General features: G+C 38.0%; 4 protein-coding genes across 4 annotated transcripts in view; all 4 read right to left on the reverse strand.

Annotated features, from left to right (window-relative positions):
* Positions 1 to 13577: 13577 nt before the first annotated feature.
* On the reverse strand, positions 13578 to 17102 carry LOC120290131 (protein MOTHER of FT and TFL1). Its single transcript, XM_039305823.1, has 4 exons — positions 16755 to 17102; positions 16411 to 16472; positions 16166 to 16206; positions 13578 to 13939 (listed from the first exon to the last, which is right to left on the reverse strand). The coding sequence occupies exons 1-4, from the start codon at positions 16947 to 16949 to the stop codon at positions 13719 to 13721; spliced, it is 519 nt and encodes a 172-aa protein (XP_039161757.1). The 5' UTR covers positions 16950 to 17102; the 3' UTR covers positions 13578 to 13718.
* A 25595-nt stretch (positions 17103 to 42697) lies between these two features.
* Positions 42698 to 45123, reverse strand: LOC120290130 (uncharacterized GPI-anchored protein At4g28100-like). The gene is made up of 2 exons (XM_039305820.1): positions 44234 to 45123; positions 42698 to 43256 (listed from the first exon to the last, which is right to left on the reverse strand). Exons 1-2 carry the CDS (start codon positions 44906 to 44908, stop codon positions 42894 to 42896), a joined length of 1038 nt encoding a protein of 345 aa, XP_039161754.1. The 5' UTR covers positions 44909 to 45123; the 3' UTR covers positions 42698 to 42893.
* A 10464-nt stretch (positions 45124 to 55587) lies between these two features.
* On the reverse strand, positions 55588 to 59107 carry LOC104422164 (laccase-1). The gene is made up of 5 exons (XM_010034418.3): positions 58937 to 59107; positions 58459 to 58610; positions 57571 to 57812; positions 56976 to 57101; positions 55588 to 56839 (listed from the first exon to the last, which is right to left on the reverse strand). The coding sequence occupies exons 1-5, from the start codon at positions 59048 to 59050 to the stop codon at positions 55737 to 55739; spliced, it is 1737 nt and encodes a 578-aa protein (XP_010032720.2). The 5' UTR covers positions 59051 to 59107; the 3' UTR covers positions 55588 to 55736.
* A 10465-nt stretch (positions 59108 to 69572) lies between these two features.
* The window catches only part of LOC104422176 (laccase-1), a 4114-nt gene continuing 1597 nt past the window's right edge, over positions 69573 to 72089 (reverse strand). The window contains exons 4-5 of the mRNA XM_010034428.3: positions 71531 to 71656; positions 69573 to 71393 (exon numbers count right to left, since the gene is read on the reverse strand). Coding sequence (XP_010032730.2) covers positions 70291 to 71393; positions 71531 to 71656 — 1229 coding nt within the window. The 3' untranslated portion in view covers positions 69573 to 70290. The remainder of the gene's footprint in view (positions 71394 to 71530; positions 71657 to 72089) is intronic.

A 72089-nucleotide genomic window follows, 5' to 3' on the forward strand; every position in this document is an offset into this window, starting at 1 on the left:
AGCAAAGACATGATATCTTATATAAAAATTGATTAGGATCTAGATAGTATCGATTTTGCAACCATAGAAAACATGTTAATTTTGAAAAGATAAGAGAAATATCAAGACTTAAACAACTATCCATCCATAATCACCACATCATCACCACAAAAATAAATTGTTGCAAGCGTCAATATCAAAACGAGTCAAATAGAATAATAGTTCAACAAAGTTCAGCATAAAAGTCAAACAGAGTTAAATTTGCACATTCTCCCCCTTTTTGTCAGTAGCAAAAAGTGGAGAATGATAAAAACTTCAAAGAAATCGAGAGTGTTTGGGAATGCGAACGAGCTGGAAATCCCCCATAGACTGAACTATCTCCTCCAGCTTTCTCACTGACTCCTTTAGCTTCTCAATTTCTTCACTCTTGGTAGTCTCTTGAACTTGAAGCTTAAGGTCTTGTACTTGTTCGTGAAGAGAAACTAAAGTTGATTTCAATACAGATTGGAAGTTCTAAATTTCACACTCCATGCCATATTGCTGTGCTTTTAACTCAAGAAGGAGCTTTAGCAGCATTTGAAAGTCTGCAGAAGTTGCTATTTGAGCACTAGCCTCAGCTAGGGGTGAGCGCGGTTCCCGGTTAGAACTGAGAACTAGAGAACCTCACCGAAGGGTCGGTGCGGTTCCCGATTCTAAAGGGGCCGGTTACGGTTCCCGGTTCCCTTTTCCGGGGAATCGTTAGTTCTGGTTCCGACCCCTTTAGAACCGGTTAGGGTTCCTTAAAAGTTAAAATCCCCAAATCAAGTTCGGTTCTCTCTCTCGTTCTGCCTTTGCCCCTTCCCCGACGCTCGCCCTTGATGTCGCCATTGGACACCACTCGCCCTCGATGACGCCGCCGAACGCCGCTTGTCCCGTCGTTGGACGCCAGTCGCCCCTTACCCACCCCGCCCTTTCCTCCCTCAACGCCATCAGCCCCCTCTCACCTCGCAGCTCAGCCGTTGGACATCGCTCGCCCTTGACACCACTGCTGGACAAGCTTGTTCCCCCGGTGGATGTCGCTCACCGCTCGCCCAATCACCCCTGACGTCGCTCGCTGCTCACCCAGCCGCCCCCGACGCCTCTCGCCACTTGCCTTTCGTGCCGATAATCTCTGCCACCCCCTTTCTCCATCATTTTGTGAAGTGTTGAAAAACTGAGCAAAGCCCTTTGTTGCCTTGCAGATTTCAGTTCTCCTTTAATGTCGTTTTTTTGCGCGGCCTGTGCATTTCGTTTGAAAGAGAGGAGTGTGAAGGTGGGTATGTTCAAGGGAGTATTTGCAGCATTCAATCAAGTCAAAAAGTTTGGACAACATAGAAATTGAAAGTGAGTTGATACAATTCATTTGCTTATTAACAAAGAGTTGGCTTCTGTTGCAGTTCATGATATGCTGTGGCTTTTCGTTGATTTACTTTCTTGGAACCATTGTCTCCTAGCGTATCTTGGCTCTGATTGATAGTGTCTCAATTCCCTCTTTTTATGTTATGTGGTGAATGAGTTGAAAAATATCAAAGTCATTCTTGGTGATTTCATCTTCAGGATGCATTCCCTGTGTCATACAAATTTTGGGTTTGTTCTTTGTGCCAGAGTCTCCTAGATGGCCGGTAAGTTGTTAGTGGAGTAGGGGCATAGGCATTAACATTTCAGTGGCAATCCACTCTGACACACAATCAAATTGGTGCAGATTAACATTCCAAGTATATGTTAGTTGTGTAGAATCATAGAACTCAATGACGAAGCCAAGATTATGAATTTTTCATTGTAAGAATAGCAGCAAGTCATTCACAAGTAAAAGTCTACCGAGAGGAGGAGTTTGAAGTCACATTGAAGAGGTAAAGTTTAGAGGAAAAAAAGAACACTTTGATCGATTTCGCAAAATTATAGTCTTTTAGTGTTCTCTTCGAGTTCTTTGATTATGAAATTATTTGAAAATGTTTTGCTTTGTTTCTCTTTCTCAAATTGATATTTAGTTTCGTTTTTTGTAGCCATTTGGTTTATTATAATCACATAACTACTTTTTATGTGTTCTCTTATGCAGCCATCTGGTCAAGATCAATGTTATCAAGATTTTTGGCGAGCACTTTTTGGTGTTGCTTTGATGATCATCTCACTATCGTCACCAATCTTCTTTTTCACCATCAAGAATTGTCTTCATAGATGCTCTATTAGCCCTAAGAATTTGATAATTGACTCTAGACTTGAAGGACAACTATTGTTTCACTAAGGATGACTTTGAGATTTCAATACATACATTCCCAACATTTTTACTCCATTTTTCAATATATCGATATCAGCCTTGCTTTTACTAGGCACACTAATTTTTCATATCATCTAACTTATTCCTTTTTTTTTCAACTCTTTCTCTATAGGCATCAACCTTATTTTACTAGGCATGCTGCTGTTTCATGCCTTTGATTTTTCAATATTTATTTTATTTTATTTTTGTCCTTAGGAACTAGCCTAAACAAGCTTAAACAAAACAATGTTATTAGACTATTAAGGTCTTCTCCTTCAGTTGGCACTTCGAATCATGCTACTCAAGTGATGGTGATATTGCCTTGCCCCTATATGGGGAATGATTATCAACTAGGTTTATATGAAACGAAATTGCTAGCTCAATTAGGCTATGCAATGGATTTAAGTGTGTAGGATATAAGAAAAAATGCTATTGGTAATCCTAAGGCGCTTGAATTTTTGTGTAAGTTCATCTGTAATGGAGACACTCAAAGATTGATGCAAGTGAGAGTAAGAAATTTTTTATTTATTTCCTTACCTCACAATGCTGACTTACTTTGGTTTGCTCTAATGTGAGATGGTTCTCGACAAGAGTAGTTTAAAAAAAAAAATCTCCTAGTGTTTAGGCTCAAAAAGGTTAGCAAGGGTTTGCCTATGGTGTTTGGGATAAAGAAATGGACTATCTCTCATCATCTTAACTATCATATCTTTCACAAGAAAACCCCTTACCTTGCGACATAGAATTTTTCGCTCGACTCATTGAGGATTAGTACGTGGGACATGTATGGAAAAAAAGCTTAATTTTCATCATTCTAATATGTCTCATTTAATATTCTCAATAGATTCCATATCGTTCATTAAATAGGTTTGTCCTAACAACTTTCAGTGGAATTGTTAAATTATACAAGCAAAATTACCATGCAAAATTTCATTTAAAAAAACATGAGCAGTTTGAACTTAGCATCCTCATGCACAAGAAAGTTCATAACTTCATAATGATCAATTCATCAAACATGACTTTGAGCATTCGTTCAAAGAATTGTCTCTATAAGAAGTGTTAAATATAGAGGGATTATCTTAGAAGCGGGTGTCCATGGATTGCCCTTATTTTGAGGGAAAAGACATGAATCAACCAACGAAATTGGAAATTTGATCCTCAATTTGATGAATGCTACATTTTTGCTCTTGGCCCTTTTGCTTTTAAAAATAGAGTGTTCTTCTTTGATTTACTTGAGAAGTGTTAAGGACTCCTTTTGACTCTTTAGGGATTGATATCTCACACAAGTAGTAGTGAGATTTGCCTCTATATTTCACCTTGAAAGTGAGATATGATAGGGCTAGTAAGGACACCTAGAGGGGGGTGAATAAGTGTTAAAACAGATTCTGCAAAATGCAGTGAAAACCTTTACTTTTAACCCGAGTCCGAATAATAACAAACTTTTGAAACTAAGTCTGAAGAACAACAGACTTTGAGCAAATTCAGACTTTAGCAGTTAAATAGAACTATAAACAAAATAAAGGAGTTCGGGAAAGAGAATAAGAACACAAAGTTTATAGTGGTTCGGCTTAATTCAAGCCTACATCCACTCTCTCACGCTAACAGCCTTCTTGGCTGAATTCCACTATGCAATCAATAAGATATTACAACTTTGAGTGCAAACACTTAGTAATAGATCACATTATCTCACTAAGTCACTCTTTTAGTATTTCTCTTATGATCACAAACGTTTAAGCTCACAAGAGACAAGTGTATGATCGAAGATTGCTCGAGACTTTGGAATTATAAATTATACGCTCCGTCTCTTACTTGCTCATTGGTCCTTGATCTCCTTAAATACTCCTCCACTTCCAAACTAGCCGTTGGACAGAATCTTGAGGATCGTATTCCAATCTACCCATTGGACAGATCTGTATTTAGAAGATTTGGTAGCCGTTGAGTGATGGAAGTAAAATCCCAAATTGATTTTGATCGCCCATACAAATAAAATCTTGGTTTCCATAAGTAGACCTTCTTCATATAGAAAGTTCTTGTCTTCAAGATCCAATTGTCAATCAATTAGATTGAATCAATCAAATCAATCTTGATGTGGAATCCAAACCAGATCACTAGCCGTTACATGATTGGGCTTGTGTTACGTTCTGTCAAGTTGTTTCGTTCTGAATCTGCTTCATTTTGAATCTGCTACGTTCTAAATGTAAAGTCTAAGAGTCTTCAAACTGAAGTAGAGTCTGACTGTCTTCCTTCTTAAATAGACTTTACAATCTGGACGTCAGTCTGAACATATTCTGCTTCTAAACATATTTAGCTTTAAGGTCTAGACACAGTCAATAAGTTCAGCTTCAAAGATAGAATCTGTCTTCCGGTTCTTCATTCACGTTCAATCTGGAAAATGTCGAGTATGCGGACTTCTGATGTAGAACAGACTTTGCCACTAAAGTCTGGCAGTCTTCAGACTTTGACACAGAAGTCTAGAAATCTTCATAATATACGTTATGTTCAGTCTTCTGGCCGTCTTCAAACTTTGACAATATCCTTTAAATGTTCTATTATCTGCATGGTCTATTATTTAACCAATAAACACGTTAGTAGCCTTTGATTTATTTTGTCATCTTCAAAACATCATAAGGGATTTCCCTAACAAATTCCCCATTTTTTTTATGATGACAAAACAATATCTAAATATGCAGATGTGTAATCATACTTTATAAAATAATAAAAAAAAAGGGGGAGAGAATATAAATATGCATATGTGTTGATATTATTGAGCTGCGATTATTTTTTCTATATATTGTTATGCTCAATCTATTTGTTTTCTTTTGATTCAAATCACATTATTTGAAAATCTAAGATGATTGATTTATCATTATTTTAGAAAGTGTGATTATACATATGCATATTCAGAGATTATTTTGTCATCTTCAAAACATCATAAAGGATTTCCCTAACAATCTCCCCATTTTTTATAATGACAAAACAATATTTGAATATGCAGATGTGCAATCACACTTTCTAAAATAATGATAAATCAATCATCTTAGATTTTCAAATAATGTGATTTGAATCAAAAGACAGCAAATAGATTGAGCATAACAATATATAGAAAAATAATCGCAGCTCAATAATATCAACACATATGCATATTTATATTCTCTCCCCCTTTTTGTCATAATCAAAAAGCGATAGCAATAGATATAGTATCACATAGAGAATATAAAATTATAACAAATGTGTCTTGCATAATTTCCAAAAATCAGCTTTTATAAAGTAAATCGAATATTAAAGATATGTAATATAACTCACTTCGATCATATATATCAGCAAATATCCAATAAAAATCACAGATGTATTATAAAATGCACTTGACCTATTTTGTCATAATAGAATGATAATATCAATAAGAGATTTGTTAATGACAAAAGGTAATAAAAGATGCACTAACCGGATCTTGTAAAACTTGGTAATTTCTAACACATTTACCTTTTCCTTCTTTCCATAATAATCAAGATCACAATCGATTCAAAAGATTTTTCCAAAATTGATCAATGCTCCCCCTCAATTTGTTGCATTTTTTAGATGATCACGATTCTTTCCTTTCTCTTGGATTCGCTTTCTCCCCCTGTCATTATGAAAATATTTGCGAATAGCACTAATTGTGGCTTGTGCATGTTGAGAAGAATATTTTTCCATTATTTCCTTTGTAGCAACAATATCCACAACGTTCGCTTGCATTTTGATATTCAAGGCGAAAATTTATTTTCTTCAATCAACTTTTTCTCGAATTCAACCTGCATAAACTTAACGAACTTTTTACACAAATAAACTATAATAATATCCACATAATATATAATGCCATTTTTTCAAATAAATAAATTGAATAGCATATATAAAATTAAAATTCAGAACTACTCAACCTTTCGTACGATACATTACGGATTTCCTTAACAATTTGCAAAAACTTTGCACAAGGAATGGAATTTTTGAACATCCAAAAATAGTATAGAATCTCCATGATTTTCAAATCTAGCTTTCCAAAATCCAAATGCAAAATTCTTTTGACACCTGCAAAATCTTGTATAATAGATAATCATCTTTGGAAAAATGTCATGTAATATCTTCCTTCGATTTGTTGATCAAACTTGCTAGATATAATATATCTTCTAAGAAAATAGAAGGAATATCCATGAATATGCAATAATATCTTTCGAGATCAAAGAGATTTCCTTGAGCATAAATCTTAGATATATATTATTGATGCATTTTGCAAAAGGAAAATAGATATTTCTATCACGTGCCAAAATTGCAATACCTTATTTTTATGACAAAAGATATTCGCAATATAATAAACAATCATCCAAAATCATGATAAATGCACGTAGAATTTGCATGGCGGGATGATAAAAATATTCTCTTACCCATGGTATATCCTTTAAATATCCTTGACAATATCCTTTAAATGTTATATCATCTACATGGTCTATTACTTAACCAATAAACACGTTAGAAGCCTTTGATTTATTTTGTCATCTTCAAAACATCATAAGGGATTTCCCTAACAAGATGATTTTCTCATGTCTTATCCCAGTTTCTCATTGATGTACTAGGAAACAACTTGGGATAGGGATTTGAGATAGGAAGCACTAAACACCTTTACCTCCATGTCAATTTTGTCTTCCTTTAGATGCATGTTCCTAAATTTGTTGATTATCAATCGAATTAATGGGTTTACCATCAAAGGAAATTGACTTGTCATTTTGAGATGCTTTATTGTTGTAATAAGCCAAGAGAATTATATTCTGAGACATGAAGTAAATGAGTCAAAAAAGCAAACAAGGTTAACCTGACATATGCTTAGAAGTTCCCCCTTTTTATGCCATTTTTCTCCCTTTTTAGAAAATGATAGGAAATTTCTCAAGCAAACAATGATTTATGATATGCTTAGGAAAACAAAGACATGAATTGCAATTAAATTCTCTGAAAATGTTTTCTTATTTTCTTTTCTTTTTTCAAAAGACTCAATGACTATTACTTCCAAATTGAAATGATTATTGTATTAAATCCACAACTAACCTAGATTACTGAAACATATGGAAAAGTAAGTAAATTGCAAAGCGTAGATATAGAAAACTTATTTAACCAAAAAACCGATAATAATGACATAAATATGCCCATGAAAAGTGAGGTTCGATTTCTATCTAGACAAATTGGCAAAGTGAAGCTAAGAGGGTGATTTGACCAGTCGCAATCTTCCATTTATGGTGCCGAGTCCTCTTAACTTTGGCTTAGTCGAAATGAATATTCTATAGTCCCACACTCTCGTGGACAAAGATAAACACTTGCAACACCAAGAAAAAAAAAATTCAAGGCAAAGAAAGGCAATCTCTACATCGCAGTGTCACATTCAATATTATATCTTTCTTAATACCATCTTAAAGTATCTTATCGCAACTCAAGTACGGTAACATGGTTGTGTGTGTGCAACAATGTAGTGCTAAAATATTAAAGAATACATAACAGTTTATAAACAAACACCGCTTCAAAAGTTCAAAAATAAATATTCATTCCCAAACTCCAAAACCTACTAAACGAAGGGTCAACAATCACTCATCTCCTTATAACTCTTAACTGCAAGAACATTTAACATTCACTTTAGGCACATATCTAGTATCATCACTACCAATCAAAAATATTTTTTGACAAAATGAAATTCGGCCTAAGTCCACTAAGAAATTTTCCATATCCTTAATCAAATCGCCTAGTTGTTACGATCTACCTTTTTTGTCTAGAGGGTAAAAGACATAAGTTTAAGAGTATTGCCTAAAGACGAGCCTACAACTCTCAATTAGGCACATGCTCCCCCAAATCTATACCTTACACGATGTGAAAAAATTCAATGTTAAGTCAAATTGATGCTCTGTAGATAGTTGCCACTAGCATATTAGGAAGTATACTTCACTTCTTACATAACTAGAGAAAATCTAAAGGTAGTACTTAACCTTTTCAGTCACCAACTACAAGTATCTTCTTGCTAATTATGAGTCTTAAGGTTTCATTCCCAACTAGGCTAAAATGAAAACAACAATAAGAATATTCAAAGTGCGCAATCAAGTGTGCAAACAAAGACTCGGCTTTTGTCTATACGAACATTGAAAGCTCTATTGTAAAGCCTTACGAATTTATTCAATTTTGGAAAAATTCCAAATAAAAACCTTCAATGTCCTCATTTTCTCAAAAAAAAAAAAAAAAAAAAAAAAAAAAGGGTCCGCAATGGCCATATCAGTCTCAAAGATGGGTCTAATCTCACAACTTGGACAAGGGCATTTCCATCTTTTATATTTCTTTATTTTATTTCCTTTTGTTTTTTTTTCATTTTCTTATTTTTATTTCCAAAAAGATTAACTCAAAAAAGGCTAACACTTAAAAAAAAAAAAAAAAAAATAGGAAAAACTACCAGGCGAGGGAGGGGCTGCCAGCCCTCTTGCTTATATTTTTTCTTTCTTTTTTAAGTTTTAACCTTTTATTCTTTTATATATTTTTTTGGAAAAAATGGAAAAAAAAAAAAAGAAAGAGAAAAGGAAAGAAATTTTTTAAGAAAAATGTGACAGATGAAAATTCCCTTGACTAACTAGTGAGGTTAGGCCTTTCTTTGCCATTGACATGGCCATTTCTAACTTTTGTTTAAAACAAAATCCACTTCAAGTGAGAAAATAAAAGCATTTCAAAGCCTTATTTTGAATTTTCCCTTCAAGTTTTGAGTAAAAAAAAAATTTATCAAAGATTTTCGCACAATTAAAAAAAAAAAAACTAAGACTAATCGGTTTTACGGTCTAGTTCGGCCCGAGGTGGAACCAAGAATCGGACCCATTGACCTGGTCCAATCCGGTCCGGCCTAGTGAAACCAAGTAAATTTGCTTTTTGAAGCCAAAAATAAAATGGAAAATTGGAGAAATTATGAGGAATTAGGGTTTGTTTCTTAAAAAATTTAAAATATCATAATTAGTGGTGCGGTCCGATCGGTGTGGTCCGTCAAGTTCCCGACCGACCGGCCACAAGTTCCAAAAGTGAGAATCGGGAACCAAACCGCCCTCTTTGGGAACCACCCAAAACCAATTGATTCGGTCAGTCCAGGGTGTTCCGGTTCGGGCGATTCTAGTGCACACCCTAACGAAAACTACTCAAAATCTAATTTTTAAGTTTCTTCCTAATTTTAGAAAAATAAATAATGTCCCAAATTTTTAAAAATAAATTAATGCTATTAGTTTTAAATCGAGAATAGGGACTTGGGTGGAACCTCCGAATCCGGTCCAAGTCGGGACCGACCTAGATCACCAAGCCCTCAGCATGATTGGGCTTGATATGCAGGCTTAGTCTAGCTCAAAATTGAGCCCACCCAAAAAAGAAAACCTAAATAAGTAAGCCCGACCCACAATAAAACCCCAACTCATAATTAAACTAAGCCACCAAAAAACTACAATTAACTAGGCCCAAAATAAGTAGGCCCACAAACAACGCAAGCCTGGCCGGCAAAACCCACAAGCCGAGCCCGACCCGGCTCGTCTCTTCCCTTGCCTGCAGGAATTTTGCTGCGTTGGAGACGGCCGCGGCAAGCGACGCCACTCGTCTCCGACCGGTCGAGGGTGCCTCCAACCATCGCCTTAGCTAAGCCGGTGCCGAAAGCTCGACCCTCACCTAACCGACGACGCTCCAGTGACAGCTATGGTGGACGGCGTTTGGGTGCCTAATGCACCAGAATTCCGGGGACCTCTATGGGTTGACCACAGGCCGAGCAAAAGCACAGCCATCTCGACTACGACGCCTCAACAGGTCGAGACTGAGCATGGGTGACTCGATTTTAGCCGAAACAGGGGAACGAAAACTGGATCTCATCAGGGCATTTCATCGAACGGGTGCAGTGTGCTCTTGAATTGTAAAGTTTCCGGCTTAACCGAGACTCGAAGTAGCGTCAAGACCCTCGAAGGACGATAAACAATACTGACTACAACACAACACGAGGCCCACAGGGACTGGAGCTCGCATGAGCCAGACGGTGGGCCAATGTCGGTTAGTCGTCAGCCAAGGCTCAATTATGTCCATCGCTGAAGAAACCCTCTCTCTCTCTCTCCCCCGCCCCCCTCTCCCTTTAACCCCAACTGGCAGGCGCGCATGGCCTCTACCACCGCCACCTGCCGTGCCAACCTGCCGTCGACCGTCAACCCGTCGACGGCTACCCCTGCTGGCTGCCGCGTACGGTGTCCTCTATTTTGCAGAGACATACAGGGCGTAATGGAAGAGGTGGGCAATGTGAGGGCTGGGCTGGAGGGGAAAAGGAAAAATGGGTCGGGCCTAAGCGGGAAAGAAGAAGAAGAAGAGGAAGAAGAGAAAAAGAAAGAAGGCTGGGCCGACTGGCCCAGCCGAGTCTCATTTTTTCTTTTTTAAATAATAATTAGTTAATAATTAATAATAAATTTTATTACTATTAATGCAAATGCTCCTTATACCTATATGCTATGCAATTTGATAAAATTATTTTTGATAGGGGTCGGGTCGATTCCTAATATTTTAAAGTAAGAAATTACTAAATAGGATGCTAAATTTTAGATGTTAACAATAAGATACCTATACAATTAAATATTTTCCTCAATTTAAAATAGGAAATAAATGTAATCAAGATCCTGATTAATTCTTAAAGATCGAATTTTCAATTGTCTACACAATTTAAACGGGAAATTACTATTTGGAGAATGCCTAAAATCTCAACCAATTTGTGTTAGAATCGTAGAACCAAAATTTAGGCAATTGAATATTTAAATAAATAAATAACTTAAGAAATTACTAGAATTGAATTACCGACTCAAACAACAACTGACATTGAGGGGGTCGATGATGGTGGTAATTGACGAGGAACTACAACAAGCTAGGACAACAACATTAGGGATTGTGAAAATCACAATGAAATCTTTGGATCTTCGATACTCAACTCCTTTGATGAAGTTGAAGAACTAAGTGTTGCGGAGGTCTTCTCAAAATTTTAAGGGTTAATATCATGAAAGACCCCAAACTGGTATACGTGTGACAAATTTACCCCCAAACTAATTTTTTAATCATAAAAAATCCCGAACTGGTACATTTATGACAAATTTACCCCAATTAATAATAAAAAAATCCCAAACTGATTTATTCAACGGCCAAAAACCTTAAACCGATACATTTGTAACAAATATACCCTCCCTTAAATTAGATTCATACTATAAAAAATTACAAAAATCATATAATTGTGACAAACGAACAAGTAAAATCTCAAACCGGTAGACTAGTCAACTATCACGTGTCATTTAACTTAGTAATTTGATAGTAAAATTTAACGAAAATTAACAGAATGTAAATTTATCACAAGTATACTAATTTGGGGTAAACTTGTCAAATGTGTATCAATTTGAGGTTTTTGGTGGTCAAAAAATTAATTTTGGATAAATTTGTCACAAGTATACTAATTTTGGATTTTTTTAATGTATTAGCCCTAATTTCAATGCATTCTAACTTAGAACAAATGCGTACTCACCATTTTTGTAATATGGCACATTGAGCTCTCTAATTTTGATTCACAAGTCGGCCGTTCGATTTTCTCCATCAAATAAATACTTCCGGATACTCCTCAATCCCACCGGTCAAACTCATGAACAATGTACTTCACAAAATTTGAGCTCGAAAAAGGGTACATTCTCTCCCTACGCGGTCCCCAAAAATTCCAGCACGAAGTCTCACGAAATCGACAAGTCACGTTCTTTAGCCATTGAATGGACATGTTCAAATTGCCACCAATATGTCAGCGAATCTCTTCAACTGGTACCCACTACGCTTTCTTACTTTTCTTTTAATAGACAAAAATCTTGCACCCACCCAAGATTGAAAGAATTTCCACATGTGTCTAAAGAAACATAACTTTTTCCGTTGAGAATCAAAACTTTGGCATGTAAAAATGCGGTCACCATAGCTTTCTAATGGGTTTGGCCATCTACCGTGCTGTCACGGGCTTAATCTAATGAATTTAATTAAGCTCAAAGCCTCCCTGCACTAGTATATTTAGTTTGCAATTAAATGAGCATAATGCTATTAAACGAAATTTGCTCCTAATATCTATATGCAATTTTATAACATTTTTGGATAGGGGTCATGGTCGATCTCTAATTTTTTATGCGACGAACAAGTAAATGGAAAACCAAAATTTAAGTGTCAACATTCCTGAGGTGATAAGGTTTATATTCGATCTCTTGACAAATATAGACCCATTTGTGATTTTGCTCTATCTGTGGTTGGAGAGGTTGTCTCTGAAAATTTTTGTGGAGCGGCTAAATGTGCAAGTGGAGTTGGTGTTCGAATGATGTCCATGATTATGACAGATTCTGCAAGACTCAAACTTGAAAGATGTACGTAGTGGTTGAGTTCGCGAAAAATTTTCCTAATTCGAGTAGGTTTCTTGTTTTGGGTGGTTTACTAGGTGGAGTTGGATTTCTAAAAGAGATTTCCTATTTTGTATCCAGTTCTTGTCTATATATAAGAAATGTGTTCTATGTGAAGATTATTCTACAAGGAGCTTGATACGCAGGAATTACATTGCTAGTGTTTGAAACCGTGAAGATCTTGTATTAAGATTTTATATAATTCCTTTGTAAGATTGAAAGATTATTTATGAAAAATTATAGAGTTAAATACTATGTTGAAATTAGGAGCTAATAAATATTAAGAGTTTTAAATGATTATAGTGGTTGTAATCTCCATTGTTTTGATTAATATATTGTGTACTCTACTTTTTTGGGTTTGTCGATGATGTAAGGCTATTTAAGCAACTAATAGAGCTCCGACCAATCTTTACAAAGTAATGCACCTTTCAAACAATTTCACAAGTCCCTAACTACTACACCAAATAAAGTTAGAGATGCAATTAATTACCGATCTACAAATAATGCGGTATCGAATATTGCTCTCCTACTGAATTCTTACATGTGCTTCACCCGCCGGAATACCTCATCGCAGCACACCGCTCAATGAACTGGTTCTGCAGACCGATTTTAGAAGTCATAGAGATTACTCTTATCTAGTTAATATCATCCAGCAAATATCACTAAGTGAATAATGTAATCATGGAGCTCATCGCAACAGACCCATGAAGACACGAGATCCGCGACATCTAAATAGCATTGTGCAGTCATAATATAGTTGGATATATTCTTCTATTTTTGCTCAATTGCCTACATTCATAGAGCGCAAGAAGACTTCACTGCTTAATACACGCTTCAAATATCATAATTTAATCTCTCCCTCTCTTCTTCGTTCACTTCTTGTTAGTAATAAGGACGGCTAGACATATATATAGCAATAATACGCAACCAAACCCGGCATACATTAAAAGGTTTCAACGCCTAATCAAGCCTTTAGCTTTTTCCCTCGCCTGCCCCTGCGCTCCTCCCGGACGTCAGCGGCGGCGGTTGGCGGGCTCCTTCTGGGAGTTGAAGTAGACGGTCGCCACGGGGAGGCCGAGGTCGAGGTGCGCGGCGAAGAGGCGGGTGTTGAAGTTGGCGCGCGAGTTGGGGTGGTCGATGTGGCCGATGGGAGTCTTCTGCTGGAACAGCACCAGGATGTAGCGGTGGATCCCCACCGGAGGGCGTGGACCTACATAGGGTAGTATCTCTTTCCCTGCCCAAACGGAAGGAATGAGAAAAAAGATTGATATCCATATTTTTCGATATACATTTCTTTAGGGTTTCACATCCTTTCCAAAATTATTATTTATTGTTTTTTTAAGCTTGGTCAATCTCGTCATATGTGTATAACTAGGCTTATTCGAGCTATGTCAAGATATAATCTTTCCCGTGGAAGAAGGACAGACCTGTCAATCTCTACGTATTGAAAGGAAATCAAGATTCGTAAGAAAAGTGATTTTCTAGGAAAAGGTTCTTCGTGAATTTATTTGTATTATTAGAATTATGTTCTCCATCGTCCTAATTGGAGAAAACTCTCTCAAAAAATAAGACAATCGATGTTTGTTTTTACTTACTTTTACATAAGATGATGAACATGTCAGAGAAAATTTCTTCTAATTAGGAAGAAAAAATTACCCTTTTGACTGTACTAGGGGTACAAAGATTTCCGGAAAGAAAAGCCTGTTTACCAAGAGATGAAGATCATGGAATCTAAACTGAGGTTAATTATGTACGTCATATTTACATTATACGACAAACCTTTGAATGAGCCAGGAAAATTTGATTAGGTGAATATCTTATTGAGTCATTTTTCTAGATTTTTCTAGTACAAAATAATCAATTGCACACTCAAAGATGCAACCCCCTACCCCCTTCTTCCCCTTTCAAGTTAAATCTTATGCTTATGCTTATGCAATCTAAACTTTTATGCAAAATATCTCTACATATATGAAAAAAGAAAAATCAGTAGAAAAACATCTCAGCTGGAGATGTCCTGCTGTCAAACAGATGACGAGTGGCATACACGTGCCAGATTAGACAGGCCAGCGTGCATGGTACTTGGTTCTTGATCACGTAACCAAGTGTCCCTTCACTAATTGTAGAGACAACATAGAAAACCAGAAAACATAGAAACTTGCAGAGGCAAGGGAGAAGCAAAACGAGAACAAGAATTTGCATATACGACACGTGGTGTGTGCGCGCAGTACACGTGCGCTATGAAACAAAGGGCGAAAGTAGAAGAACCTGCGTATCTGTATCTGGACGCAGAGACTGTCTTTTTCAAACTTTCCATGCGCAAAACGGGGCATGAGACGATGCGATGTAACGCAACAGTTTGTGAATTTCCACGAACGAACAGATACTGTCGTGTGAAATTAATTTATCCTTTTTTCTCAATAAAAAATTCAACACCATTTCCCTTTTTTCTTTTCTTGGCCAACCACGATACCTTCTTGCGAAGAAAGGGTTATGCTGCCGATAACCCTCCCTTCCCATGGAGGAAGGGTTTTGCAGCTGATGACAGGAGCAGTTTAAGGGGTTTGATTTCTGTCTAGTCATGTCCAATACGATCTTTAATATCTAAATGCAAGAAATATTGCAACAAACAACCGAAGCGGCGCAAGGGATTAGATACCTGAACTGCTATCTAGATTTATCTCCACGAGACTCCGCTTATGACAATCGCTATTAACTATGGTCAAAGTTGTCAAATATAAAACATACGTTAAGATAATTTGCAGCTAAACACAAAAATTATGTCATCAGGATATACTTTATTATTAAATCACTCCTTCGTGTATCTATCATTTATTAAATGTCTAAACAGTTTGATATTTCTGGAATGTCCTCCAGTTATTTCCAAAGAGATCCCTTTCCCTTTAAAATCGATTTTATTCTCATGAGATTACACTTTCTCATTGCATGTATAATTAATTATTGATCATAATACTTACATATTATCACACCTTCGTCTGAGAATCTAAACTTTAAATTTTAGACCTTTAAGGACGTGGTAATTTCACAATAGTTAATCGGGTTTCTGCACCTTAATGGCCCTTTGCTCAACGAAAGAAATTAGAGATCGTTCATTTCATATTGGCGTTGAGATCATGGAAAGTTTGCATTTGCTAGGCTTAGTTTGTTTTTCTTATGATCAAAGTTTGCGCCCATAAAACTCAAAACCAGAAAGCAGAGTTAAAAGTTGTTCAATCAATCTGATCTCGCCCAGCCACACAAAATCTCGTCATCAAGATACATAGGCACAGACTAGAATGCATGTCCAAATTGTACCGACTTTAACCATAACAAAGACTCTCCAGGAATCAAGTGCATCATGGAGGCGAGCAAATTCATGCTGATTTTCTCATCAGTATTTCGTGTATGACGAACCATAAGGAGAGAAAAGAGATTGAACTCAACGAATTGTTTTTGTTTTTACCTCGGTTAGGGTTTGTGCCTCCAGGGATATCGACCACGATCCTGATAACCAGAAAACAAAAGATAACACAGTCGCACAAAGTCAGTCGAATGGCTAGGAGAACAGACAAAGCAAGGACCAATGACATCATAATGAGCACTTGTGACTAGCCGTGGGATTTGGTCCTCCGACACATTTGTCAGAATTACGAGATGAGCTGAAGAAACACATAAGTTTGTATTATTAACGTGAGCAAGTGGACACACCAGTGGATCCACTCTCGCATGCTTGGCTCACTAGGGCTCGGTGCATCAGGATCCACCATCACCTGCGCGCAAAAGAGAGAAATAAAATTAAAAAAGACCCTTCGTGCATTTATCAGTTTTGAAGCTAATGATTTCCCCATGGCTGTTTCCTCTCTCCAGACACACTCTCAAACCACGCCATGCATGCATGCGATCAACACCCCCTCCAGGATGAGAATTCGTTATTCCATGCATCTGGTGCATGCATTCTTGCCGAATTCGTCCGAGAAGGATGCATGCACCAGATCCATGTAATAACCTACCCTCCGGAATGCACTACCGGCTACACGGGTGGGACGACGTACCAAGGTGTAGAGCTCGTCCGGGTGGCCAGAGATGCTGATCTTGGGGGCGTTGACCGCAAGGGAGGGCTTGATGTCGCAGCCGTTGGTGACGTGCTTCGAGCCGTAGCTCACGGACATGTTCACACACGGCACGAACATGTCGACCACGTCGCCGATCACGCGACCCACCACCAGAGGATCGACGGACGAAGCCATTTTGATTTCCCAGGGGAATGCAGTTCAAGATGATCAAACCGCGCAGACAGACAAGCACAGAATTTTGTGGTCAAAGGAGCTGCAAGAACACACACGCACACACACACACACACACACACACACAGACTTGACCCTTTGGGCTCTATGGATAAATTTGGCCACAAAGGGCTTGTGATATTTATAAAAGAACAGTGAGGGACTCTTTATGCGAGCGGGCTCATAGAATCGTGTAATCTATAGGCCATGCATAGGGCATCAAAAGGCATGGAGGGCCAGAGTGCTCCACGTGTGAGGCTCCCCAGAGAGATAAAGATCACCATCCCTTTTCTTACCGTGCAACATGTGGTTCCCTTTCTGCCGTCCGTTAAAGATGATCCTGACCCCTCGCTTTTGGGGGTGAGAGAGAGAGAGAGAGAGATGGTCCGTTTCACGAAATTTTTTAGATCCTTGAGATCAGCATGAGCATGAGCCCACAAAAAAGGCCAGCGATCACCCAAGTGTAATGTCGTTCGAACCCAACTCGGGACAGAAATTTGTTTCTAGCTTGATCGAACTAATCTTTTCGAGTTTGAGCTCGACCCGATCTAAGTTTTGGCTGACTTGAGTTTCTGACTCAACTCATTAGCTCAAGTTCACAGACTAGGGTTTTTTGTTTCTTTCATGGGAATTTCGTTGTCAAAAAACAATTTATCAATCTGTAGTCGTTTGGATCGTTTAGAAGAACGGTTTTATGGAAAATATTTTCTTTAGGACTTGCCTATTTGAAGATTGTGTTTGATCTTCTAGAGTCCAACTTTGAGTTGCATAGATACTACAACCGTTTATATTATTTGAATTACTAACCTTAGGCTGCATTTGGTCATCCAAAGTTTTAATCAAAATAGAATAAGATAGAATAGGCAAGAAATTCAAGAATTTTGTTATATCATATCTATTATTTGGTGAATCATAATAATAAAGCCGGTTACTTTCATATTCTATCATATTCATTATTTGATATGAGTAACATATTAGTGTAAATGAAACTGAAAATGAGCAATTGAAGATGACAAGAATCTCTCACAATTCACTACTAAAGAAACCACAATTGCACAAATGAAGATAACCTCCATCAATAAACCTAGAATTATTGTACAATCCAAATTGTAAATACCATAAAAGCACATCATGGCATTCCAAAGTCAGAGGTTTGACAATGACAAGATTTGTAAACGAACATCGGCAATATCAATGAGATAGATCAACCAACAAATGCCAAATCTAATAAGAGAAAAAACATTATCATTTATCTTCTCAATTCTAAAACACATGGTGTTTCGACTCCTTTGCTACTTTCGTGAAGCTTCAACATGAACTAGAGACTCACGGAAAGTTTAACTATCTTGCTACTTTCAAGGTTTTAGAACATGAACTAGAGAGTTACAAGAGAAAAAAAAGAAAGAGAGCTTCAACTCTCGTTGATTTCATGGATCCGTCACGTGAACCAAAGAACTATGGACAAGTTGTAAAACTTCAACATGAAAGAGAAATATAGAGTCGTGAAAGCTTCATTTTCTTTAATGCAAATCATTCTTCAATAACTAGAAAGATCATTTTCAAGTTTAAATTTATTCATTTAAAATTTAGGTTCTTCTACTTATTTTTTTATTTATTCATTTATTTATTATTTTCCCTCTCTTTTTATTTCCTTAATTTTTTAATTTATTTTCCCCTTCTGTCATTCCTTAATAAATTTTTATCAAATAATAAATTGCACTATTTTACCTAAAATTAGTAACAAATATAAATACTACATATATAAAATTTATATCATAGAAATGAAGATATTCCAATATTTTATAACAATAGGAATAAATGAAAAGGAAACTATTTTTTTTTTTTTGAATTTTTTTGTTAGATTTCAGATATTATTTTATATTTAATTATTATTTTCATTTTGTTAATTTAAAAATATTTTTATCCAAGAAAAATAATATTTATATCATGGATATAAGAAATCCTATCTATATTTATTCCACATCTCCTATGAGTTATTTTTATCTAGATTATATTTTTCTTATATCTGACATTATTTTATCTTACATAGGAAGCAAACATAGGATAGGATAAATAATTTCCATTCTAGATATCAAATGTAGCTTTAGGGAAGGACTTGAGATGCCAACCTTGGACCCCTGGCTCCAAACATGACGTCATGACACTTAGACCAAATTAGAGCCTTGATCTTACCCATACTCGAACTCAAGACCTTGGCTTTGGGACCCCATGCTTGATGCTCGGATCCAAGACCCAAGGGACCAATCTTGAGGGTGCAAAGTTTAGATCTAAGACCTTGATGCTTGAACCTCGATCCTTTTGGTACCCAAGTCTCCTAGGACTGAACCCGAGTCCTTGGTGCTCATAACCAAAACTCCGACACTCAAATTGCTCAAACAAGAACCCTTGGGACAAACACGAGACAAAAAGCATCTAGAGGCCGGACTGGATTTCTCATCTTTCGACCTAAGACCTTCACCTGGGGGGATCTCGAAGCTCAAATCCAAGACCTCGCCCAAGACTCAAAGTTTAGCCGCTCGAGTTCAAGTCACTCACAAATTGCTTCAATCTTGATTACGACCACATCGAGTATTCCTTTAGGGGCTTAGCTCATGTGTGTCGTGTCGGATTATGACGGTTGGTAAAGAGCAGTAAAACCAACCAAAGGGTTTGATGTGTCCCACTCACCAGATGTGGTTTTACATTCTATGGCTTAATAGTAATGTGGGTGTTGGTATTATAAACGTCTGCCCTTTAACGCTCAAAAAAGGGGAAAATGATAGTATCACCATCACAAATTTTTGTATGGCACTCACTTAGATCTTAAAACATTTGAAATGATCATTTAAGTGCCACAACATTTTAATGGCGATCACTTAAGTTACTCCATTTACTTTGTTTGCTGGAAAATTTGACGTGCTAGCCTAAATCACTTAAAAATTGTACTAAAGTGATCCTTCATAATGTTTTGACACTAAATTGATCACTTAAGTTTTGTGCTTCAATTTGTTAATTAAAAATTTGACAAAATGGCTACGTGAGTCAAAAGCAAAAATTCTAAATTTGCCACTATTTTTCTTTGTTTTATTAGACTAAAAAGAAAAATCATGGAGCAAACATTCTCTCCAAATAATTTCATTTAATATTTGCTTTTCACCCAAAAAAAAAAAAAAAAGAAGTAACATTTCTCCATGGTTTGTGACTTCACATTTGTTCTGATCTTGCCCTGCTTTGAGATTGAACAACAGAGGTTGAAGCCTTGTAGAAATGGACTACTTATCTTTGATTGATTGAGAGGATCAATGCTAGCAAATGTTTTCGAACCAATTTAACTTTGATTTCTCAAGTTGTGAAAATTTGATATATTTAACAAACGTTGTACATAAATGCATCACACAATTTCTAAATGTTTTGTGCCAAAACTTTAAGAATGATCATTTCAGTGCCAAAACTTTATGAACGATCGGTGTAGTGTCAAAGGTGTCTACTTAAGTTATTCTGGTGCGTCATGTCAAGTACCATCACTTGAGTCAGTTAAGTGATCGGTCTAAAGGCATTGGCACCAAAATGGACTTTACAAATACTATGGCATTGATACGGTGCTTATCCCGCGAAAATCACATACGGAACTGCGGGGAGATGACCGAGCGATACATACGTGGAGGTCGGCGGCATATCTACTACTCTTTTTGGGAACCATCGAGACTCTGCCCTATAGTGACGACAAGATGAGGCGTTCCCGGATGGAGTTGTATGTTAGCATGGCATGGGTTTGGAGTACTATAGCACAACTCTCTCTTTCCTTTGGGTTTTGGGTGGTTGCATCTTCCGCAAGCATCTTTTGTTTTCATGGTGTTCTTTTTTTGGATTAAAAGCAGAGGGCTAGGGAGTGTACAAAAATGAACTAGCCATTTCTGGCCGTGGGGCGTGCAAATGGGGGCGAAAAGAAACTTGGAGAGATCGAGACATGCTGCATCATGCAAAGAGATTCTAGATTGAAAAGAAGAGTCGTTGTGAATGCAGCAAAGCGAAAAGAAAAATTGCTTTTTTGTTGTATCCACACCTTAAGGGTAAAGTAATATCGTTCACATGTATGGCAAGAAAGTGGATTCCGATTCTGCAAAGCGTCCGAGAAGATCACTCGATAATCATACTATGGCGATCTATGTAAACAAAGCACTACACGCGTTGTGGAATGAAAATCGGAAAGGAATATATAAAGCTATTGGCACAAATTAAAAATCTTTTCATGGGTATAATATCTTGCCCAAAAGTTGAAGGATAAAAACCGATTTTCGCAAGTGGATGATCTCGTTTTTTTCTTTTCTTTCTTTTGTTTTTTGAGAAAAAGTGTTAGCACCCAAAATGATCAGCTTTTTGGTTATTGACAAGTATCAAAATCAATCGATAAGAGTAGAGTTTGGCCAATAATTAACAGAACAATCAACAACTTGATAAAAATTGGCAACTGACAATTATCGACAATGGGCGCTCAACATGAAGATATAACTACTGGGTAGTTATGTTTTGTTATTGCTAATTTAGGGCATTTATAACTTATTGTGGCTAAGTGTTCTAGATAAAAGGAATTAGTGGATAACACAGTTTCTTGTAACCGTTGTTAGGAAGTTATATATTTATTTGAATTCTAAACTTGTAACCACAACCGCCGATTGTGGGCTATAAATAGTCACGTGATACTCTTTTTAAAGCCTAAAAATCAATGAAAAAACTCAATTGTTTCGCAAATTTATCTTTATTTTTACTTTTTCATAATTTATCTTTTTCGCAATTTAAATATCTTTCATTTCCCCCACTTTAATCGTAATTTTAGATATCTTGTCATTGATTAAATTCCCACATTATATCTTTGTCATTGCATTTTATCATCAATAAATTCCAGCAAAGCTTTTTATGTCATCAGGCTTCATCGTAGATTAAATTATGTTCAAGAGTATCACTTCCTTGTGTTCCATTGATATGACCCAAGCTCGAAATTACCAAGAACCTGTCTCCTCTTAATAAAAACTAAAAAAAAAAAAAAAATTGATAGAAGTTATTTGGCGACATACGATTTCAGTGAAATATCTTTTTGGCACGTCCGGTTCCACCAACTATCCTTCTGCCAACATACACATGGCCAAAGCCACTATATACAGGAGAGTTACCCACTTGTGCCTGCATCAAATGAGAGCAGACTATTATATTGAGATTCCTCGGGATAAAATGACAGACACAATAAAATGCCACTTTCAAGACTATACATGATAGCTGACCAAAAAAGAAAAGACTATACATGATAAATTGAGAACAATGCTTTATAAACTTTAACATCAAGAAAACCATTGAAAGCTAATTATTTAAAAGGAAAACTTGGCCAAAGCCACTTTTCTCAATTTGCTTTCTGTCTTAAGGTGTGTTTGTTTCATGGAAAACGTAATGTTTTTGGAAAATGTTTTCCAGAAAACCCTTTTCCAGGAAAATAGTTAGTTTTTCTTTGTTTGATGATACGTGACTGAAAATATTTTCTGGTATTTGGATTGCATTTCAAAAATGATTGAAGGTGTAGAAGATGCCGACGAAGAGGAAGAGGAGGGAGCAAAGCCAACGAAGCGCAGGAGGGGCTAGGGTTGGAGGAGGCGGCAGTGATGAAAGAGAGGGGGCAAAGGAGAAGGAGAGAGGGGAGGAAGAGTTAGGGTTTACATTCACAAGCAAAGAAAAAAAGAGAAAACAAGAAAAGAAAAAAGAAAGAAAGAAGAAAGAAAAAAAAAAAGATATAATAATAACTAATTCAAAATTTTTGATTATAAATTATTTTTAATAATAAATTTTTCATTAAGCAATGACCTTAAAACATTTTGGAAAACGTTTTCCGGTTCTTTCAAAGGGCAAATCGTTTTCTTAAATTTAAGCTTTGGAAGGAAAACATTTTCTATTGACTAGGAAAATATTTTCTGTTGACTCATTTTCCTAAATAAACCAACCGCTGGAAAGTGAGGAAAACATTTTCCCGGAAATTATTTTTCGCAAAACAAACACACCATTATATTCATGAGAGTTACCCACTTGTGCCTGCATCAAATGAGAGCAGACTATTTTATTGAGATTCCTTGGGATAAAATGACAGAGACAAGAAAATGCCACTTTCAGTGCTAGATATGATCAATTGAGAAGAATGCTTAATAAACTTTAACATTAAGAAAATCACTGAAAGCCAATTACTAAAAAGGAAACACCTGGCCAAAGCCACCTTTTCTCAACTTGCTTTCTGTCTTATATACAGGAGAGTTACCCACTTGTGCCATCAAATGAGAGCAGACCATTGTATTGAGATTCCTCGGGATAAAATGATAGAGACAAGAAAATGCCGCTTTCGGGACTAGACATGATAAATTGAGAACAATGCTTAATAAACTTTAACATTAAGAAAATCATTGAAAGCCAATCATTTCGAAGGAAACAGTTGGCCAAAGCCACCTTTTCTCAATGTGCTTTCTGTCTTCTATACAGGAGAGTGACCCACTTGTACCTGCATGAAATAAGAGCAGACTATTGTATTGAGATTCTTCGGGATAAAATGACAGAGACAAGAAAATCCCGCTTCAGGACTCTACATGATAATTAAGAACAATGCTTTATAAGCATTGATATTAATAAAATTATTGAAAGTTAACTATTTAAAAAAAAAAAAAGAAACTACTAAAGTATAAGTGAAATAGATGATTGAGTAGTGAACTAGATGATCCAGGGAAATTGAGTTTAACGATAATCTGTTCTAGGGAGTAGAAAAATTAGTTAACATTATCAAAAGAATTTTTGTTATTTTTCTATTTTGGAAAACAAAAGAACAAAAAAAAAAAATAAAGAAAGGAAACATCACCAAACAAGGCCCACATAGACCCTTAGCTATCCAGGCACATAAGATCAAGAAATTGACATAGTTTGCTGGCCAAGGTCAAAGATCAAAATAAAATGGAGCAATTGGATAAGGTTTTATATCGGGTGTTTTGAAGCAATTTTTCATGGATAATTAAGAAATAAAGTTCTATAATTTAGGTTTTGTGTCGTTGACACTTGAACTTGCGAACAAATTCAATAGCATAGAAACTCGAAATTTGAGATGCCTAATCACAAGAGGGCTCGTTTCTCAGCCAAAAAAAAAATATTTCAAGTGTCTTTTAAGTGTCATTTTATTCTATTTGTATTTATGTGTCATTTTCCAAATAAGTCCAAGATTAACTTTTCGATTGACCGTCTGGTCAAACCTTAAAAAATCAACTTTTAGTCAACATTTCATAAAATTGTGATGTTTAAATTAAAATCTCCAAGTTGTGATTGAGAGAATCCGTGCTAAGTGACAGCACCATCTCTTTAATACAACCATTAGTGCCCACCCAGTAATCCATTAACTTTCCTCTTATGGTTCATCTTTGGGAAAGTCACGACAAGATTAAAGCACAAAGGAAACTTAATACCTTGAGGCGACAGTTGATAAAAGAGAATTGAGTATTTATCTCATATTATCATTAGACTCATTTCACTCAAAGAACTAAAATCATTGAGTAGTGAACTAGATGATCCAATGTCAAACATTCTTTATATAATCACACCCGTAATTGTGAGAGGAATTGGAATTGCAAAAAAAGTCGCTTGCTATATTATACGGTACAATTAGAACCCCATTCTCAACTTGCAAAACCCCAATTTCAACTTCCAAAAGTAGTTATTCTAATTGATCATGCCAGATTAAGGCATCCAGATTTTTCCCAAGAGAGTTTATTGACACCACCTTGGCCGAGTGCTTCATATCTCTCTCTCTTCCTCCCTCCCTCCCTCCTCCCAATGTAACATTATAGAATTCTACTGCGAGTTTATTGAAGTTTTGTCCAAACTCATATTATAATCTCATATAGGATGCCAAATTTACCCAATAAGTTTTAAATCTATTATACGGATACTAATTTAATTCTAGACTTTTCAAATTTGCCTAATATACAAAGCTTTTCTCGAGCTAACACTTCCATATACTCTCATTAGGGAACTCTTACCTGAGACAATTTCCATGGAAAACTTAGATCTACTAACTATTCCAATAGTGTATAAAATCTATAACGTCTTGAAAATGATTGCCCCTCTTATATCACCAAGCCTAGATGGATTTAATGCCATTCTCTGTACAAAATGCTAGGAAGTGGTGAAGACCCAAGTGGTCCATTTTGTTGAATACTTCTTTAGCACAAGTGAGATACCCCACCTATTTAATCATATATTCATTACTCTCCTCCTAAAATCTCATAAGGCACACACCTTAAACCAAGTTTGTCTCATAAGTCTGTGTACTATGAGGATAAATTCATTTTTAACTTGCTAGCATTAGGGGTTAGCATCGGTCTAGGGGACTGATCTTGGACTAGCCAAACCCTGCCAATCCTAGTCCAGTTCCTAAGGGGACTAGGTCGGTCCTTGGTCCTAGGATCCCTAGACCAGCACTGTGTGAGTTGATCCTTAGTCCTGGGAGTTTAGAGTCAATCTAACCTGGATCAACCTTGACTATATATATTATATAAAATATATCTAAAATATATTATATGATATATCCAATATATTATTTATAACGTTTTTACATATGGTGTTACGAGTATTATTGATTGATTATTACAAAAACTTCCCATCTTGTCCCATATCGCTATAAGCGGTCTTAATCGTTTTTATGATTTCTTATTTTTGGTATGTGTGAAATTTCTATTCTTGCTTTATCTTAAATTTATTGAATATGTATTGGTATTTATAGTTTGATTGCACAATGCTGCATTGTCAATGGACATGTGATTTGTAATGATAGATTTGCCTTTTTAGAGAGTATAAAAAAAAGAAACAAAAAAATTATCGGTTGGTCTTAAATTGACCCTAAAACCAGACCAAACCCATTGGATCAATCTGATCCTCAGTCTTAGGCTCAACAGGGTTGGTCCTCAATCCTAAAAATTGGGGACCAAAACTATGTCAATCCTAGGATTAGGGGGTGGACTGGTCCAACCCAAACCATGCTCACCCCTAGCTAGTATATAGACTGAAAGAATTCCTCAATCGTATTATTTCACCTTGACAATTGATGTTTACTCCATATAGAAGTGTAAAATAGCATTTTTTTTTTTATTGCATAGGAAATCATAGACACCATGCTTAAGAAACAAAAGGAAAGAGCCATTGTGGGAGTCAAGGTTGTTGAGGCTAGTGATATAACTCAGTGGGTGTGAATAGGTTAAATAACTAAGCTTGACAACTTTTTGTGAAATTGAGTAGAATCAAATTTATATATGTAGGAACTACGTGAGTGATAGTCCTATCAAAATGGGTCATAAATCCATTTCTTAACCAATATTTGATGGGCTGAGTTATTGTGTGTGTGTGTGTGTGTGTGTGTGTGTGTGTGTGTGGGCGTGCGTGCGTGTGTGTGTGTGTGTTAATTATATTCAGTAAATTGGTCATAAATGGATTAAGAATGATAAAGCCTAAAATAATATGGGTGTTAAATAGGTTCACAGCTTACTTACACCCAACCCATCTTTATGATTCTCTCTCACCCTTACTTGATTTTGTGCTCGCTCACTCTGCATTCCCATCTTAGTTTGGGTAGGAGTTTTCCTACATCGGGTTAAATATGAAAGTGTTTTAGGTCTAGTGTCGCAACCAAGTATGAGGTTTAGAAGTAATACCCAAAATGCGGGCCAACAACCCTCAATTAGGTGTAGGCTCTCCCAGGTCATCACCTCCCACAATGTTGAATTCATTTGAAATTCAAATTAATCCAAAAGGGTTCTATGTAAGACAGGAATTGCTACTGGCCTTTTCAAGTTGGCTAAAAATCAAGTGAAAAAAGAGAGATTGTCTCACTTTCTACACAACTAGATATTATCTAGAAATGGGGACTTGATTACGCTCATAGTCTAATTAGTGCTCTTTTAGTAGCTCTAACTTAGTTGGTGTTCGTAAAATTCTAAATGCAAATGGACCTATGAAATAAGTAATATAATGATGAGAAAAGAATATTGTCCCATAGAGATTGATGAATAACAAACCAATTAAATATTAAAAATAAATTAATTCTAAAATTTATCAAACAGATCAAAATAGAATTGAGAATAAAGTAAATAAAAATCTTAAAAGAAAATTTGGAAACTAAATGTAGTAAATTAATCAAATAAATATGTTGCCGATTTCACCATAACCACTAAATATGAATTTCAAATTGTTACGCGTACAAGAATGATATTAAACATGTGTTAGTAGAATTTCCTAATTTATTTACTATCATATCTCCAGGTATAGCAAACCTACTCAATTTAAAATGAGATAGGTATTTCTCTCGAAGACGATGATATGGAATCAAATTATTCTGACCTAGAAATGGGTCAGACAAGCAATCCTACTCAGCATGTGTCCATCGCATCAAAACAATTCTTCACCATTGATGATATCCCTTATCAGAAATGGCCGATAAGGCTTGAAGAATTTCATACCTGGTTGAACACCCAGTCTATCACCAACCATGATATGAATGACGTCTTGTACAACTTTGTTACAAGATTCACAGAAGCTTGAAGCTCGGTGGCAATCACTTTGAGAACAAGACCAAATCCATTTTCGATGTCACCTAATTTCAGCCATGCCATCACTCTCTTATATCATGTCTTTGTGGGAAAACCCGGTGATCTCATAGAAATAAAAAGAAGAGAGTTTTTCGAAAGACGATGCTGCTCCCTCCAAAGGAAACATCTTGATAAGCATTTTAAAATAATGCTTCAAACCTTTTATCAAGTCGGAGCACCCAAATCAAGCATGTTTTCCTTACTTCCATCCCGAAAGAACTATCCCAGATGGTTGAAAGATCGTTCTTTGGAAAACAGAGGTGAGTACAAGATATTCCCTTGGGAGAAATACAGCAAGAAATCCATCTATGCCTAGAAGAATTATGCTTAAAACGCGATGGTTCGCACATACATCACGGATGACAAATGCCTCGAATCGCCTCGCTCCCGTCAGAGCTAAAAATTAAATGCTCCAAGAAAGGCGTGATGGTACATGTGGCAAGTTTTCCCGGAAGAAGAAACACTACAAGAAGTTTTGGATAAAGAAATCCAAACATGGCTCCAAGCATTTCGAAAAAGAAGAAATGGAGATACCTACGCAAAAGAAAGGATCGCACAAGCCACAAAAATCAAACCGTTGCTACATTTGCAATCAGAAAGGACATTTTGCCAAAAATTGTTCTCAAGCGAGAAAAGGTCAGAATCATCTAATCCATCACATTGAAAATGAGATAGGTATTTCTCTCGAAAATGATGATATTGAATCCTTATTCTCGCCGATGAAGAACCATCCGAACAAACTCTTTGTGCCATTCCCTCTTACCAAACTTCCAAGTGAGACCGAGTCGACTCGAGTCCGAAGATATTTTCCATATATCACCATCATCCCCGGAACCAAACCTTGACATATTTTCAAGTCAAACTCATTGTCCACACTTCCCGTAAAAATCCTCACATCAAAGTTTGCCAAACCTATCACCGTTATTGCCCTCATTGACACAGACCAAGTTGTTCAATTCTAGACACCAAGGTTCTTCTGAAGAATTCTGGACTCCTTACACCCGATACTTCACTCCCGCATCAGAGATACTTTCTCCACAAATGTCGAACCACTCAGAATCGTCCAGTTCTTCCGCAGTGCTCCATAACCGCAAAAAATTTTGGATCTAACCTTCCCAATAAAGACCTGATAATTGGGTGGGACATCATGACTCAAATCTCCCAGCTTCGCATCATTCCTGGAAAAGGCCTTATATATAAAGATCAATTCTCTGAGTTTGTCAATATCCAAAGACTCTTTTCCATTCAAATGAGTCTACTAGATCCGATTATGCAGAAGTTGTTAGAATCTTGTTCAGAATCCCATGCAGAATTTGCTCAAAAGTGTTCACATCCTTTATCGAAAAACCTAGAGTTCTTTGTTCGCCTTCATTTCAAGAAAAATGAAGACATAAACCCAACCAGGGCGAGCCACATGGGAATGAAGCCAGAACATTTGGTTCTAGCACAAAGGGAATGCTCGGAACTTTTGCAACAAGGCCTTATTGAAGTTTCAGACTCACAATGGGCTTGTGAAGCCTTTATGTCAATAAGCGTGCCGAGCAAAACAGAGAAAATGAGATTGGTAATCAACTATCAACCTCTCAATCTTTTCCTCCAAGATGATAAATTCCCTTTACCATCTAGAGATTCTCTCTTTAGTGGTCTAACCAAGGCCCACATCTATTCCAAATTCGACCTCAAAGCCGGATTTTGGCAATTGGGCATCCATCCCGAAGACAGATCCAAAAGATTCTCGTATCCCGAACCAGCACTTCCAATGGAAAGTTCTTCCTTTTGGCTTAAAGGTAGCACCATCCCTTTTCCAAAAGGCCATGTGTCGCATCTTCCAACCAATTCTATCGAGTGCAGCCGTATATATTGACGATATTCTGCTCTACAGTCCTGATGAACAGTCACACTGTCAACTCCTTGAGCAGTTTGCAGAAATCGTAAAAAAGCATGGTATTATGCTTTCCCAAAGGAAGATGAATATTGCCTAGACAGAAATTGAATTTCTTGGTATGCACCTTAACAAAGGTACATATTACCGTGGCCGCATATCGCTCAAGAATTATTGAAGTTTCCTCAAGACAACTTCACAACAAAGCAAGTTCAGCAATTTCTTAGGATAATTAACTATCTCAGGGTTTTTGTCCCAAACATTGCAAAGCTTCTGATCCCTTTGCAATCCATGCTGAAGAAGAATTCCCCACCTTGGGGAAAAACTCAAACCAAAGCAGTCGCTGAACTTAAGGATATTATGCAGAATCTCCCACCATTACAAATACCATCAATAGGCAAAAGAATTCTCCAAACTGACGCCAGTGAAGAATACTGGGCAGCTGTTCTTTTTGAAGAAATTGATGGTAAGAGACTCCTCTGTGCTCATAAAAGTGGAAAGTTTTCTCAAGCTAAAATGCATTATCATTCCACTTTCAAAGAAATCTTAGCAGTCAAAAATGGAATCAAAAAATTTGAGTTTCATCTCATTGGCCACCACTTCTTGGTGGAATTAGACATGGCATCTTTCCCTCAGATGACCAAGTTTAAACAAAAGCATATTCCAAATTCCCAACTGCTTCAATGGGCTGAATGGTTTTCAAAATACTCCTTTGAAACTAAGCATATTCCTGGAAAGAAGAATGTACTTGCTGACTTCTTATCAAGGCCAAAGGCACTAGCCGAAATCAACATGTATATCAAAAGGCCTGCTTTCCATATGCTCAACCATGGAGTAAAATACAAAATTGAGAACATCAAAGATTCACAAAGCTGGAAATATCCCGTGAGATTATTCAGCAAATCCGTAACGACGCTTCTTTGCCGAGAACTTGAGAATCTCATGTGGCAAAGCCACACGTACCTATTCGATTCAATGGAGGTTCGATTCTTTATCCTTTTGGGTTAAATATGAATTATCCATTCATTCATCCTCTTATCTCGGAAGGAAGATGATTTCCCGAACAGCTCAAAACGTTATTGTGGTACTTAACCAATAAGTACCTAATAGCTTTTGAAATTCCAACAAGAAAATTCATTGCCAACCTCACAAGGATATTCCTACTCGGAAGAAACATTGAAAAAGAATGTGATAGAAATCTTTTATAATTTCTAAATTGGTTCTATCATCCTACATGTTGGAAACAAGACTTGGAAAAAGAACTGAGATCCATGACGCCAAATCCTGAGGTCCATACCATTCTGTTTTTCCGACGTCCTTGGAATTTTTGCAGAAATAATGGTAGTATTCTTGATGCACCACTAGAAATAGGAACCACATCCTATAGACCTAACTTGAACAATGAGAAGCCCGGATTTACAAATCTTATCCTAGATCTGTTCGACTTTGTGATCATGAATATCGAGAACTCCAGAGAATCCTGTGCCAGGAAAACAAGACCATTCCCGAGAATGTTTGGGATAATGCACCCACTACGTGAGATCATTATGACCTAGCACCAGAAGCTAAGGAAGCACTCAGACAATACAGACAAGCATCATCGTCCCAAGAGCCTGAAATGACAAGCGAAGATGACATTGTCCAATCCACCCAGGACCCCTATGCACGCTTTGGAGGACCTCTGTCCCAGGATCCCTACGAACAATTCCAAAGCATTGATACATCTTTCTAGGCAGAGCCATCCAACTGGCCTCAGCCAAGAATTCCTGACCCTCAAGAAGATGAAAATACAAACTGGGCTGAACAAGAAGCATCACATTGGGCTCATGAACAAGCATCCTCATCACGAAGGCTGAATCAAATCCTCTCACCTGAAGACCTTGAAGCCTTTGAACAGAAATACAAGGCACATCTCTTAGAAGACAGCTCGGATGACTCAGTTTGTAGCTACAATGCTCGTGACGGACGAGACCGTTGAGTCCGTACAATTTCACTGTAGCAAATCACTGTTCACTTTTACTGTAGCACTAGGCTAGGGAAAGTACTGTTCACAGTACAATTACTGTTCATAGTGTACGAATAATTTCCTTTCGGTGCCCCCTGTTTGTAGCTGGACCCGTGAGCTAGGTCCCTGTGTTTGGCTTTGTGACCTCTTATTGCCTATATAAGGCAAGGAGGGTGTAATGTTTTGGGCAGAGTCCCCTGAAGTAAAGTGTGTGCTTTGTGAAAATCTCTCCATGGCTTTCTAAATTCCTCTTCTTCTCCAGCCTGGTAGGATCCTTCGAGAAATGCAGCTTGGATAGGCTAGAAACGTTTCTATCCCGGCATCTCTGGGTGTCTCTAGGCTCTGAACTAAAGGGCGAGTGGTTTTCTGCTAACAGGCTGTCCCTGAAGGGCTTGAACGGGTTGTTCGCTTACTGTGGGATGCATACCTGCAGGAAATTTACTCTCCTTCCCTGGTTCTAAGTCTAGGTCCATTCATGTGAATTTAAATAAATAAAAGTGCTTTAAAATCTATGAATACTCACGGCTTACAATGAGTCTTTTGGATCACCTTATCACCAAAAACTACACAAATAACGTGGTATATTTCTATCTACGTTTAATTAATGGTTATATATTTTAAGGAGTGATTATATATTATCACTTTTCAATCTCATATATGAGCATCAAATCATTCAAGTGGTAACTAATCACTTGAAAGTATTAAGCACAATAATATGTAATGCATATGAATGAAACTACTTGCACGCAAAAAAATCATAAAATTCATGTCATCATGATCAAGTTATATCGGAGCCCTAACAAAAGAAAATTAGAACATAATAGAAGAAGAAACGAAATTATAAATTTAACCAAACATCTTGAATAAAAAAACAAGAATTATATCACCACTTCATCTTCTCTTCAAAATACTTGAAAAAATCCTACAACGATGAAAATGATTTGAAAATAAAAACCTTGTCCCCCTTCCTTCCCCCCCAAAAAAAAAAAAAAAAACTCTCAGTGTTATCCTATTTATGGGATACATTCAAGAATTCTAACACAAGACAATTGCTTCTTCTTTTTTTCACATAAAATCAGGTAATAAATCACAAAATCCTTAATTTGGTATCCATCTTCCAACGCTTTTTTTATTTAAATTTCTGAATCACACAATTTTCATTTCCTTCTTTTTGGCCTTTTTTCCTTATTTTCTCCGTATCTCATTACACACAATCAAGGAAAATTTGGGTAAATAGGAAGAAATCCAAATATTTTTAGAAAATATTGCATTATAAAGTACCATTATTAGTGCCTAAAATTGAGGAAGTACCAACACTCTCCGGGGGTGTTCGTGCCGTGCCAAACACTCCGACACATGTCCAACACTTCCGACACCTGATCAACTTTTTCAACACTCTTTGATCCTCAAGTCGGAATTCCAACAGCGAGTTTTCGACACATGACTATGACATCCAATGTCAATTTTAAAAATTTTCAATAAATGATAGATCAAAATGTATCTATATGAAAAATAAAAATAAAAACAATAATAAAAATCATAAAAAGGGAAAGAAGAAAAATCTAGTACTATTTTCTCTTCGGGCTCTTACTTCTCGTGATACAAAATTCACCCCCAAGTTTCTTTTTTTCTCCTCTTCCGACATGTCTCGACACACTAGTCCAAAATGAGAATCGCTCATTTTTTTCTTCAAGTTTTATGGATTATCATAATAGAGTTACATTTGTCAAATTAAAATAATTGATTATGGATTAATATTTTAAGTGTGAATTAATTTTAGGCCTTTTTAATTATTTATTTTTATTGAATTTGAATCAATTAATTTGATTGAAATAATTATAAAAATGATAATTTATTATGTATATATAAAATAATATATTTAACATATAACGTGTCCTAACATGTCAAAAATATCTATTTTTTTAAAAAACGACGTGTCAACATGTCGTGTCGTGTTGTGTTGCATGTCGCGTGCCGGTGTCTATGCTACTTAACCTAAAATAGGTAGAATAGCTTTATTATTATAGAGTTATCAATTGGTATGTTCATCTAAGTGATCAAATATTTTTTGTTACCAATTATGTGTCCCAAAGATTTTTCAAGTTGCTACATGATCATGCAATGATTTTTAGGTGATTATTATGATCCTAAAGCTTATCTTATACATGCTGAAAAGGTATTTTAAAAAAAATCACTTTATTGAAAGTGCAGGAAGTAAACACTCAACTACTAAAATGCTTAAAGTAGAGTACAAGAAAAAAACTCAATAATTGTCAAGCAAGAATATACATTACTTTTTTCTAAGTCCCGAGACATAATCCTTGTGAAATACCAAGTTAGGTAAAGAATATTACATTGCCTTATTGTAAGCCTTAAAACATGAACCTCCGCAAGCTTGATGTCAGAGACAAAGCATAACTCCTAAATTTGAAGTAGATTCAGGTGGGCTTAACTTTTATTCATTTTATAAGGATGTTGATACTAATCTAGTATAAGCTATTCATTTCTTAAGAAAGTGATAGTCTAATTTGATTTTTTTTTTATTTCTACCTTGACTTGCTAAATTCTAAGCTATTTTGATTATTGGTTGCTATGTTTATTAACTAAGTTAGCATAATTAACACTAAGCTAATATAGTAAACCTAAATCTATTCATTGCCACTTGGAGATCTTGACACGCTGATCTTCAATTAATCATGTCATTTATTCATGAAATTACTTAACCCAAACATTAACAAGTTCATCCAATCAACCATTCCCCAAAAAAATCAAGTTTAATTTGGGAATTTAACATCAATCATATGGTTCGACCAAAAAAAATTAAGTTAGAGGTTAATTAATTATAGCTATGTGACTATTAAGCCCCGCTTGAATAATCCTCAAGAATTAAGCTCTCATCCTCATCCTTAAGCTACCAACCGAAGGGTCATGCATCGCTAATCAAAATTAGGAGCAGTCAATTATAAATTAATCACAAACAACATCAATTGAGTATGCTTCCACTTGACCAAAATGTCACCTTCTCTATTTTTATCCTTATTTCTGACTTTCTAAGTTTAATCCAATTAAAATTCTTGAAGAAGTTCAAATTGAGTAACTCCAAGTGTCAATTAAAGCTTAAAGTATCTATTTCAACTTTTGTTAAGGTCACTTTTTCCAATTACAAAAAAAGTAATTAAACCCATCTGCTTTAGATTATGCCATGTTCCTACCCATCTATTGTAAATTCGGTAAAAATATCAAAAGAACCTCAAAAAACATCAAATTTTATGGAGAGACGGCTCATTACACACTCTTCAACTTTCATTATTTGAACTTTGGTAGAAAAATCACTCCATATATGAGTAAAAATGCAATTTACCCCGAGAACTCAATCTAAAATAGTTTTTTAGGCCAATTCCGACGTTGACCTGATTTATTCAAATTGACCGACCTATTCCATAGAGAATTTTATAAAATTTTGGGTATTTGCAAGTCAAGATCCCATATGACTTTCATTTTTTGGCTTTTGTAAACAATCCTTAAAAGATCAATTATTTATAAAAACACATAAGATCAACACAGAGACTAGAATTCCAAGCCTAACACCCAATTTTTATGGTAACTTCATATTCAACTTTTACAATTCTAAATCTTCTTATCTTTAAATTTAAAGGTATGAATGTTAAATAAAATTCTCTAGAAGACAGTATCTTCATATTCTATATAGATTTTTCATAAAATTAAATAAGCACAATAAGGTCAAAACAGTTAAGATTTTTCAAAAATCATTTAAACATTTAAACTCATTCAACACATGCTCTTAATATTCATCTAAGCTAAGGCCATCCTCAACTTAGCTACTATGAACATTAAAACTCATCTTCAAACACTCAGACTTCAATATTCGTCAACATTATTCAACAAATCTTAAGAACCAATCAATCAACTCAATTTAGTCCTAAGTGATCATTCGTGCAACATACAACAACCTAAGCTCAATTAACACTCAAATCATCATTGATTTTAATCCTAAAAGCTTTGGCTAGCATAAAATATGAAACTCTAAACTCACCTCAACATGTAATAGATTTTCAGTTTCATCAAGCAATCCTAAATATGTTATTTCATGTTGCTTTGATCAAATTCCATCCTATCCAAACTTAAAATTGATCATAAATTGAAGTTATTATTTCGATTTTACACTATGATCAACCTGGGTATCCTATGATAATACTTTGGAATTGATGGAACAACTTGAGATCCTACCTTGATTGGGCTCTTTGGCGAGGAACAACGAGAATTGACCAAATTGGAGGACCTTTGGCAACTATTGGAGGTGACAACCACCACAACAACTTTGGAGACACTTCACTAAAGTCGGTCGCAAGTCACAGCCAACAGTGAGGAGTTGAAGATCATCCGGCGATTGGCGATTTTCCAGCAATGATGAAGATGTCAAGAGGGAGAGTTCAAAAGAGAAGAATATTTTGAAAGGAAATTTTTTTGTCATCAGAAAGTTTATGAGAGTATTATTTTATATTAGGAAACTAGACCAAGGGGTTTGAGGGTACATTTGGTTTAGTATTTTGAAATCTCATTAGGGAAATGCAAAGCTATTTAGCTTACTTTGGGCAAATGTAAAAGTCATTTGATAAACTACGTTTTGAGAAATAACTTAGAGAAAAATATCATTTGGTAAAAAACACATTTAAAAAGTCATTTGAAATAGTAATACTATTTTTAATTTTTTTTATTTTTTTAAATTGAAAAATTATATATGCAATTTTTCAAATATAATTATTAACAGTAATGCAAAAAAATAAATATATATAATTTTAAAAATACCAAACACTTCTTCGATATGGTCACTAGTAAGTCGATCTAGCGTTGGCAGCCATTGGTCAAGGTCGCCGAGGTCGAAGGACCTCCGGTGAGGGTCACACGACCATGGCAAAGGTTGCCAAAGGTCGCCCAACGAATGGCCACCGACACTAGATCTCACTCACCAGTGGCCATAGCCCTTTGTCGGACCAGAAAGTGTTTGGTCCTTCTATAATTAAAATAAAATGAGGGACAAAATGGAAATTTTGAAGAATTTGTAAGGGTAGTTTTGGAAGAAAATGAGTTTAGCATTTGATCAAATGTTGAAAGCCTAATACTAATCCCTACTAGCATTGAACTTTCAGCTTTCTCAATGCTGGCTTTCACTTGAAAGCTCATTCAAAATGATTGTCAAACGGTTTAGTATTTCCCCAATGGACTTTTGAGGCCTAAAAACCCTTGGGAATATTGAATCAAATGCACCCTAAGAGAGAAAATTTGGAGGGAAGTTTTCAAATTAAGAATTAATCCTAGTTGTACAACTCAACGCTATATTTTTAATGAGCAAATAAGCTTGTGATTGACTCTTGCAAATGCACATGGATAGGTGACATGGCACTATAAAGCTAGAATTAGGTGAAAATGAACGGCGATAATTAGGCTCTCGAGGATTTATGACATGGAATTAAAATTTTGATAATTTGAGAAAATGACATTTTTGCAATTTGGGAGAAAGGATCCAACCATTGATCTATGTGCTGGAATTATTGAATTTTGGGTTAATTTGGTTGCCTCGGACCAACCTTGGTCAAATCGGGTTAATCAGGTTGACCCAAGACTTCCCAGTGATTCCATCCCTCTTTAAACTACCTTGTAAGCTCAGTCATCTCCAGTTGTTCAGCCCATTGAGCCGATTGGACTTGGCCCGACCCCGTTGATCTCGATGTGTCGTTTCATGTTCACTTCCTCAAATTATCATAATTGTGCCCAAAGTGATATTGAAATTAAATCAACCTGGCCTAATGGGATTAAGAAAAGTTAAGCATAGCCCTACACTCACATTCGGCCAACTCGTTTGAACTCAAAATCTTGAGATTGGATTGAAATCTCGAATTATTATAGTCCCCAAATTAAATGCCCAAAAAGCACTAAGATCTAAATAAGTACGTCATCGTTTATTTAAGAAAGTGCTCCAATTACGCAAATGAAGTAACAAGTAGAGAGGATTGAGATGAATGCATGTAGACTTACGGTGGTTTGGTTTGGAATAAGCCTATATCCACTCTTCAAAACCAACGACCACCAACAAAGCTAGAATTTATTAGCAGTTCTTGAGATTTTATAGATGTAGATAGTGTTGCTTCTACTCAAAGCTGGTCGATCATATTACCAAGTATACACGCACTATAACAACACTTGTGCACTTATCAAAAGATTAACAATTAGTGTATAACCAAATTAGTCTATTAGGAAGTGTGTAAGTATCCTTGTAATTCTCATAGCTCGTCTTTATATACATTGGCTTACATAGATCCCTTTTATAATCATCGATCTTCAAATTGACTGTTTAATAGCCTTTAAGATAATTGATATAGTTGTTGTAGATTGTAATAAAATCACCAAAGATTTGATTGCCCATACAATTTGATCGTCCTAATGTCTTGCCATTTCCAAGAAAAGAGTCCAAATTAGGAAAATAATCCTTATCCAACAGTCTGATGATTAAAATATCGAATTCTCTTTAAAGAAAAAATCCGTAATTCCATATTTGTGATTGACTATTAGATTCCTTTAAATGTGTAATAACGGTCAAAGAATGTTTGGGTCTTCATTATGTCACTTGTCCGTTAGCAATTCTCAGTTTGATATAAGTCGTAGCTTCTATTAACTTTATATGGTTCTACCCAATGATCCAGTTGACAATTGTTTTGCCTATCAAACACCATCGATTTTTTCAAGCACGTACGTGGATTAGACGTCCACGAATCTGTTCCTGTATTGGTTTTTCCAAGTTCTCTCAGACTTCTCACTCTCTCTGACTTGTTCACCCTTAAGGTCTTTTCAATCTTTCAAGTTCTTTTACCTAGCACCTAGGATAGTTTCAATGGTGTTGAGTCATCAATAGTCACTTGAACAAAAACAACACTTGCATCCATCAAATCACAAATCATACGAGACTATTTGTCAATATTAAAATCTTCGGATTTTTTCTTAACAAAGGTTTATATGTCAAAAAGTCAAGATAGAGTAGACTTTTGTATTGCTCTTAAGTCTGGGTTCCCCAACAGTTAATTATAATGGTAAACAATTGGGTTGTTCAACCTAGCAACCCGTCTTACCTAATCAATGCACATTGGAACCAGATCGGTTCTCGATTCCAAAAATTAAGTTGCGATTTTTGGATCTATTTGATTTTTTAGCCGATCTTCAACCCTAGATTATCTCTCAAAGATCAGTTTTCTTGTCACTCCATTCTCAATTTTCTCACTTCTCGCTCCATTCTTCTTCTCTTTCTCTCTAAGCTCCCTCTTTTTCAAATTCCCATCGAAAGGCCCCCATTTTAATGATCTTAAAGCTTCGATTTTCTCTCAACCCATCAATTCAAGAACGTACTTGAATCAACCCACTATTTTGCAACGAATGATCAAGATTTCTACTTCAAAAGCTTAATTAAGTCTGGACACTCAATCCCATTCATCCCTGGAGGTTTGTTCCTTAATGACCCCCTCCCTTCGTGTTTGGTTGTTGTTCTAAAAATCGATCTTTTAAAGAATTGGCGATGAGTTTTCAAAGGAGACCGAATTATGATAAGAGTAAATGCGAGAGGACAATTTGGGAAGGGGTGTTTCTGTCTGTAAGTCTGTTGACGAAGGGAAATGAGGGAGAAAACGGGTATTTTAGTTAGAAATATTAATGTAGAAGGGAGAAATTGTGTATCTTTCAATATATAGAAAAGAGTATATGGAGACATAGACAGTGAAAATCAAAGAAAATTAAATCAGATATGTATAATTAAAATAAATATAAAAATCAGATGAAATATCTTAAATAAATCTAAGAGATATCTAAATATCCTAAATTGCTAACATCCCCATTAAATGCAAGTTGAGTTAAAACAAATCAACTTGAGTATGAAAAATAATCTAAATAATGTCGCAAAAATCTTCAATTAAAATAAACTCAAGAAATCTGAGATGAGGTGGCGCGTTATGCCACATGTGATGGCTTCAAGCTTAAGTCGAATAGAAGATTTTAATATGTTGCTAATGTGAAAGCTATGAGTCTGGTGATGGTGTTAGCTTCTCAAAATGACAAGTGAAAAGTCGAGAATCGGAGGCATTGGAGTCAAATAGCATGCGCCCTTTGCAGTCAACTTTGTTTCCGGTACAGTAACTTAAAAAACGTGGCCGATACAACTGATGTAGCTACAACAAGCAAAATAAGCCAACCACTACTAAGCAAAGTTTACTTGCAAAGACACACCTCCGTTGCATCAAAAAATACCCTTGAGAAAAAGAAAAACTTGACTTGGCGACATGTTGCCAACATCATAACACAACGCCATGGCAATGTCGACAAAGCTTCTTGGAACGACAGGTGAAAAGTCAAGAATCAAAGGAATTGGAGCCAAACAGCATGCATCCTTTGCAATCAACTTTGCTGCCAAGACAGTAACTTAACAAATGTAGCCCATATGACTGACATAGCTACAACAAGCAAAATAAGCCAAGCACCGCTAAGAAAAGTTTCTTGTGCAAAGATGCATCTTCATGGCATAAAAAATATCTTCAAGAAAAAGAAAAAGTCAACTTGACGATGCGTCGCTAACGTCATAACACAACCAGCATGGCAGTTACTCAAACAAGAAGAAGTCACTCAAATGTACACTGACGAGCGGTGAGGATGTAACTAGGGTTACCTCAAGGAGGTTAGCTCTAATACCAAGTTAGAAATAATCATGCATAAGGAAGAAATAGTGTATATTTTGATATATAAAAAGAGTATAAAGAGAGCCTATTTATAGACATAAACAGAGAAAATCAAAGAAAATTAAATCAAATATGTATAACCAAAATAGATATGGTAAATTAGAGGAAATATACTAGACATCTGTAAGAGATATCCTAATATTCTAATATTGCTAATGGTTGAATATGCAAAGCTCTCGAGGAATAAAAATGGAGAGGAAGCTAAAGAAATCGAAGCAGAGGAGAATGATAAGGGGAAGGTGAAGGGATCAGGTGCATCGAAAACCACGAAGCATCTGTGGGCTGGAGCTATTGCTGCAATGGTCTCGAAGTCTCTTTATCCCTCTCTTTAATTTTTTTTCTGTATAAACCAAAAAAAAAAAAAAAAAAAATTGGTAGGTTCAGGTTCTGCCCTAGGACCGGCAAATTCGGTTCAAAGTTGGATCCAAATTCCAAAATTTGGGACCGCCCTAACAAAGTGACTCTAGAAAACCGATCACGCCTAGTCTATTGCACTCTACTCATTAACAAAAGAACCAACGGAATCTCTCACAAATAGGTGTTTGGGACACAAGGGCTTGAAATAAATTTCCTAAAAGTACTCACGAGGGTCCCGACCCCACTCAAATCAAAATTCACATAAGATCTAGGTTAAAAGAGATGTTTTTGCCACAAAACTGCATATTCGATATTCCTGTCAATTTGACGGCTTATTCCTGGGCAGGAGTCCTTTCGCATCGTGGCTATTATGGTCCTCCTTGTCTTGACGCCCAATTTTGATGGCAGAGGTGCACATCACCAATGATAGAATTTCATCTCGGCGGCCGAAAGCCTTGTCTATCCTATTGGAAAAGTGCAATTTGGAATCCGAAAAAGAAATCAAATCCGGCGGACTGTAAAAGAAAACCAAAAGAGCCGAAATTCAAGCCCACGGTCCGGATAATTTGGGCTCGTAAAGGCCTGAAAACTTAACGCCTAGAAACTCATCATGTCCCCCAAGACTGATGCTCAATTGGATTTGAGATGCCAACTTCTTTTTCTTCCCTCTTTCCGTCTCTTTTGGCCTACGTTTTTTATGATGAGGATCACCAAAGAGCTACCTTCCATAGGAAACTTAAACACTCTCAAAGCTGATCGGCCATCACGTCACAATAATGGGGCAGTTGACCTGTAGGGGAGGTGGCATTATGAGATCCAACCACACTTAAGTGAGGACGTTGTTGGAGTACCCGATCCATGCAAATGTGACATTCATGTCAACGCATTTACATTGATTCTGCTCGCAGCGACTTGACTGTTGTCACTTGATGTCTCGAGCTTTGACATCCATTGCTGAGCAATTTAGAGATGAGACCCCTTGCCCTATATGCTTTCATTGAATTTTAAGCAGTAATATCAAGTGTAAATTAATATTATTAGAACTCTCGAAATAGCACTATCATGATACATTTATTTCAAATTAATTTTTATCTCACGAAAAAAAAATCTCAAACCAGTGTCATTGACCCACATCTACTTGGCATCTAATGTGGAAGGTATCTTTGGATCTAAGGTACTAGTGTGGGATTTTTTGCAAGACGAAAATCAATTTGAGGTAAATATGAAATTGGGGTATCAGTCTGGAATTTTAATAGTCCTATTCCTCCAAATTTTGAGGAGAGAAAAAGGAAAATGTTCTAAATATTGAGTGCATGTACTTCCGAAGTTATGTGTTAGGTCACAAAAAAGCCCTAATAGCCAGTGGAAAGAGAAGGTAACAAAGAATTGAAAATCGAGCTCATTATAATTGTTGGACTCAATTGCAACTCAAAGAACTAAACTTATTCGATTTTGTGAATTAACCCGATGATTAGTTGCTCTTTATTTTAGATATTCGATGCAGGATATTCTTTATGTAATTATACCCATACAAGAGGAATCAGAATCACAAAAAAGCCGCTAGGTCATGCTTTCACGGTTCAATATAAGCCCCACATACTCAACCTGCAAAAGTAGCAATTCTAATCAACTATGTAAAAGTAGGGCCCAAATCAAGATCTTTTCAAGAGAGAGAACACTTGGGACCCTCCCTCCCTCCCTGAAATCTTATGTAGGATTTATTTTGTGAACTTAGGAGTGCTCTGTCCAAACTCCTATTATAATCTCATCTGGGACAACTACATCGTATATAGTATTTACTTATTTTTTTTATGTGTCGTCGTGTGAATCTCTATCTATGTGTCTTTTGTGTGGCAGACAATTTCAGCAATTTTTACGGGAGGGCCCGTACATTGGGCTTTCTGCTATTGAACAACTTGCCATATACCATACAAAGATATATGCTTCCCAAGGATAAAGAAAGGAGCACCCATAATTTACCTCTTACAAGTTGAAGGCCCACTACAAAAAAAAAAAAAAAAAAAAAAAAAAAAAATGACAGAATATTATGGATGATGATAATTCTCATGCTCTTTTGGATCAAAGACCTTATCTATTCCACAAAACTACAAAGAAACAAAAAAATGGCAACTGGCAATGTCACATGCCACAGTGCAAAGAACAAGCGCCAACAGATGAAATTGACACAATGGGAAGTACTTGACTGAACAAATTTCTGCTGAGCTAATGGTTGATTAAGTACAGTTGATCATACGGCGAAGCGCGGGTTACCAGCGAGAGCGCTAGCAGCAACGCGATTAAGAAAAAGACGAGCGATGGGAGAGCGCGCAATGACGAGCTCTCGGAGATCTCCGACGAATCCACCGCCAAGGGCATCCCGTCGCTGTTGAGCGTGCACGACTGAGGGTGGGAGGAGCTCTCCTCGGCCATCATGAGGGCTCGTAAGACCGCGGAGACGGTGTGGATGTAGGCGGTCCGGTTCTTGGCGAGGAGCCACGTGAGACCCATCAGCTGGCAATCCTTGTTGCGCATCTTGGTGGTCCTCTCCTCCTCCAGTTTGCTTGAGTCTGAAGTGTTCCTGTTGAGCTGCAAACAGGAGATGGCGCTGATTGGACTCCAAAGGAGAATTGTTTGGTGAATCGAGGATTAAATACTCCAACTAAGTAGGTGCGACATCGAAATCAGAGTCAATTCCATGCCTCACTTGAGGCCTCTCTAACAGACAAAAGAAACATTTGCCGAAACGGGTCGCTTAAAATAAACAAATCTTGACCAATCGACTGAAGCTGATAGAAAAAGAAGCTATTAAGGAGACAACACTTAGGCTTCAAGCTATGACAGAGACGCATTCGAAGCCCTACTTTTGTTTGCTCTTTTAGTCCTTTCCCTTCACAATTACGCTTGAACAGAAATTGCATTGTCGATCCAACTTTGCAAGAGATGCAAGATTAATAAGATCTTAAGCATGAGGTTCCCAAAACGCCTATCAATGTCAGAATTAGCAATTCATGAGCGACAATGTTCTGAAGCAGAGTCATCCATGTGCTTTCTATACCAGCACAGATTGAGATCAAAACAGACCAAAAAGCATAGAAGTCTTCGGCAACATGCTATTTTGATTCATTTCTTGGTCATGGTCATTGAGGCAAAATGCTTTCACTACTCGACCTTCTCTAGTTTCTTTACTACTCATTTCTTCAAATGAGGCTTGAGAAGTAACGTCTTAAAGCATATTCAAGATCACATTTTCTTAAAGCATATTCAAGATCACATTTTCGGACAATCCCGGAAAACGATTTTGAGCAATTAGCCTATTGTAACATGCCTAGAGTCCAACCAGACTCAAGTACTAACTCAGCAAGCTCTATACATTCTTGCATGGTGCCCCTCTCAGGCTCTCAGCACCTAAATTGCAGAAGATAAAGAGAAAAGAAGGGAACTTTACCAACCCCAGTCGCATTCCAGACATACCCACCAATCGAAATCGAAATTGCAGCAGCAAGAAAACCGCAGAATCGTGCGCTAAATTAGCAAGAATTTGAGACTCTGCTGAAATGACTGACCTGGTGGAGACCCTTCAGGCACTTGGAGCACCCGCCGAGACCCGGAAACCCGTTCCCACTCCGGCAGTCTCGCTCCAGCCTCCTTACGCTCTCGTCCCCGACCAGCTTCCCCCGCCGGTTCACCGAGAACGCCGCGGGGCAGCTCATGGGGTGCAGCCTTATGCCGCAGTAGCAGTACACGACGTCGCACGTCTCGTTCGGCCGCGCCAGCGCCACCCCTCTCTCCCTGAACGCCTTCCCGAGCCCGTCCACGCACGTCTCCGAGTCGTCCGGCAGCAGCGGCATGTCGTACGCCGGCGTCCGGCCCCCGGCCCCTCCGCCGGCGGCGCCGGCTGCTGCGGCGGCGCTGCCCAGGGCGGTGGAGGAGTAGGCGGAGTAGAGCCACGCGGCCAGCACGGGGCAGCACCGGGTGCGCTGGAGGTCCCCCCACGAGCCGCCGCCGCCGCAAGCGGACCGGACGCCGCGGAAGAGCTCGTCGGGGAGGTCCAGGGGGCAGCCCGCGGCGGCGGACTGCTCCGGGAAGGCGGGGATGGTGGCGGCCGGTGATGGGTTCACATGGAGTGGCTGGACAATGGCCGGCTCCGGCTCCGGGTGGTCCGCGGTGGAGAGAGCCGGCGAGAGAACGGTGAGGAGGAGGAGGAGGATCGAGATCAAGAATGGTGGGTGGAGGGACATTGGTAGAGAGAGAAAAAGAAGAGAGAGAAAGAGAGGAGGAAGGAATGAGGAGGAGGGATGAAGGAGAGCTTCAATGGGGTCTTTTGCTTTTTTGTGTGCAAAGGAGAGAGGGACGATGATGAGTGTAAATTGATGAAAGGTGGTCGAAAAAAAAGAAGAGAGAGAGAGAGAGAGAGAGAGGAGGAGACAGGATGGTGGGGCTTGGAGTAAGCTTTGGAACCCCTGCTTTACTCCTTTGAGGTGCTGCTGCAGCATTTAGTACAGCAGTCGGCTCCAAACGACAATGGCAATCTTGCTGTGAAAATTGAAATTTCGACATTGGATCGAACTTGTTGACCATACTTACTTAGAAATATGTCAATTCTGAAGACAATGCTTACACATAAATCATTCATGAAGGTGTATGTTTAACTCGTGAACAAAAATCTTTTAAAAAATAAATACAAAATATTGATTTGAGTATTTATTACATGCATGACAGCATTGACCGATTATCTCGACATAATCGATGCACGAAATTTTCGTTTTCTCTGAGAATGGGTCCAAATTCAAGTACTATCTTTCGAGTAGTCATTTGTAGGGGGGTTGGAAGGTAGTATCATGGAGAAATCATTCATGAAGGTGTTGGGTAGTTTGGATGGGGTAGGAGAGAATCTTGATACTAAGCCATGTTCATGGAGACCTTTTTTGCCATATATGTTCACGTAAAACAGAATTAGCTGTAATGATGATAGTATGTTTCCTACGTGAAAAAGTCAACCAAAACTTGATGATGAATGTCGAAAGATCGACCGAGTAATTAAACATTTCGGATCCAACACAAGATATTATGTACCTCAAGCACAGCATCTCGCACAATAATACTTAAAACCCATGCTCACTGCTTTATGAATAAAGTCTTATCCAATATATGTGGATAGAGCAATTTGCATGCATCTATATGAGAATTAGTAAAGTCGAAGATTTGAATATATTGTATTATCGAAAAAGAAGAAATAAACAACTTGGATGAAAGTATGCAGTTTTGTTTTTTAAGTGATGAAATTAGTTTCATCATTCCTTTTTAAGGCCATAGAGTACAAATTTTCAATTTGCCTATCCAGTGCATGGTATGGATGTTGGAATTCACAAGAACATTCGAAATCACATCTATAGCAATTTTACTCGCTTCTATAATCGATTGAAAGACAATATTGTTGATGACACATGTGTCCTTTTTCACTTTGAATTGAATATCCAGGAAAGATGACATCTTGTCATGTGGGTTTACAGTTAAACATTAATCAAATGATGAGATTAAAGGGCTAGTTTAGATCTATCATTAGCTAGCTTGCATTTGACTAGTGTGTGCGGTGGGGATTCAAATTTCAGTGTGTGTCCTTGCAGTTGTGGCTAAGATTGAAGGTGTAAGTTGGGCTATGAAAGGGCCATGGTGGCTATTGTTGCTTGGCAAATCAATGGGACCATGGCATATTTCTACTATTGAAAACGTCACTCACTTATTGACAATTGCCAATGTGGGTATAGAAAAATAGTTCATTTGATTATGAATATAACCCGTTTGTTTAGACACCCATTTGCAAATTCTAATTTTTTTCGTTTTTATTATTTTCTTCGCCGGAATCACATCAATTATCTTGAAGAGAGTAATTATGCATACGAACTATTCTATGTCGCAGTTAGAAATCATACAAAAGGATGGAGACTAATATAGATGTTCATATATATTGAAATCACCATTTTTCTTGGTCAATCATTCCAATTAACTGACCTATAATTATGTTGAATACAATAATTTTTGTGGGAAATGAAATTCTTTGTGAACAACCCTGATATTAATTCGATTATTTTATTCAATTTGTGAGATTGGTGGGACATTTCATGAACCCGACATTCATCCTATCTCGGTAGGACCGAAATCGGAATCGTGAAAGCCACTTGACGGATGATGTTGTATCAAATCGAGTGGTATTCGAGGGAGTCACAGGTGCCAAGCCAGGGATTTTTTTTGTTCAATTCTTCACGAGACTCGACTCGTGTGTGTTCGAGACAAAACCCTGAGAGGTCCACGCCAACATGATCGGCTGGCGAATTGGACAGACCAGTCTGACCATGGTTGTGACAGGACTTCATGGCACGCTTCGATATGTGCCAAAAAGGAAGAGAATGCATTCCCCCTGCATAAAAAATTAAATACGGATGGTATCCTAAGATAGTAATTGTTTTATTGCACTAGTAATTATTTCCAATGTAAGTAGCTTTCATTACCACGAAAGCAAAAAAAAAAAAATCCTAGATAGAGACATAAATAAGTTCCTATTATATTATGTTGCACTTGTTATTTTAATTTGTGGATAGTTACCTAATTGACTATAAACCTAACGTACAAATGCTAATTCAATTCTCAACTTTTCAATTTTGCTAATTTAATTCTAAATCTTTGTGCAAAATTTCTAATGTAATCCTCCCAATCAATTTTCACTGGAAATCGCTGACTAATGGTAGTCTAGTTACCATTGATCGTCCTATATGACACACTGTCACGTTAACGATTTCCGGTGAGAATTGGCCGATAGAAATACATTCAAATTTTTCCACAAAAGTTTAGGACTAAATTGAAAAAATTAAAAGTTTAGAACTCAATTAGTATATGTTCGATAGGTTTAAGATAGATTAGATAACGTCACATTTTAATTTGGGATAAGGGCTTCGGTGAAAGAAAGATTTTGGGATGGGGGTTTCTGGCGAAGTAAGTGATCATAGTACAAAAGATACCATAGTTTATACTAATCAGAATATAAAACTATAGTTTTAAGGTAAACAATTCGTTGGGGATTCCCTAATATCGATGAATAACTCTTAAAAACTGCTTACATAGCCGTAGCTCGTATGTTCTAGTTTTTGGATTTTAGTAGCATGACTCAGAGATTCTTTTTTCGGTCAAAATCTGAAAAAAAAAAAAAAGGAGAATTTCGTCATTAATAATTATCACACTAGTACCCAACATTCTTTATCGCAGGCATTCCACTAACAATATTCTTCTGTCCGTCTGGAATTTCGAAAATATTAAACTAGAAAAACATGAAAAGATGCATCATTCGAGTGGGGCCTCCTCAGCAACAAACAATGAATTGAGTCCTTTGATGTGAAATTCCTTTTATTCGAGTATCAGTAATATATCCAATATCACTCGAGCTTTCAGGTTGGAGTTTGTTAACGATAATTCCAACCTGTCATTCATAAAAATAACTTGTTAGATGTTCTGTGTGGATGAAATATTTTGTGTTCATTTATACAAAATGAGTCGGAATTGGACATGAATTAGAAGGATTAGTATTACAAAAAATCTCAAATCAGTGTATCCGTGATCAATTTAGCCAAATTAATTTTCATGTCACAAAAAAAATACCAAATCGATATACTCATGACTAATATATTCTGCGTTAACCACTATTTAATATTCCTGTTAAATTGCTAAAGTGGAAACACACGTAACAATAACTTGGATGATCGGCAAGAGATGGATCTAGTATGGAGGTTCAATAGAAATAAGTCTCCTAAGCAGTGTCAATTTGGGGAAGCTAGATCTAAAGAAATGAAATGAGACTGGGATACATGCTAATTTTGTCCTCGGAACTCCCTCAAGTTTCAAAAATGTGCTAAAATCCCTAATTCTTGCCCCAATTTCATCCTGAGTTTTTGGTAGATTTATTGCGAATGTTCTAATTTGGGATTTTTTAAAACCTGAAAATTAGTTTGGAGTAATCATGGCATGAATATATTAATCTAAAAAAAATTATGGTGATAACTCTAATTAAAGAGAGGTTGCTTATGATATGTCCTAAAAGGAGCATAAAAAGTTCTCATTTTCCCTCTGACAGTGCAAGAAGCAGAATTAGGTTAATGGAGACTCCGAAATTCGAGCTAGCTTTTGGAAAGATAAATGAAAATTCGAGCTCAGCTAAAAGTGGCACGCATGCGCTTGAGCCTAAAGTTACTCCTGTTCTCTCCTTTTCAGTTTACCCCGAGAAACTTTTCATTGTTTTCTTTATTTTTTATGCAAATTCATGATGAACTCATGATTTATATGAATTGCTTTTAACTCAAGGGGGGCTCCTCAAAGAATGTGCGGCTTAACTCGTTGGTGCCCAGTAGAGTAGTAGGAGCCTGCTGCCATTGAATGTATCTAAGCCTCTTTGTCACAAGAAAAAAGCGATGCCATTGAAGTGCATTATTGTTGAGATTTATTATATCGATTTAATGCATGGAGTCACTGGAGAAAGACAAGAATGGCATTCTTGACATAACTTTGCTTTAAATGTTTCAAGTCGGATTTTGCGTTAACAATAATCAACTAAGACTTCAACAAAAGAAAATGAAGAAAATTATGCAAAACTCTCTCAAACTTAGGCTTCACTTGTTTTGTAAAAAATTTGACATTTTCTATAAAATATTTTTTCAAAATTCATTTTTCAAGAAAATCATAGCTTTTTCCAATATTTGGCTTAAATCTGAAAATAAACTATTAAATTATTTTTCATCATTTGAAAAGAAAATTTGGTTTAATTTTCCTAAAGAAACATGCTGAGGCCAGACACCAGAGAAGGCCACCAAGGACCTATGCATGGTTGCTAAGGACTTGAACACAACCGTTGGGGATCAAGGCATGAACATCAAGGTCATGAGCATGGCCATTGAGGACTCTAGCATGAGCACTAAGATCCCAAACTTGAGCTCTATGGACTAGCCTTGGGCTACAGTAACCTAGGCAAAGGAGCCCGTTACTAGTGCACACAGTCAAGAACCTTGGCACTTGGGCCCGACGTGAGAAATCAAGCCAAACCTTAATGGGCCTAGGCCCAAACACATGATGATAGGTTAATGTTGGTTATATTTGAGACTACATTATTCAGATAGATCAACAACTGTGCCACACCCGTATGAGTCGGGTTCGTCTCAAACAAAGAGATCATCTAATCAGAATCCTGTTGTGATATTCTTAGTTTAACTCACTAGAGATATTATGTACTTTGGCTTATCTATACCAAACCTCACGATTTTATCTTTTAGTGTATAGATAGGCACTTTTTTCAAGAGATTACCCATCTTAGTAGTGCTCTCACCTATCAATGGAGGGACATAACCGATGAATAAAAGATACAAGACTAAGCCATGGGAATTCCCTATTGGGCCAACGACTCATGAATGCCGCTAGGTTGGCTTCTTTTATAGAGGTGAGTAAGGGGGTCAAGTAGAGACCAAAGATATTGAGTGATCAATTTGGCTCCATAGGAGTAAGTCACGAAGATTGAGAAATAGCCTATAGACCATCCCTATGGGGCGGTAAATGGAGAGTCACCCCACCCTAGGACTATGGAACAAAGGGTTATTGCATGTCTTAGTAGCTAGAAGGAAAAGAAAGCTATGCCTTACAATAATGATTCTTTTAGCATTAGCCTATCAGGAGAATCAATTACTCAATCTTTGGGATAAGGATACCACAAGTGCAATAACTTTCATACGACACCCATTTAAGAGTTATAATCTTTTTCCGACCACTTAAGAGCCTTAACTTCTAAAACACATTCATTTGAGTGCCATGTGTGAAAGCTAGTATGAGCACCTAGAGGGGGTGAATAGGTGCAGAAACAATTTTGCGAGATATATGCAGTGCAAATCAACAATAGATTATGAAAAGGAAATTCTCAAAACAAATTACGATCAAAGTAAAAGAGTGTAGAGAAGAGAATATGAACACAGAGATTATAGTGGTTCGGCTTAATCCAAGCCTACGTCCACTCTTCCGCACTGACAGCCCAATGGCTGAATTTCACTATGAACAAAAGAGTTGTTACAGTTAGACTCTTCCTTGAATCCACAGTGTAGAGACTCTACTACACTTCCTCAAGGTCTCTCAATGATATAGATTCTCTTTTGTGTACAAGATTTCGCTCAGTAGTTTAATTAACTAAGAACAAGGAGCTTCAGACTTTGGAATTCTTCTATTGCACACACTCTTGAACAACTGGAACGTCTTCATTATATACTCATTTATGTCATCATACCCGTTGGCACTTACCAAAGAAATTCTTCCAATCTACCCATTGGACAGAATCAATTAGGAAGATCTTCGAGCTATTTAAGGAATATGACGATAGCCCATCAATCATGCTCGCCCATACAATCAGGATCTTGGTTTCTATAAGTAGAACCTTCCAAGTATACTTCGCCAATCAACGAATCCACGATTCCCAAATCAATCTTGATCAAAATCAAGGATTCCGACATGCTTTATCCAACCAAAAGATCTACTCCAATCGATAAAGTCAAATCCTTGACGAAACATCCAGTTTTGAATAAGTCTTATTTGACGGTCTAGAAACTGTCAATGAGGATAGACTTTGAGTCTTGAGTCTGGCAGTCCGGAGGTCTTCAAACTTTGATGGAAGAGTCTGCAAGTCTTCAGACTAGACTGATGAAAATGTTTTGTCAGCTTCAAAACACTCAAGGAAGTTTTCTTCAACACCATTGAGGACCTTGTCTAGTTGCCCGAGACTTGCACATAGCCGTTGGCAACCTAGGCATGGTCCTCAAGGCCCCAAGCATGGCTATTGAGGACTCTAGCAAGCATTGAGATCTCAGACCCGATCTCTATGGTTCCAGCCTTGGGCTACAATAACTTGGGTGAGGGAGCTGGTTGCTAGCGCACATAGTCGAGAACCTTAGCACTTGGGCCCCACCACGAGGAACCAAGCCTAACCTTGGTGAACCCAAGCCCAAACGCATCATGATAGGTTAATGTTGATCATATTTGAAAATGCGTCCTTCGAGTAGGTGGATGGGCATATCATTTCACATGTACTTCTATGAGTTAGGCATTTCTTGAACTGAGAGATTTGTGAATTGGGATCTTATTGTGACACCCCTAGTTTAACCCATTCGAAATATTATCTATTTTGGCCCATTTCACATTGAGCCTTATGATTTTGTCTATGGCATATATGTAGGCTCACTCATCGTAATAGTGCTCTCACCTGCTAATGGAGGAACGCAACCTAGGAACAAGAGAAATAGGGCTAAGCCATGGGATTTCCCAATTGGGCCAACAACTCATTAATGTTGCTAGATTGGCTTCTTCTATAGAGGTTGAGTAAGGGGGTTGAGTAGAAACCAAAGGTCTTGAGTGAGCGATTCGGCTCCGTAGAGGTAAATCAAGAAGATTGAGAAATAGCCCTACAGACCATCCCTATGGGGGCGGTGAATGGAGAGTCACCTCTCCCCAAGACTACAGAACAAAGTGTTATCATGCATCTCAGTAGCCAAAGCAAAAGAAAGCTATGCCTTGCAATAATGATTCCTCTAGCATTAGCCTCTTGGGATAATTGATAACTCAATCTTTGATACACTATACCCTAGATTTTGAGAGTCCATTAGCCGAAATTGATGACTTGGTTATAGGAATTGAGTACTTGAGCATCAAGCCCTTGAGCTAGACCTTATGGACTTAGGCTCGTGAACCAGATGAGGGTCTTGGGCCTAGCCTCTATTGACCTAATCCTAGGCACCTGTGATATCAACATGAGAGCTAGGTACTCAAGCATGGTTGTTAGAGACTAGGTCTTGGGCCTGACCTCCATGGACCCAAAAGGCGTCGATCAGTTGACCATAGGAGCTAGGTATTAGGCATGACTTTCATGGACTCAAGTAGGAGCACCAAGATCCTAAGCTTGGCCTCTATGGACTGAAGCTCTAGCCCAAGCATTAAATTGGGGTCCCCAATGATACTTACATGGGCGTGGGAGCCATGTCCCACGGCATAGCCACCAAGTTTGGGCAAACTTCATGAGTCGATTTGCCTACACGTCTTGCTTTTACTGCTAACCTCCATGGACCCAAGCAAGGCAATGGTTACTTGAACACAAGAGCAAGGTACCTAAGTTTAGCCACCAAGGCTTAAGCATGGCAACTAGGTCTCCGAGCTCAACCTTAGTGGACTCAAGCCCGAGTGCCAATGACTTGGGTCTAGAAGTCAAGTTTCCAAACATAGCCATTGAGAACTAAGCACTGACACTGTGGACCTAAGCTTAACCTTTATGGACTTGGGCCTGCCTTGATGGACCAAAGCCCAAGCACCAAATTAGGGTCCCAGGCTAAGCCTCTATGGATCTAGGCTTAAGCACCAATTACTTGGGCAAAAAAGTCAAGTATCCAACAAGCACCTTAGCACCAGAGTCTCAAGTCCGAGCATTAGTGACTTGGTTGCAAGAGTAAGAATTTAGGGTCTTGGGCCTTACCTTGGGTCACCTGGGCCTAGCCTTTGTGGACCCAGGCCCAACCACCAAGGAACCAGTCGTAGACTCGATGGTATCAAGAGGAGGAGTCAAGTACTTAGACATGGTTGGCAAAGATATGGGCACGGGCATTGCGATCTCGAGTATGGTTGTCGAGAACCTTGGCATGGGCACTAGGGTCACATACCTAGCCTATGTGGACCCAAGCACTAATGTCGAGGTTTGTGTCTAAACGTATTTGTGGACAATAAAAATATTTTTGTTCATTCATTACAAGTGATCATTTTTATGAAGATATTTTTTAAATCATTTATTTTTCGCGAAACAAACAAAATGTAGGAGTAAAAACCTACGTTAAACACGCATTGCTCCTTTGAACTTTGTTTAGTTACAACCATCCATTATATTTTTGGTTACCATGTAGTGCATATGGCTTCTAATAAGTAAAAGGATATTTTTATTATCTTGTTTAAGGAAATCTTTCTTTCGCTCTTGAATTCAAAATAAATAAAAAGTAAGAATATGGAGAAACATAATCTAATTAAAAGATCCATAAAGAAAAATTAAGTATCAATAATTATACATGCTAATGACTTATAATAAGTAAAAGCGTATTTTTATCTCTTTGCTCAAAGAAATCTTTCTTTTTCTCTTTATTTAGAAAAAGGAAAAATTATGAAAATAGAAGTAAAATGTTTATACAGAAAATAAGTATCAATGATAATGTTAAAAAAAAATTTTAATATTTTATAAATATATTAATAGAATTAATAAGATATTTTAAGGAAAAAACACAATTAAGTATAATGAAAAAAAAAATCGATAACAAAAGGTCAAATTAAAAACGGTATACTCTATATGCATTTTTAAATGGCTATGTGATGCATAAAAAGGATTTATTAGTAAGAAATATTTAAAAATATCACTTTGAATTTCAAATAACCATTTCCTTATATAAATTGAGATAGGGTTAACTAGTGGGCCGTGCCAAGCAAGAGATTTTCCTTGTCAACCCGCGGACTGGTCCTCGAAACGTTGGCCCGAGTCAAGCCCCTTGTATATTTTTTAATTGAGTTAAATTTTTTTGGCTGAATAAAAATTAGAAAGAACAATAATTAGAAATTGAATTTACAACTCCGATATTTGATAAAAATTACAAGAAATGCAAATATACCAGCATTGTAGGATTACTCCAAGTAATATATAATTAATGAAAAATCTCATTTAATTAGACGCAAATGAAGTACAAATGCATCTTCACATTATTCTTAAATACAAGTGCCCTAATGACGATTTTACACGGATTACACTTGAGAATTTCTAATTAATCTCAATGTCTTCAGCATGTTGTCTCTCACCAGGCCTCATACGATAAAGTGTCATCATTGTCGTCTTGTTCACATTTGGCACGTTCTGCTGGAGCCAATTCTTGCAATAAACCAATCATGCCCTCAGACAGCCCATTTCTATAGATTTCATGGTCAAGACGAACATGGACTCGAGTTGTACCGTAGAGGTTGGCGGTGTCAGTAAGTCACGAGCCAATATGGAAATAATCGACCAAGAAAATGAGCTCAGATTATGTGGCCCATTGGCATCTTTATAGATGGGCTTCCCAAGCAAACTACAAACTCAATTGTGGGCCACCTTGGTTTGGGCTTACAAACTCCAATGTGGCCCATGGAAATATGATCTCGGTGCTCCCAACCGAGGACGGGTGGGAAAAATTCTTTTAGGTATTCTCCAAGTACGCCTAAGCGAGGTAATAGGGAGGACAAACCTGCCATTGGGAGAGCAACGCTTGAGATTGAAAGGAAATTGAATCTTGCCATGGGATTTCTATAAGTTCTAACAATTCTTTTTACTAGTCCCACGTTGTATATGAAACTATTTGAGTTATCAATGCTGTTGAGCAAATCTATAGGGTTTGTTTTGCAAAAAATCAGTAACTAGGAAAAAAACTTTATTAACTTTGACCATTTATATTGTTTGGAAAATAAGTTTACGTTAATATTTTCCTTAATAAGCACAACTTATGCCTGTACATTTTTATTAATAAAGAAGATTAAGTGATACAGTTGACTGAAGTTAGAAAAATCTTTTGTAAATTATTGGTTTTTTGCAAAACAAGTGCACCAAAGAGAATACTTGGATACTTCTTCATTGAGGTTAATGGCAATATATTCATGATACTAAGAGGATGGTTCATTAAGTCACAGTTACATAAGAAAATGGAGGAACTTTACTCGCACCAAAACTTTAATCGTAAGAAAAGAATCCATCTATCTACCCACAAGATCATGCCTTAAATAACAATACTTATATTACCACAATGACATTATTGTTTACAAAAGGCTTTCTCTACTGATGCTTAAATGAATCCCAATCACCAACCCTTCTTTGCTAAAATTATATTGCCGTCATTATAACCTCTCCACAGACACTAACCTAACAAATCTAATACACAACAAAGCAAAGGAAAACAGAGCAAAGGGCCGAAAAAGATAGCGAGTGTTGCTTGGATAAATGTCTTCATCTCAACATAAGGGAAGATCATCAGGAGGAGGCAGCAAGCATTGAGAAGGGCCAGGCCCATTGGGTACAATGAAGGCCATGGCAAGGCCCCATGTAGTGTGCTCCTCAAGGTGGCAATGGATGAACCAAGCCCCCGGGTTATCAGCCTTCAGGCGGATCGCGGCCCATCCCCCGACGGGGACCGCCACCGTGTTCCTCTCGGGCGGGTCCACGAGGTTATAGCCCGCGGGATCGACGTTGGCATCGTAGTTCCCGAAACCCCGCCCCATGATGAAGAAGTTGTGACCGTGGACGTGGATGGGATGGTTCTCGGGGCTAAGGAAGCTCGTGTCCTGGAGCACAACCTCCAAGTTGGTGCCGAACGGCACCACCAGGAGCTTTCTTCCGAACTCGGTATTCATGTTCTTCGTGAGGGGGTTGACTCCGGTGAAATTGAAGGCCTTTGGGGGCCGCTCCGGGAAGGTCGAGGTTAGCATCTTGCTCGCGGTGAGGTTCTTGTAGTGCCTCTCAAGGATCGACATTAGCGGGCGGACGAAGGACTGGTTGTTCATCGATGCAAAGAACCGCTTCCCGGCATAGCCCTTGCAAGTTCGATTCGGTGGACAATCTTGGAGGTTGAGGCTGATGGTGGTGATCACTCTCCTATCGATTGCCTTGGGGACCTTACATGGGTATTGAGGTGTTGCAAGGCTCTTGAGCTTGTCCGAGAACTTTGTCGCAAAGGTTGTGTCGGTCATTTTAGGAAGATTAGGGACCACGACGCTAGGCTTGATGCTTCTGCCACTAGAATTGGGGCCTTTGTATTTTAAAAAGCCCAGTGTTGTGGAATTATCAAAGGGGAAAACGGAGGTGAGGTAAGGAGCGGCTGCCATTGGGAACATTCCTGAGGGGTCCGGCGCTCGGTTTGTCCGGAGCAGGACATTCGTGGTCTGCCCCGGCGCAATCATTATGGCCCGGATTGAAAAGGGCTTCGTGTAGGCCGCGTCGATCTCGACCACCTTCAGTGAGTGGTTGGCCACTGCGAAGAAGAGCTCGTGATTGAGTGCGGCGTTGATGATCCGAAGCAGGTACGTCTTGCCCGGTTCCACGGCCCGGATGAACGTATCTGCAGAGGCAGGAAGCAATTGGAGATTAAACTACAGTAGGTGATCATAGCCCATCCAAAAAAAGGGAAGGAACTAAAGTTTTGAGAAAGAGCAAAAGAAAAACATCTGATTGAGAAGGCACTAGTATTATGATACCTTTGGCAGAGCAAGGATAGAGAGGACCTGGAAGGCCATTGATGGTGTAAGCGTCTGAGAAATTAGGGCCACCACCATACATCATTTCACCCTCCACTGCATCAACATCCGCATTCCACCATTCACCTATTGTTTAGGGTCAAACCAGGTGCAATTCCAAGTCAGAAAGCAGTACAGACAGAAACAAAAAATAATTCAGAGTGAGGGAGCGAAAGTGAAAAAGGCCTTGGCCATCATATTCATTTGCATACATGAATTCTGAACAAACGAACACAAAGGGGACATTGGTTGCATGATGTGGGTCAAAGTTCTCGGACATAGAAGTGGACCTGTCGGATACACTACATGTGACATACACTATGTGCAAAAGTAGAAAGACATTTAATGTGTCATTTTTAAGATTTACTTCAACAATATGTCAGATGTGATTAGTTAAGAGATACGATATCTTAACTTTTAGCTCGCAAATTTGGTATTAAAAACCCTCTAAAATATATTCGAGTCAATTTCATGCGAAGCATATCATATTGAGATGAATATCAATGCATTTAAATTTATTTAAAGGGTATTATCTAATAAGATAGCTAAGCATTACCGAAAATGATGGGGATTTCAGCTTCAATCTTGGGTGAGAATGGGTAGGGCAAGCGGGGGTAGATGATGAAGGCACCATGTACGGAGGCTCTTTGCCAAGAGAAATGGGCGTGCCATAGAAGGGTGCCTCTTTGGTCCGCCACACTGAACTTATAGGTGTAGGTGTGCCCTCCTTTTATGGGGCACTGGGTTATGTAGGCCGGTCCATCCGCCCAGGCCGTCCTGTACTGCCTTATGCCATGCCTATGCCCAAGATGACAACATCAACACCACCTCCATCCTTAACATTCGTAAGCTTTTCAAAATGAACTAAATCGAAAGGGCTTCTAATCAAAGGTTGAGTTCATATGAGCAGAATTACAAATTTTTCATAAGCCGCCTTCTTTAGGCACTTTCCAATGTTTCCATGAATAGGACAAACCCTTGGAAGTGTCCAAAACCCTTTTGGCTTCCGGTTTAAAAAAGTTTAATCTTAACTTAAATTAAGTGGAGAAGATGCCAAGAATTCCTTAATTGAGTTTATGCACATCTATGCACTATAGATCCTTTGAATTGAGTGACTCTCTCCTAAATATATTACCTAAAACAAACATTTGTCTTTCCATTAAATTTTATTTTTTGACATAGCTAGTGTGCGAAAAAGAGCAGCTTGCATGCTAGAAAAATTGATATCCTCGTGCGATGGCAAAAGGAACGGGCCCGGTCGGATTCGAGGGGCTCATTTCGTACCATTGACCAGAACAGCATGATGATCGAGAAAAGAAGCAAAGAACGGGAGATATTCATGTAATAATGAAATAGGAAAAAAAGTGAATGAAAAGTACAATGATGTGCAGCCCAACATAATAAGAACCAATTAATCATGTGCGTGCATGCTTTGATATGTTACCAGTGGATCGTGGTGTTCTTGGTGATGCGATTGGTGACTTTGACTTCGACGTGGTCGCCTTCGTAGACGGCGATGGTTGGCCCCGGGTATTTGCCGTTCACCGTCAAAAGCGACTTCGTGTGGCACAGTCGGGTCACTTGTTTCCACTCCACCTAAGGGATAGCAAATATTTGGAGAGTAGGGTTTTTAAGTTAAACTAATCTCAGACGTCATAGTTATGTACCATTAGAAATATCTCATATCGATTCGGAAAAGAATTAGTGGTCAATTTATAAGTGTGAGGAAATATCTCACCTTTTGAGTTAGTTTTTCGGATAATAGTTGCCCAAAACCAACGAACGCAAAATTTTAAGAATGAAATTATGCAGAACATGTTTGCTCGAGTTTCAAGTTCTTTCTTTTCTCTCCTTTCTGATCCATGTCACGTAGGTGATTTCACAGACACATTTAGAAAGAAAGTGGAAGAGAGAGAGCTTACATTGAAATAAAAACGTTTGGTGTCTGTTGCGGCAGAGAAAGCTATAAGAATATTGCAAGAGAGGATCAGAACTAAAACCCTTAGAATCATGCATTGCTGGTTGGTACCCTCCATTGCAATTCACCTTCAAACCCCTCTCTCTCTCTCTCTCTCTCTCTCTCTCTCTCTCTCTCTCTCTCTCGCAGTTTATAGGCAATGGCTAATATGTTACAAGAGGCCCATGCACAACCGCCCATTATATATACAAGGAGATTCTCTCTCTCTTTGTAACCTTCTATCAGCATTGCTTTGCCTTTCGGGGCTCTAATTATTGTCCTAAATTATTCATATTTTACGGTTCCCTTGTTGTGGCCTGGTAGGTGAGAGTGAGAGCTGACACAGGAACATGTCGATTTGATCCTTCCAATTGAAAATGAAACTTTGGGTTACAATGACGCTAGGTAGAGTCCAAAATTAGAGCCAGCACTCCCCGTTTAAAATCTGCATAAGAAAAAATATGTTGGCCTTCTTGTCTGATTCTTTTCACCGGTTAACGCACTTCCTCTAGCCCCTTTCAGATTCCTATCGGTCAGCGTGGTTGTTTGTGGGGTGGTAGGTTAGATATTTAGTCAAGACAAAGTTGGACTAAACCAGTGTCTGTGCTTATCAGAAAAACTGGAAATTCTCTTGTTTCCTCTTACTCTCATCTAACGACCTTGGCTAACCACATGTCAATTTTATCCTTCCAATTGAAAATGAAACTTTGGGTTACAATGACGCTAGGTAGAGTCCAAAATTAGAGCCAGCACTCCCCCTTTAGAATCTGCATAAGAAAAAATATGTTGGCCTTCTTGTCCCATTCTTTTCACCGGTTAACGCACTTCCTCTAGCCCTTTTCAGATTCCTATCGGTCAGCGTGGTTGTTTGTGGGGTGGTAGGTTAGATATCTAGTCAAGACAAAGTTGGACTAAACTAGTGTATGTGCTTATCAGAAAAACTGGAAATTCTCTCGTTTTCTCTTACTCTCATCTAACGAACTTGGCTAATCACTGGAGTTGCCCCAGTGGCCACCCTTCCAATATGGAAGGGGGAGATGGGAGGTTCGAATCCTTACCTCATCGGGGGGTGAGGGTGGAGACGATTTAGTTTTAGGAGTGGGTTTCAACTCCTACGCCCTACAAGAAGGCAGGGCAAAAATCTAAGAGTGAAAGTTAAAATAGGAATAAAATAAGACCGACAAATAAAAAAAAATCTAACGACCTTGGCTTGGGGAGACTTTGCATGTGCGGGGAGGGAGAGAGAACCTACGTTGTTATCTACCAACCGACAGCCGAATATGATCATTCTTATGGTGATCGGTTCATAAGCTTTTTCACAACTTTGCTAGTAACTCATACATGACTGAAAGATGGTGCATTGAATCAAATATTTAAATTTTTCACCAATCATCCATCCAATGATGGCTCATGATGCGTGATACAAATCTTGTATGTGGCACCCCTCGCGTGTACGGACTTGCAAACAGGCTGCTTCAATTCGAGGGACTGACTTGATCGAGTCAATTCAAAGCCAATTTCGATGAAATCTACTTTTGATTCCTGAAAACTAGCCTAGGACTGGTTCAATGCGATTCTAAGGTCGGAACTAGTTCTCTTGGCTGGTTTTTGGGGAACAAGTTCTTTCTTCCAAAAGAAAATTTGATCTTACAATGATTCCAACCATGGAATCCAATATATGAAAATATTTCATACAAATAATTTGGCCAACACACCCAAGAAAGTATTTAATTGCAATGTCTATATAGATGAGAAAGGACAAAAATTAGGCTTTAAAATTGTTGCACGAAAAATCGTTCCTACGACAAGATCAATGCACTGAGATGTATATAGTTTTTAATTCTAGTAATTGAATTTAATTCACTTATCAGATGAAAACTTTCTTTTTTTGATTTGCTTGTCTAGAAAAATACTTTCCACTGGATGCGTTTTTATGGAAATATGTAAAAATTCCGAGACCAACATTGTAGCACCTCAAATTTTACCCACTTTTTCTTTGTCTAATATGTTCATATCACTTGATTTTTACCATGTTGGGTTGCTTGTGTCAAGAGCTTTTCAAGAAGCTCAATTTCGCTAGATAAAATTACAAAATCACAAAACTGAGGTTTTTGCCCATACCAAGGTCTAAGACATGATATATGAATCAAACGTCGTTTCGGTGACTTGAGACATTCAAGGAAAAAAAATCATTTACTACAACTTGGAGATCTTAAAAGTTCCATTTGATTCCAAGACCTTCAAATATAGTTTTAAGCTCTTGGATCTTTTTTGGGTATTAAAAGGCTTGACCAAAATTCGATCGATCAACGATTACTTTCCCATCCAATATCCTATCAGCCCACTTTTTCTTATGCCTTGGAATGCTTGTGAACCCTAGTTTCATAATGTGCAATTGAAATCTGGAAATCAGGACTTTCGTACATTGTGAAAGATGGGCAACTAGTTCTGAATGTTTAAAAAGTGACTATGGAAATTTTAGTGGCAATATGGATGTAAAAGACTTCTTACAAGGGGGAAAAACCATTTTTGAGGTTTAAAATGTGTTTCCAATCTTGACATGATAACGGGTTCAGTAAGAAATTACTAATCACAACCATCATATCCATGACTTTTCATCCAAGAATTAAGACCAAAAAGGTTAATAAATGATGACGAACGCACTTTAGGATTTTATTATTCTTTGGTAAATGCCCATGATTAGCTTATGGGAATTGATAATGGTTCAATGAACGTTGAATTAATGTCTGAAGAGCTTGAGCAACTCAATTCCTTCTATAAATGTTCTTCCTATTTAATAGAGAGAAAAAAAATATTTGCAACAGCCAACAAATGGATAAGTTCAATTTAAATTGGGCCAACAACTCATTAGTGTTGTCAAATTGGCTTCTTCTCTAGAGGTTGGGTAAGGGGGGTCGAGTAGAAACCAAAGGTCTTGAGTGAGTGATTCAACTCCATAGAGGTAAGTCAAGAAGATTGAGAAATAGCCCTACAGACCATCCCTATAGGGGTGGTGAATGGAGAGTCACCTCTCCCTAGGATTACGGAACAAAGTATTATCACGCATCTTAGTAGCCAGAGGAAAATAAAGCTATGCCTTGCAAAATGATTCCTCTAGCATTAGCCTTTTGGGATAATTGATAACTCAATCTTTGATACACTACACCCTAGATGGTGAGAGTCCATTAGCCGAAACTGATGACTTGGTTACAGGGATTCGAGTACTCAAGCATCAAGACTTTGAGCTAGACCTTATGGACTTATAATGAGAGTCATGGGCCTAGCCTCTATTGACCCAGCCCCGGGCACTGTGATATTAGCACGAGAGCCGAGTACTCAAGCATGGTTGTTAGGGACTAGAACTTGGGCGCGACCTCCATGGACCCAAAAGGCATCGGTGACTTGGCCATAGGAGCTAGGTATTAGGCATGGCTTTCATGGACTCAAGTATAGGCACCAAGGTCCTAAGCTTGGCCTCTATGGACCAAGGCTCTAGCCCAAGCTTCAAATTGGGGTGCCGAGCAGTACTTACATGGGCGTGGGAGCCATGTCCCACGGCATAGCCACCAAGTTTGGGCACCACTATCTCAAACCCAGCCTCCATGGACCCAAGCAAGGCATTGGTGACTTGAACACAAGAGCAAGGTACCTTGGTTTAGTCATTAGGGCTCAAGCATGGCATCTAGGTCTCCGAGCTCAACCTTAGTGGACTCAAGCCGGAATACTAATGACTTGGGTGTGGAAGTCAGGTTTCCAAACATAGCCATTGAGAACTAAGCACCGACACTGTGGACCTAAGCTTGACCTTTGTGGACTTGGGCCCACCTTGATGGACCCAAGCCCAAGTGCCAAATTAGGGTCCCAAGTTAAGCCTCGATGGATCTAGGCTTAAGTGCCAATGACTTGGGCACAAAAGTCAAGTATCCAAGCATGGCATGCCTATGACTCGAGCACCATAGCACTGGAGTCTCGAGTCCGGTGTTAGTGACTTGGTTGTGAGAGTAAGAACTTAGGGTCTTGGGCCTTACCTTGAGGCACCTGGGCCAACCTTTGTGGACCTAAGCCCAACCACCAATGAACGAGCCCTAAACTCGATGGAATCAAGATGAGGAGTCAAGTACTCAAACATGGTTGGCAAAGATATGTGCAAGGGCATTGTGATCTCAAGTATGGTTGCCGAGAACATTGACATGGACACTAGGGTCACATTCCTAGCTTGTGTGGACTCAAGCACTAATGTTGAGGTTCATGTCTAAACATTTTTGTAGACGACAAAAATATTTTCGTTCATTCATTACAAGTGATCATTTTTAAGAAGATATTTTTTAAATCATATTTTTTTTGCGAAACAAACAAAATATAGAAGTAAAAACCTAGGTTAAACACTCATTGCTCCTCTGAACTTTGTCTAGTTACAACTGCCCATTATATTTTTGGTTAACATGTAGTTCGTATAGCTTCTAATAAGTAAAAGGATATTTTTGTTGTCTTGTTTAAGGAAATCTTTCTTTCGCTCTTGAATTCAAAATAAATGGAAAAAGTAAGAATATGGAGAAACATAATTTAATTAAAATATTTATAAAGAAAAATTAAAAATCAATAATTATATATGCTAATACTTATCATAAGTAAAAGCATATTTTTATCGCTTTGCTTAAGGAAATCTCTCTTTTTCTTTATTTAGAAAAAGGAAAAAGTATGAAAATAGAAGTAAAATGTTTATACAGAAAAATAAGTATCAATAATAATAAAAATTAATATTTTATGAATATATTAATAGAACTAATAAGATATTTTAAGCAAAAAAACACAATTAAGTATAATGAAAAAAAAAATCGATAGCAAAAAGGTCAAATTACAAAACGGTATACTCAATATGCATTTTAAAATGGCTATTTGATGCATAAAAAGGATTTATTAGTAAGAAATATATAAAAATGCCACTTTGAATTTCAAATAACCATTTCCTTATATAAATTGAGATAGGATTAACTAGTGAGCCGTGCCAAGCAAGAGATTTTCCTTGTCGACCCGCGTGCCGGTCCTTGAAACGTTGGCCTGAGCCCATTGTATATTTTTTAATTAAGTTAAATTTTTTGGCTGAATAAAAATTAGAAAGAATGATAATTAAAAATTGAATTTACAACTCCGATATTTGATAAAAATTACAAGAAATGCAAATATAACAGCATTGTAGGATTACTCCAAGTAGTATATAATTAATGAAAAAACTCATTTAATTAGACACAAATGAAGTACAAATGCATCTTCACATTATTTTTATATACAAATGCCCTAATGACGATTTTACACGGATTACACTCAAGAGAATTTCTAATTAATCTCAATGTCTTTAGCATGTCGTCTCTCACCAGGACTCATATGATAAAGTGTCTTCATTGCCGTCTTGTTCACATTTGACACGTTCTGCTGGAGCCAATTCTTGCAATAAACCAATCATGGACAAGTTGTCTTGACCTCTCTTTTTCCGTCCGAGGGAAAGAGGAAGAGGTTTAGGGATATTTGCCTAAAGAGGCAGATAAGCGGCCCTAAATTAAGTGCGGGCTCTCCCAAGCCCATACCTCATGCGACATTAGATTTTGTTTTTCAGTTCTTAAGAGCCTATGTATTTCTAGGAGTCATCACTAGCCTATTGGGGTCGACTAGAAACCAATAAAGACATGGGAGTGTTGTCTGGATTTCTACGCAACCAGAGATTTCTAGAAACAGAGACTTGTTTACGCCAATGTTTTTATTAGCACCCTTATGGTACCACTAACTTGGAATGTTGTTTATCTAAATAGCCACACAATCTTGATTACCTATTATAATCTTTATGAAACCACTAAGTGTCCATGCAAATGTTTTTGTAGGTTTTTCTTTTTTAATGCCTAAACTAATCTTAACATAATTTAGAAAAGAAATTTACACTCAAATTATTGAAAAGCGGTGCGGTAAATAAACATCCGAGAAATTGAAATGACTTGAAAGTAATGCGAAAAAGAAAGACCCGATACAAGCCGGGCAAATAATATTACATGGCCTTGTTATCACGCCCCGAGACAGGACCCCCCGTGAGCAAAATGAGAATTTAAATATGCATGAAATTACTCTAAATAATTTTAATCTATGCAAAATGGATTATTTACAAAAATGATCATAAAATACCAAAATGGCATTAAATTATGAAATTTACCTTTTAAAATTAGAAAAATTTCATAGATGTCAATTTTGCCTTAATTTGATACCATCTATCACTTTTATATTTTTTTTGAAATTTTTGGATTTTTGGATTTTTTTTATTTTTTTAAATAAAAATAATAATTTCCTAAACCGATATATGCTAACATTGAACAACACAGCACATGAATATCACAATAACCAAGCTCAAATCGACCGTTTCAAGATCGAAACTTGGTTTGCGCATTTCGTTGAACACTTGGCGTACATCAAATCACCCAAACTAGCTTCCTCGAGCCATGTTTGCAGCCTTGAATCTCAACCCATAAGCAATCTCATGTCGAACTAAAGTATCAAAATTATACTACCATATGCAAGAAGCAATATTAGACAAAAATCATAGCTTAAAACACAAAAGAACTAAGTTGAAATCGGTCTCAAATATGCGAGTTTGAGCTGATTTTGCAAATCTGAGTTTGAACCCAAGTCAAGCAAACAGGTTGCATGCTCATATTCAAGCCCCGACACTCATCACATACAAGATCTAAGGAAAACATTACTTGATTCGAATGAAAGTAGGTAATATGAGCTTTCAAATGCAACAAATATCATAGAGAATGACCAACCGAACACATCAAAACAACCTCTCCAAAAAGCACACATGCAAAACTCTTGAAGTGATTTCAACACTTAGAAAAATTCCAGCCTCAAAATCAGTTTCTTGGACTAGTTTTCCTCTTGATTTTTCACTATTAAAACATGTTCAAACTCGAACAAAAATACATCTAGGATACTTAACTTGCTTCCTAGTTTTTTTTGCAAGTGGTTCTTGGCCAAGGAAACCAAGAAATTATCCTCAGGGGGCACGTGGAAGTTGGCTCCTTCAAATTGGAAATGTGATCCGCAAAAACAATAACTGACAACGAAGGTTTTCGTTAACCTCTAAAATTAGACTTCAATACCTCTTTTGTTGGAAAACCTAACACAAAACCAAACTATATGTATTATAGTTTGGGATAAAAGTAAATATTTTCCTCATTTGTCTCTCAATCTTCTCAAAAACACTTGCTTTCCCTCACCCATGACCAATTAGGCTCAACACCTAGAAAAATTTTCGAACTTTCTTGGCCCGTTAGGAGGGTGGTTTTCGAGGGGCTTTAGGAGACCTTCCCGAGCTCCATTTGGGACATGCGACCTATGGATAGAAATATCTTTGAGTGAAGTTTCACTCTTTAGTTGAAGGTTTTGGCTAATTTTGTCCACAGATGTGTGAAAATTTCACTTTTCTCTCTCAAGGTCGGTCTGGAATTTATGGGTTTTGCCTTTCTGGAGTTGCTTCTGAGGGCCTCTTTGGGGGACGACCATGAGCTCTCCCCTCTCTTTTCTCCTCTCCTCTCTTTCGTCCCTTGAAAGACCTTGCTTCCTGCGATCTTATCCCCTGAATTAAGGGATTTTTGGTTGGTCTTTTGTCCACCTACCAAGCCTGTCAACAGGGCTACTTCAACAACTTTCTGACTTAGCCAGATTTTCAATTTCTGCAGATGTTGAGTGTCCGAATTTGGTGCGATTTTCCCGTGCCTTCAGCAGCTTATCTCTGACCAATGTTTGTCCACTTGCAGTACCAATAATATTCTTCCATCATGTGCAGAGATCAGGCTGGTTGGGCAGTTGAGGAGAATATGGCGGGGCCACCGAGTTGCTTACTTAGCAACTCAGAATTGAGACCAACTCGTGGACTAAGTTTTGGCTGCTGATTTGAGTGCTTTAATCCATCAATTTTGCTGTGATTTTTGATCAATTAGTGAGTACATGTATAGTAGTTTAAGATCTCAACCAAATTTCGCAATTGTGCCCACCTAATTTTGCAAGAAATTCCTTCAAAGTTGACCATTTTCTTATCTGAAATACCTAATTCAATACAAATTTGGTCTTTTTGGCTCGATTTGATTGATTCGACTTTGCCCAAATTCAATTTCAACTTAATTGGTGACCAAGATGATGATTTACGGGCTCAGGCACAAATTTTGCAAAATTTGCAAATTGGTCTATCAACTTTTGGAAATTGCATTTTGGCCCCAACTTGCCATTTTAATTCCAATCTGACCTCCTGGGCTTGGCTAGTCACATTTAGATCATTGGCCCCAACTTTTTTTCTTTTCTTTTTTTTAATCTTTTTATATTTTTTCTTTTTTTCTTTTTTTTTTTTTTTATATTTTTCTTTTTTTTTAAGTAAAAACATCTTCCATTTAAAAACTATATTAAATGCCTAGATAATCTATATGCAAGAATTTAACTTGAAATATTTTTGTGGAAAAACGAGTTCCTATTTTTTGGAAATGATTTTTGGGCAAAAATTTAGGTGTCAACACCCTCAGACAGCCCATTTCTATAGATTTCACGGTCAAGACGAACCTATTGCATTCTGTAATTTGTTGGCTAGTAGTGAGCATGGACTCAAGTTGCACTGTAGTGGCCGGCAATGTCGGTAAGTCACGAGCAGAGATGGAAATAATCGACCAAGAAAATGGGCTTAGATTATGTGGCCCATTGGCATCTTTATAGATGGGCTTCCCAAGCAACCTACAAACTCAGTCGTGGGTCACCTTGGTTTGGGCTTACAAACTCCAATGTGGCCCATGGAAATATGATCTCGGTGCTCCCAACCGAGGACGGGTGGGAATTCTTTTAGGTATTCTCCAAGTACGCCTAAGCGAGGTAGTAGGGAGGACAAACTCGCCCTTAGGAGAGCAACGCTTGAGATTGAAAGGAAATTGAATCTTGCCATGGGATTTCTATAAGTTCTAACAATTCTTTTTACCCGTCCCACGTTGTATATGAAACTATTTTTCTTATCAATGCTGTTGCACAAATCTATAGGGTTTGGGTTTGTTTCGCGAAAAATCAGTAACTAAGAAAAAAACTTTATTAACTTTGATCATTTATATCGTTTGGAAAATAAGTTTGCGCTAATATTTCCCTTAATAAGCACAACTTATGCCTGTACATTTTTATTAATAAAGAAGATTAAGTGATACGATTGATTGAAGTTAGAACAATCTTTTGCAAGTTATTGGTTTTTTGCAAAACAAGTGCACCAAAGAGAATACTTTGATACTTCTTCATTAAGGTTAATGGCAATATATTCATGATACTAAGAGGATGGTTCATTAAGTCACAGTTAGAAAATGGAGGAACTTTAGTCGCGCCAAAACTTTAATCGTAAGAAAAGAATCCATCTATCTACCCACAAGATCATGCCTTAATAACGATACTTATATTACTACAGCGACATTATCGTCTACAAAAGGCTTTCTCTACCGATACTTAAATGAATCCCAATCACCAACCCCTCTTTGCTAAAATTATATTGCCGTCATTATAACCTCTCCACAGACACTAACCTAACAAATCTAACAGGCCATAACGGAGAAGAAACTCTAGTAATCCTCTCTCCCGCACGAACCTATGCTGCTTCGACTCCAGAGGTCACATATCGTGCTCAAAACTCTGTTGCTTTAACTTGACCCAACCCTAGCAAGGGCCTGAACAGAGCAGACCCACGGTCAAGCACAGACACTAACGGCGGAAACTCCCCAGATGCGGACCCCTCCCTCATCTATCTCGCTCGAACCCTGCTGCTTCGACCGGACCCAAGCGACTGAACAGTAGACATCCAGTGTCAAACACAAGTGTGAACAGAACAGGATCTGCAGAGGACGCCTCTTATGTCCGAATTTATGCAGATCTACCCCTCACCGAGCAGAGTCCAGATGCGAATAGAGGAGACTTCCCACCAGATGCAGACATATCCCTCATCTCTCTCGCTCGAACCCATGTTGTTGCGACCCAAACTGAGCCACTAAACAGCGGAGAACCAGCGTCGAACACAGATGACAACAGAACAGGATCTGTAGAGGACGCCTCTTCTACCCGAGATTCTACAGATTTACCCCTCTCTGAGCACAACTCAGATGCGAATGGTGGAAACTCCCGACCAGAGACTTCTCTTTGTTAAGGAAATAAGAACAACTCAGCCAACGCAGAGTGACTACTCTGCTGTCACAACTTCAACAAAGGAAGATAATGAAAGTGAAAGGGCTGCAGTTATTGTAAAGATCAGAGGAAGTATAGCACAAAGCGAAGCACATAAGTCAGGGGAGACTATTTGACTGGGAAAGCCACGTCATCATGAAGTGAGTCGGTGATGAAGACCTCAATTTACACGTGTGCTGTTATTCAGTTTAGGATGAAACAAATTAGAAACAGTTTTCTTCTTTTCTGTTTTAAGTTCAGTTTTCCTTTCTTCTTCTTCGATGAGTCTTCTTAGCAGCTTTGTTGAGTTCATAAGAGAGAGTGAAAAAACAGAGCAAGCCATTGATGAAAGCTCTGTGTTGAATAGCCTGTACTATGAAGATACTGAGAGATAGAACAGAGCAATTTATTCATTGATGTTCTAAGATGTACAGCTTTGTACTACAAATACATTGAAATAGAGAGATTCAAAAGCTTCTTGCTTATTCTTCAGCTTTCAGTTCATTCTTTTCATCTTCACACTCTTGATGGAAACTCGGACGATCGAAGCCGACAGGACAAGAATGGAAGGAAGAATCGAGCGGCCATAGCACGTGTTGTCCGAGATGCGTTTGGGAGGATGCTCGACGGCTTCTCCAAATCAATGCGGCGTTAGTTGAAACCCTAAACTTTCTTTTCCCCAGATCTACAAAGACACTCGAGCTTCATTCTGACTATAGTGTACTTGTACACTGTGTAAACTCGGCTGATCAGATTAACTGGGAAGTACAGCCCCTGGTGGACAGGGCCAAGGAGCTGAAGAACAAGTTTTCGGGCCTCTCGATAGCCCATTGCAGCTAGAATTCCGACAAGCTCGCCGATTGGTTAGCCAAATCACAACGGTTAAACGCTTTACCTAAGAATTGGGTCACCCACCCTCCTTTTACTCTTTTTAATATATTATGCTCAGATGCTCTTGATATAATTTTACTGTACTCCATTAAGTAATGAATATCCCGAGTAATTTCGACCAAAAAAAAATAACAAATCTAATACACAACAAAGCAAAGGAACACAGAGCTAAGGGCAAAAAAGATTACGAGTGTTGCTTGCATAGATGTCTTCATCTCAACATGAGGGAAGATCATCAGGAGGAGGCAGCAAGACTTGAGATGGGCCTGGCCCATTGCGTACAATGAAGGCCATGGCAAGGCCCCATGTAGTGTGCTCCTCAAGGTGGCAATGGATGAACCAAGCCCCTGGGTTATCCGCCTTCAGGCGGATCGCGGCCCATCCCCCGGCGGGGACCGCCACCGTATTCCTCTCGGGCGGGTCCACGAGGTTATAGCCTGCGGGATGGACGTTGGCATCGTAGTTCCCGAAACCCCGCCCCACGATGAAGAAGTTGTGACCGTGGACGTGGATGGGATGGTTCTCGGGGTTAAGGAAGCTCGTGTCCTGGAGCACAATCTCCAAGTTGGTGCCGAACGGCACCACCAGGAGCTTGCTTCCAAACTCGGTATTCATGTTCTCCGTGAGGGGGTCGACTCCAGTGAAATCGAAGACCTTCGGGGGTCGCTCCGGGAAGGTCGAGGTTAGCATCTTGCTCGCGGTGAGGTTCTTGTAGTGCCCCTCGAGGATCGACATTAGCGGGCGGACGAAGGACTGGTTGTTCATCGATGCAAAGAACTGCTTCCCGGTGTAGCCCTTGCAAGTTCGGTTCGGCGGACAATCTTGGAGGTTGAGGCTGATGGTGGTGATCACTCTCCTATCGATTGCCTTGGGGACCCTACATGGGTATTGAGGTGTTGCAAGGCTCCTGAGCTTGTCCGCGAACTTTGTGGCAAAAGTGGTGTCGGTCATTTTAGGAAGATTAGGGACCACGACGCTAGGCTCGGTTCTTCTGTCACTAGAATTAGGGCCTTTGTATTTTAAAAAGCCCAGTGTTGTGGAATTATCAAAGGGGAAAACGGAGGTGAGGTAAGGAGCGGCTGCCATTGGGAACATTCCTGAGGGGTCCGGCGCTCGGTTCGTCTGGAGCAGGACGTTCGTGGTCTGCCCCGGAGCAATCATTATGGCCGGGGTTGAAAAGGGCTTCGTGTAGGCCGCATCGATCTCAACCACCTTCAGCGAGTGGTTGGCCACTGCGAAGAAGAGCTCATCATTGAGTGCGGCGTTGATGATCCGAAGCAGGTACGTCTTGCCCGGTTCCACGGCCTGGATGAACGTATCTGCAGAGGCAGGAAGCAATGGGAGATTAAACTACTTTAGGTGATCATAGCCCCCCCAAAAAAAAGGGAAGGAACTAAAGCTTTGAGAAAGAGCAAAAGAAAAACATCTCATTGAGCATGCACTAGTATTACGGTACCTTTGGCAGAGCAAGGATAGAGAGGACCTGGAAGGCCATTGATGGTGTAAGCGTCTGAGGAATTAGGGCCACCACCATAAATCATTTCACCCTCCACTGCATCAACATCCGCATTCCACCATTCACCTATGGTTTAGGGTCAAACCAGGTGCAATCCCAAGTCAGAAAGCAGTACAGACAGAACCAAAAAATAATTCAGAGCGAGAGAGTGAAAGTGAAAAGGGTCTTGGCCATCATATTCATTTGCATACTGGAATTCTGAACAAAAGAACACAAAGGGGACATTGGTTGCATGATGTGGGTCAAAGTTCTCGAACATAGAAGTAGACCTGACGGATACACTACATGTGACATGCACTATGTGCAAAAGTAGAAACGTGGACTCGACAATCAATGTGTTATTTTTAAGATTTACTTCAACAATATGTCAAATGTAATTAGTTAACAGATATGATATCTTAATTATTAGCTCGCAAATTTGGTATTAAAAACCCTTTAAAATATATTTAAGTCCATGTCATCCGAAGCATATCATATTGAGATGCAGATCAACGCATTT

The sequence above is a fragment of the Eucalyptus grandis genome, chromosome 2 (genome assembly GCF_016545825.1).
Source record: "Eucalyptus grandis isolate ANBG69807.140 chromosome 2, ASM1654582v1, whole genome shotgun sequence".
Classification (NCBI taxonomy): domain Eukaryota; kingdom Viridiplantae; phylum Streptophyta; class Magnoliopsida; order Myrtales; family Myrtaceae; genus Eucalyptus; species Eucalyptus grandis.

What these genes read in the sequence shown, in the direction of transcription:
- LOC104422164 (XM_010034418.3), bottom strand. Translation starts at nt 59,050, where the DNA reads ATGGAGGGTACCAACCAGCAATGCATGATTCTAAGGGTTTTAGTTCTG. An exon ending in AAGAACACCACGATCCACTG is followed by an intron (nt 57,813 to 58,458) that starts GTAACATATCAA and finishes TCTTGGGCATAG; the next exon opens with GCATGGCATAAGGCAGTACA. An exon ending in CTATCCTTGCTCTGCCAAAG is followed by an intron (nt 56,840 to 56,975) that starts GTATCATAATAC and finishes CTGCCTCTGCAG; the next exon opens with ATACGTTCATCCGGGCCGTG.
- LOC120290130 (XM_039305820.1), bottom strand. Translation starts at nt 44,908, where the DNA reads ATGTCCCTCCACCCACCATTCTTGATCTCGATCCTCCTCCTCCTCCTC. An exon ending in GCCTGAAGGGTCTCCACCAG is followed by an intron (nt 43,257 to 44,233) that starts GTCAGTCATTTC and finishes TCCTGTTTGCAG; the next exon opens with CTCAACAGGAACACTTCAGA.
- LOC120290131 (XM_039305823.1), bottom strand. Translation starts at nt 16,949, where the DNA reads ATGGCTTCGTCCGTCGATCCTCTGGTGGTGGGTCGCGTGATCGGCGAC. An exon ending in CGGACGAGCTCTACACCTTG is followed by an intron (nt 16,473 to 16,754) that starts GTACGTCGTCCC and finishes TTTTGCGCGCAG; the next exon opens with GTGATGGTGGATCCTGATGC. An exon ending in ATGCGAGAGTGGATCCACTG is followed by an intron (nt 16,207 to 16,410) that starts GTGTGTCCACTT and finishes TCTGGTTATCAG; the next exon opens with GATCGTGGTCGATATCCCTG.